The following is a 69,966-nucleotide window of genomic DNA, read 5'->3' as shown; positions in this document are numbered from 1 at the left end:
GAAGAATTCAATACACATGTTAAGGTTGTTCCGCAAGTATATATATATATATATATATTAAAGCCTCCAAATAATAAACAATAAAGAGGCAAAAGCCATTGAGAAAAATATGATAAAAAATTGAAACCATAGGTTAAGATTCCTTAGCAAGTTTATATTTTGCATTTTGTTTTATTTCATTGTAAATTAGTTGGAACGGAGATCGAGAAAGGACGAACTGTAATAAAAATAAAAATCATGAAGAAGCTTAATTACTCCAATTCAATTCAATCAACAATCAATACTTTAGTCCTTTGCTTACCATGAACATGATGTAGTATCCTGCAGTTCAATTTCCCAAAAGGTGGCCGGAACGTTGTTGTGCCCTCCAATCTTTAGAAACAAATTGAAGAGTGAATATTCCAAGTTTAAATACTTAAATTCCATAATTTGGAGTTTATGACATTTAAATTAAAACAAAATGAAAAACAATACCCCATTTAAAGAAATTAGGGAGGATCAAACTTCACACAGAAATCGGCATGGTGTCATCTTTAAAAAATGTGAGATTCATCCCTATAACTATCAATGATTATTTCAAAATACTCATTTAATTATTCATAACTTTTATAAAATATTTTTATAATTATGACAAATTTATTCTTATAATAACTACTCATAATTATTTCAAAAGATGGCTATAACAATCTATAATTATTTCAAAATATTATTATACTATTTAATATCTTTAATAATTATTTAAAAAATTTAAAATTGAAAGCTTAACCTGGCTAGTTCCATTGAAATGGACATAGACAAGGAGCATCCCTTATGAAAAGTAAAAACACATTTTTTGCGAAAATGAAATTGCATATCTTTTGTTTTAGAAATACTTGAAAATATAAATCTTTTCATTTTTTTAAAACTAAACAAAATTATATACATAAAGAGACATGTAATTACAAAAACAAGTTTTTTTTAATTATTATTTTGAAAAATTCTTATACACAAAAGGCACTTTAATGTAAACATTTATATCTTTTGATTGTTTATTTTTTAAAAATTTTGATTTTTAATTAGTTACATATAAAATGTAATGTCCCGACCCGCCACATGGGCCCCGAGTGCAACTTTAGTGATATTTGTGTACCTGATACCATAATCATTAAACATAGATGCAGCGGAAGTAATGAAACATTCACCAAAACATATATTACCAGAGTTCTAAGTCCTTTCATACATATAAGTTCCCAAACATCCATATTACAATCGGACCAAAACTGAACAACTAGTTTGGTCCATACGACCATAATACAAGTCCGGAGGCATACAACATAGCTATTACCTTAGTAATAGTCATTTATGGGGAAATGGAAATTGTAGATTTTGTGTTGAAAATGCCATGGGCTCATGATTGAACTGTGTAGGCATTTCAGTAAGCCAGGTAAAGGAATAAATTAAGTTATAATTTTTGTGGAAATACTTATTATTCTATAGCATTTTATTTCAAAAATTATGTATGATATAAAATTATGTTTGAAAAAATTACTGCTGTTCTGTTTATAGGGAATGTTTATATATATATTATTAAGGAAAATGATTTAATTTGTGTGGCATGGGTATAAAATCTTATGATTTATGTGATGACAAAATATTATGTTTTCAAAACTTTCATGCTATTATTGTTTTCAGGAAATGGTTAAAACAGTATAGGAATTATATTTTTCGTAATTTATAAAACGGCGCAAGGACCGTAATTTATGAAACGGCGCAAGGGTCGTAATTTATGTAAAATGGCGTAAGGGCCATAGTTTATATAAAATGACGCAAGGACAATTAATTTATATGATATGATATGAAATGTCGGCGCAAGGGTAGAAATGAAAGATATGTTATTTTTAAAAAATATTATTATATTAGATATTATGGTGAAATGGTTATATTGAGCATATGAAATACAATATATGATATCAGTACCCAGATGGCTTAGTTTTGTGCAATTCAGCAGCACAGTACCGTAGCTATATATGTATTCAGATTATGTTAGTGTTACCACATGCAACAAAGGGCTGTGGGAGATTGGCAGTCGATGTGGCTTTAGTGAAGAGTTGTAGACGTCCCCCTGGCAATCCAGACCACGGTGGGGCGGGCTCATCGTACTTACAAACTTATATTGATCTAGCATGGTCGACCAACTAGTGCTAGGTCCCGCCTTCGGACCGCACAACTCAATCATGTAGGGGTAATACAAGACACCAACTAGCTATCCATCCTAGGATTTATTTCACGTATTATACAGTTGTATAAGATAATTTACACATACAAAGATATAGCATGACATGTATGTTACTTTTAAATAGATTTATTTAGTAAATTATCAGGTAGTTTTCACAGATACGATTTATATACAATATATGCTTATGACATATAAAAATACCCATGTTGCTACACACTAATATTAGTTTATTTCTCTTACTGAGAGGTGTCTCATCCCAACTTTAAAACATTTAAGGAAATCCAGGTAGAGAAGCGGATAGAGCTACGCAATGTTAGTGGTCGTCTGATCTACCCTGCTAGGATGGTAAGTCGCTATACTAGGGTCAGATGGGTTTTTGGATAGTGACCCTAGGGAGCTTAATGATCATTTTGGGATGTGTGTATATTATATAACGGGTTTGTAATACTCTAGTATTGTATTTGTATGGTTGGTTTGTTATGTATATGATGTATGTTTACCACTGTTAGGGTGTTAGTGATATATGACAGGTTTATTTCCCAGTACCCGCGGGTCTGGGTGGATTATGTTTATGGTTATCGTGATTATTGGCATGTTATTATGTGAAAAAAAATATGTGGTAAATTAGGCAGGTCGTTATAAAATGACTCATGGAGAACTTGCCCCCCGCTAGCAGCTGGTTGATCGTGACTCATGGGAGAAAGCGGAATACCCAAAGGAGAGTAATGGAAAAACCAACCCCACAAAAAAAGTGGAAGACGCGAACAACGTGAGAGTCAATGAACAACGATCAAATGAACTGAAGGAGAAGATCAAGAAGATTGACCAAATAGAAAAGATGATGAAGAGGGCTCGTTCCAACCCGTCTTGCAGGGAGACCTTGTTGAAGTCTTCAGATCCACCCTTCATTAAAGAAGTGATGGAGGTCCTGTTGCCAAATAAGTTCAAAATGTCTGCCTTAGAAAGGTATGAAGGCTCGACTGACCTGGTTGATCACCTAGATACCTTTAAGGTGTTAATGCAATTGCAAGGCTCATTAGATGCTATCATGTGTCGTGCATTTGTTGCCACCCTTAACGAGAATGCCAGGGCATGGTATCGAATCCTAAAACTCGGATCCATCAAATGTGTAAAGCCCCGAACCAGGAAAATAAGGAAATTAAATAAGAAAAGGAAAATGGGATTTTAGCAGGCTTCGTCTACAAAGTCTATGTTCTCGTCGTCGAATTCCTTTATGTGGTTCGTCGCCGAAATTCAGAGCATCGTCAATGAAGAGATCCATAACGACTGAAAATATCCATCTTAGGGTTCGTCGACAAAGCCCTTCTTTTGTCGACGAACAACCTTATGTAGTTCATCAACGAAGGCGCCATTTCATCAATGAAGTTGACTGGGTCAAGGGTCTATAAATAGATTTTTGTTTGTTTCTTCATTAAGAAAATTAAATATCTCTCTCTCTCTCTCTCTCTGTCTCTCTAACCTACGCCCACACTCTCGCTCTCTCTACAATTTCTCATCGATCGTTGTCCGTATTGACGATCGAAAGTTACCACGAAGATCTGGGAGTGAATGTCCACAAGTCTAGCGGAGTGGATTCTTGATCTCGGGAAAAAGCTAGGGTTCGATTTTCGAGCGCCTCGGGTCGTTTTTCAGGAAATAGGTAAGGAGATTATATTATGTCAGCTATGTTTATGAGTTCTGATGGAATGAAATGTTAAAACGATTTTAAGATAAACATTCACGACTTTTCTAGGTTTTCCGGGCCTAGGGTTAACCAACTTTATTTTTGAAACCAACCGTTTAAATTTAAATATGATATTTTAAAAGTATGGTATTGGACTTTCTGAATGTTTTCACCTGTTGGAAAATTGTTATTTCAAACCATAGGCTTGTTTTAAAACCAACTAAAGACAATAGGGTTGATTATCTCCATTTTTCCCGTATGTAGCTATAAATCTATATTTAGTAAAATAACAACCTGAGATATTCATACCCTAGTTTTAGTAGCAGTATTTACTTCCTCAAGCAGATGATCTATTTATTAATTACCAGATGAAAATTTGGTGGCTTGAGTATAGTTTTTATTTGGCATTAAATGAGCAGGTTTTGTATAATACTGAAATGTAATGGCTATATGCCGAAATATGAGATATGATGGCTATGTGTCGAGTTTATGAAATGATGGTTTTTACCGAGCCAGTTATGACAGATTTGATACGTCGGTTTTTACCGAGTCAGTATCTAGCAGATGTTTTCACAGAATTATGCACAGCTTATGTTACATACGATTTTATGAAATGAATTATGATTACAGTTTTATACGATGTGAATTGCCATATATGATAGCAGAGCCTTATTGTTATGTTCTTATGGTAAGAGCACAGTACCATAGCTATATGTATGTAGGGGTGCAACCACACGTCTCAGATAGAGTGTGGATGGGAAAAGTGATTGGTGGCCTGGGTAAAGTACTCCTCGATGCATAAATTTCGAGGCCCCATCCAATGTAGTAATTTCGGATGACTCAACCTTCGAGCACAGAGAGAGTAGGCACCATCATACTACTTTATCTTTGACTTAGCATTAGTCGGCCAACTATTTGCTAGGTCCAGCCTTCGGGCCACAACCTGTTATAGGGGAAAGCATGTTGCACGTATATGTGATGGTGTGACGACGCTAGTCCTATAGACCAGGTTGTATCTTCTAGGCATATATGGGCATATTAACTATGGAAAAGGGCTATATTGAGCCAACAGTATGTATTTTCATATTTACAGAGTAATACAGATTTTTAAAATGCCAATTAAATGTATTTAAATGTTAGCAGTGTATGTACACACAAAATCTCATGTTAACCACATACTGATAATAATATAATTCGTCTTACTAAGAGGTGTCTCACCCTAACATACAAATGTTGTTTCAGGTCCTCCGAGGGATCGAGCCTAGCATCCTTCCGGGCTGAGTTTGAATAGTAGACAGTCCGTGTCAAAGCTAGTGAGATATTAGATAGTGTCTGTCTCTTTTGAGGATTGTAATATATAGCAGATTATGTTTTCAGTTATGTATGGATGTATATGTGAAACAGTTAGAAACTCTAATAAATATTAGATGATGTATGTATTTCCGTTGTGCATGTTTATTCATATCAGTATGGACCACCCACTTTCCCCTTGTTTGGGCAGGTTGTATATGTATGGTATCAGAAAGATGTATGTTATGTATGTTTGTTGGTACTCTAGGCCCACCTAGAGGGTCGGGGAGCTACAAAATTCTTCTCTGAGATGGAACAACAATTTGCAGGACACTTCATTAGTCGCCGCACGATGGCAAAGATCTTAGCTCATCTGTTGAATCTCGTCCAAGGAGAAAGGGAAACGTTGAAAAAGTTCATACATGGCTTTATCGCTGCTACCTTTATAACGACCAAAAAAATATTATTATTATTATTATTAATTAATTAATTATTATTAATAAAATTAATTAAATTAGGAAATTTGAGGATTGTGGGTATATATATAAGTATATAAATAAGTATATAAAAAGTATAAAGTAAGGATAAAGGAAAGCAGAAGAAAAAAAAGAAGGAAACTTAGTGCTTAAGTTCCTGGAGCAAGCATGAGAGGAAAGAAGGAAAAAAACAAAGAACTTCCCACGCTGCACAGAACAGGAAGGAAAGGGAAAGAAAGAAAGAAAGAGAAAAAAAAAACTCTCTCAACTCACGCTCTCCACTCCTCCTCTCTCTACCATTTCGCGGTGGATTCTCGCCCAATTGAAAATCCGAAAATACCACTGGACTTCATTCTCCGCCACCGACATATCTACCAAAATGGATTTGTCGTAGGTGCAACGTGGACATATCTCCTGGGGTAAGGCAAATTCTCATTCTTACTTCAATTTTTCTTAAATTTTAAGTTCAATTGACAATCAGGCACCAACATGAGAATCTAAGAATGATTATTTACAAATCTAGCGGAGCAGATTTCTCGTGGGATCGTTGTAGGAATAGCCCCAAAACTAGGATAAATGAGTTATTTAGAAATTAATTGTTATTTAATTAATGTAAATTAGGAAATATTAAAATAATATTTTATTAGGGTTGATTTGATTGAATCAGGGTTCGGGTGAGCGTCGCGGGTATAATTTTGGGAGCCGTGCAGGTAGGGTTAAGGGAATCAGGTAAGGGGGAATAAAATTATGTCAGTATTTTATTAAGGTGAACTAGTTATTTATGAGCATACAAAATTTATTATTTATTTATATGGTTTTTTTTAACAGCTTGAGTGCTAAAAAATGATGATTTTGTTTAAGGTTTATATTTGAGATAATTGCATATGATAATAAATTCGTGTGACATGGGAACATTTTTTCCTAATAAATTGAATATGAATTACTATAGTATTTGGATTTGCATGTGGAAATGTATTGATCAGTTGGACTACTGTGTGGGGATGTGTTGATCTGTTGGAACCTGTGTGGTAATGCATTGATGCATCTGTATGAATTAACTGGTGTGGTTATTCGTATGCATCTCAATATAACGTTGGCATGAGGAGGTTGTTACATTGCCCAGATATAAATCATGATATGACATTGGCAGGTCAAGGAGCTTGTCATATTGTCATTTATATAGGGTAGGACATTGGCAGGTCGAGAAGCTTGTTCTGCTGATGTACGACGGGTAGGTCATGGGGATTGGATACTGGTGAAAAGTGGTGCTTGTGTGGGCCACGTGTGGCAGAAGCTGGAGTGGTGCCTGTGTGGGCCACATTATATCCTATGTGGATGATGGCGCCTGTGTGGGCCATGTTATGTATCTTGTGTGGATGGTGGGGCTTGTATGGGCCATGTTATGTACCTTGTGTGGGTAGTGGTGCCTGTGTGGGCCACGTGTAGATAAGAAGTACGTAGGTGCCTATGTGGGCCGCGTACTGCTATGTACACAGTTGCTATATGTGGGCCACGTACTGAGGACATTGGAAGACAAAGTATGAGATGCATGATTCCTGTGTGGATGTGTTGTGCACATGTGAATTTAATTATAGTATAATAATAATAGTATAGCATATTGTGAATGCATGTGTGTGCATGCGGCGAGGTAAACATACCGCCGGGGGCTTGCTGAGAAAGGCGAGTGCTTTGTTAGGTAGTTTCTGGGTATCAGTGCAAAGGAATGTTATTTGTATGGGCGGGTAGACATCCCGATTCGCGGAAACCTTCGCTTTTAAAATAATAAAGATATGTATATTGGCGGCGAGATAATTCTCCACCTGAGGGCTTATTGAGTAAGGTGAGTGCTCTGGTAGGTATCTTTTAGGTACCAGAGTAGAGGGAAGCTACTTGTGTTGGCGGGGAATCTTCCCTATTCTCGGGGACTTTCGCCTACATAAAAATTATGTACTTGTGCATATTGGATGTGTGTATGATATCAGATGTCAGTGATGTTGTTAATGATATGTTTTCTCAGTTGTTATTGATGTTATATGAGAAGCAGTTTATTTTGATATGTAAATATTAAAACTTATTTGTCACACATTATTATAATTTATTCCACCCTTACTGAGAAGTGTCTTACCCTAATGGATTAACAACTTTTCAGGTTCTTCTGGAGATCGGGCTTGAAGGCCTAGGCTGGGATTATTTTTGGTGGTTTTTTTTGGGTATTATGAGATACTGGTATATATACAGATATATTTGTACTAGGTTATGTTTTAAATACTGGTTATAGATATGGATATCTGGGTGTTGTAGTGTTCGTTTTTTGGGTTGTTATATAGAATTCTGGCATTTATTTGAGGTTATTTATTTATGTTCCGCTGCGTGCATGTTAATTATGGTATCAGATACAGGTAATTGGAACACGTGGCACCCAGGCCCCACTTGGTGGGTTCGAGGCGTCACAACCTTAGAGATTCGCAACTTGGAACATGGGGTAGTATTGGCAGCCCTAACCACGACCTTCCAACTTGGGGACTTCTTGTACTCCCTGAGGAAAAGGCCTCTAGTTGCCATGGGGGAACTAATGGCATGAGCACAAAAGTATATCAATCTGAAATAAGTAATGGACACAAGGAGAGATCGAGTTGATTTGAAAAGAAAGAGCTTAAGGGATATGAGGGAGGCCTCGAAAACAGGGAAGAAGCGAGAGAGTAGCAAGCGGCAGAGGAGCCCTATGGGGTTAGGACATACAAGTAAGTTCTAGTCCTACACTCCCCTAAACGTCTCGTAAGCTAATGCCCTAGGGGGCTTTGACCCAATTTAGCATGCCTAGAAAGGATATTGTTTCATAAAATGTTGTGTATCTCTATTAAATTATCAAACTTTGCGTACATATCTATAAGTGCATTCTCTATCGCACTACTCGATTTTAGCACAAAAGATGAGCACAGCTCATTAGGTAAAAGAAAATTAGCCCAATTGACGAGCAATGCTCGTGAGGCCAAAAGACTGCCCAACAAATGGGTACAACTCATTAGGCGAAATCGGTCTAACTGATGAACAATGCTTGTGAGGCCAGAAGACTACCAAACAAATAAGCGCAACTCATTAGGCAAAATCGGCCCAACTGATGAGCAATGCTTGTGAGGCCAAAAGACTGCCCCACAAAATGAATACAGCTCATTCGGCAAAATTGGCCCAACTGACGAGCAACGCTTGTGAGGCCAGAAGACTGCTCAACAAATGAGCACAATTCACTAAGCAAAATCGGCTCAACTGATGAGTAACGCTTGTGAGGTCAAAAGACTGTCCAACAAATAAGCACAGCTCATTAGGTAGAATCGGCCCAACTAACGAGCAACGCTAGTGAAGTTAAAAGATTGTCCAACAAATAAGCACAACTCACTAGGCAAAATCAGGCCAACCAACGAGCAATGGTCGTGAGACCAGAAGACTGCCCAATTGTAGTGATCCCAAAAAATTTAAAAAAAAAATTGAAAAAAAAAAGTATTATTAAAAAAAAATTAAAAATTTAAAAAAATTAAAAATTAAAAAAAAATTAAAAAATTAAAATTTTAAATTAATTAATTATTATTAATTAAATAGTATAATATAATATAATATTATAATGATATATAATATATATATATATATATATCATAACCTGAAGGATCCTAAGATCCTTCAGGTAGAAGAAAAGGAGCAGAGGCGTAGGTTCGTCTCCTTGTCTCCTTTCTCCCACTCTCCTCAATTTCGTCTTCGATATTCGGCCGATTGAAAATTCAAAAAAATACTATTGGGCTTTACTCGCCTCCACCGACACTTCTACTAGAGCGGATCTGTCGTGGGAGCGGCGTAGGCATATCTCCTGAGGTAAGGCCAATTTTCAAACTTACCTCAATTTCTCTTAAACTATAAGCCCAATTAACGAACGAAAATTGTTAGGAGATTCTCTACGAACTAGCTAAAGCAGGTTTCCGAATTGGACTTTGAGGTATCAATCCTAAATCGGGGGTAAGTTTAATAATTTAGGCTTTATTAGGCTATTTAAGATATTCAGAGCTTAGGGGAATTTTAGGGAAAGTTACTTTAAGGATTGTGATGAGTAATGTCGTTAAGTATTAATTTCAGGGTTTCAAGGGTTTTTAAACGCCTCGGGGGTGGTTCGGGGTGTTAGCAAGCTTTTCAGGAATCAGGTAAGGGATAAATCAAGTCAGTAATCTTATAAAATTTGAATAAATTCAATTGTTATGTTTATATAAATTTATTTATTTATTTATTTATTCATTTGAGAATTTAAAGGCTATTTTGAAATCCAATTGTTCGAAATGAATTTTACAAACCTAGGATATATGGTATGATATTTTTGAATAAAATGAACGGTGAAAAGCTTGTTGGAGAAATATTAGAAATGCTTGTGAAAATACTAGAATTGTTTATGAAATGTAGGTGTTTGTACTAACGGCCAGTGGCCGAGTATTGTTTGATTGGCCAAGGGCCAGGATAATTATTTGATAGCAGAGGGCCGAGTTTTAATTGATGGCTATATGCCGAATTGTATTTTATGGTTCAGGACCAGGTTTTTGGAATAACAGGAAATATATGTGAATTAATGTTTTAAATGGTAATTTCTATTATCTAAATTGCATGTTATGTTTTAGGAACCTTGGGGACCAGTTTATTGTGAGCACGGTACCATTGCTAGTTAGATCATGTGCACCCACACTATTCTGGATAGAAGTGTAGGGGGTCCAGCCAACTGCCTGTGTGAGGTTGAAGTAAGGGCGTCGGACCTGCAGTTTTGCTGTTGATGCCTGCAGATGTGTTTACAGAGGATGTTATTTTTTGACTTTGTTTGGGCTGATCACCAAGGCTCTATAACGCCCCAACCCTCTACGTGTGTCCAGAGTACTACTAATCCATTCATTTACACGATAATCCACATTCTAATATCATTTATGTAGCGGAAAACATAACTATAATCTTCCAACAAATATAATACCAAAGTTTTCTACATCCATCTACATTCTAACATACATCATACATCCACCTGTATTCAACATATATAAATATCCCCATAAACATCCAGTATTCACAATCATTCCTATCTCAGAAAACTAAAAACATAGAATAAAAAACATAAATTTACACATCTAAAAATTAACATAAAAATATATACCCTTCTCTTTTTCTATTCTCCAAAAATGCTACAAAACCTCCAGCTCTCTAAGCTCAATCTAGAGGAAGTCCTAACAAAGATACATTTATATTCGGGTGAGACACATCTTAGTAAAGGAAGAAACAATGTATTAAAATAGCGTGTAACTAATATGAGGTATATAAATATCATTTTAATAACAATTTTCAAATCATTAACATAACACTGAAATCATTCTCTAAACCTAATCAATCACATGCAGAGATTTAACGCACTTGATTACCCAATGATAGGGGTGATTACCCACCCATACAAGTAGCACCCTTTTGCTCTGATATTTAAGTAACCCTAAGGTCACTAATAAAGCATACCAGGGCACTCACCTTACTCATTAAGCCCTCAAGTGTTAGATAGATCTCGTATTCACACCGTTCAACAATAGCTTACCAGCAAAGGCCCTGAGGATAGGGAAGTCTACCCGCCCATTCAAGTAGGTTCCCTCTGCCCTAGTACGTTAGGCAGGTACTGTCGCATCTGAAGCTACTAGTGCACTTGCCTTTCTCAGCAAGCCCTTAGGTGAAGAGTATACCTTGCCCAATCATAACATGTTTTACGTACATAGGTACTTCTGATATCATAATACATTATTCTCTTTATCATTAATCAATCATACTTTCTGTTCATGTTTATAACTTAAACATTGCATTACATTTCACTTTACATGATCTTCTACATTACATCGTTCATATTTGTCATTTTCATTTCATTGTCATTGCATAACATTTTCATTTCATTTCCTTCGTACTACAGCTGATCTTTAGCCATCATCAGTTAGTTTACAGCTCCTTTTAGATGTCATTAGTTAGTTTACATAGAAGTGTGCTAAAATCTGTTAACATGACTGTCTTTCAGTTATCTTACATTTACATGGTTTCATTTAGCATACACAAGCAACATAATCCACAACATATTTTATTCTCAACACTTTACTTACTTAGTCTGTATCTCATACATTTAACATATATTTGCACAGAATCTCATGTCACACAATTTAATAATAAAATTCACACATATTCCTATAAAATAGGCCAACCCACATTTAGCATTTAATTACTAAAAATACAATTTCCATTTTTTACATAATTATCCAGAAAATTTCTTCCACTTTCTTTAGTTCATTTCCACAAATACATAACTAAATAAGTAGTCATAGGCACAGAAATCATAGTTTTACATGGTTGGCATTTTAATAATTCACACCAAAATATACATATAATATAACATAAATTATTACCTTTAATTTCATAAAATCTGATTTAATATATAATTTTTCCTTACCCGGTTTCTTGAACTACGCCAACAGGGACCTCGAAAAATACCTGTGGCGCTCACCCAGACCTTGAATCAAAAATTCTAATTCCATTAAATTAATCATAAATAAAATACTATTTTAATATTTCCTAACCCTTTGAATACCAAATAAACAGTTATACCAGCAAATATAACCTGTAGAAACCGGGAAAAATAATTTTTTTAAATAATAATAAAATAATAAAATAAAATAAATTCATTAAATTAACAAGTAAAATGAATAGTATGATAAGGAAATATATATATATATATATATATAAGTAAGTTATTATGATATATATGTAATATATATAAGTTAAAGGTATATATATATATATATATATATATATATATATATATATATAAATTGTACAAGCTTCTTCAAGAAGTTTTGTTTTAATTAGCAAGTTAATATGATATTATTATTATTATATATATATATATATATATAATTGTGCAAGCTTCTCCAAGAAGCTTGCTTTGATTTTGGTGTGTTATCTCTCTCTCCTCTCTCTCTCTCTCCTACGACTCTCTTTCTCTCTCTCTTCGATTATGGGCCAGTTTTATGCCGAATCGACAAACCGAAGCCACCACGACGCTCCTAGCAAAGTTCTCTGCGAATCTGTCGAGCGGATCGTTGGAGAAAGCAATTTGGAAATCATCCCTAAGTTGAGGTAAGACTTTTTAAGCCAAATTTGAAGTTGTGACAGTTGAGAAAATTGTTATACGCGTTGAAATATTAAAGTTTAATATTAAGAGTTTTCATTTCCAGGGAAGTTGATTGTGAACGTTGGGAATCATCCCCAAGTTGACGTAAGACGTTTTAAACCAAATTTGACTTTGTGGCTGTTATAGAAAATGTTGTACGTACGAAAATAACGAAGTTTAATACTGGGAATTTTCGATTTGAGGGTATTAGTCAGGAAATCTTACAGGGGTTAGACTAGATTGTCTTGGGGGCTTTCTCAGTAGTCAGGTAAGGGTATCAACTAAGCTAATTTTGTTTTGAGAAAATGCATGTATATATATGTAGCATCTGGTTTCAGGAAAAATAAATATATTTATATATATGATTTATATTTGAAAAATACTGTTTAAATGATGATATGTTGAATACATGGAAAAATTATTGAGTGTGGCATGAGTATAAAAATGTTGTGAAATACTATTTTCTGGGAATAGGGATGATATGGATTTTTATGACGGAAAACCGGCATACGGCCCGAGATATTTTTATATATATATAGGTGATTTGCCAGCGTACGGGCCGAGCTATGTGATTTGCCAGCGTATGGGCTGTGCTATGTGATTTGTCGGCGTACGGGCCAAGTTATGTGATTTGCTAGCATACGGACTGTGCTATGTGATTTGCCGGCGTACGGGCCGTGCTATGTCAAAATGTGTAATACCAGCGTACGGGCCAATGATTTTCATGATACACGTATATATGTGAAATAATATGATTGATGTGAAAATAAATGATATGAGATATTTATGTATCACGGTTTTAGTATATGTATATGATATCAGAACCTGATTGGTTTGGTCTAGGCTAGCACTTACACGACACTGTTGCTATGTGTCCATGGTCCTTGTGATCATGATATCTGTGTTAACGCCGATGTACAGAGTGGTGTGAGATTGGATGGTCGATATGGTTATTTTCAAGAAGTCTGCTGTTATCGCCCCTGGTGTACGGACCAGTGTGGGTAGACCCATCGAACCTACAGTATCACGACCTGCTCATTTTTCACATTTTTTTTATCATCAATATCATAAAATCAATACTACATATCCTACAATCCAGCTCAGCAGGTCACCATCCACCTGGACCCATGGGTACTAGGGATATAACAAAAAATACAGTAGAAGCCTATGCAGCAGAAAGTATAAAATTATATACATCTCATCATAATGTGCCCAGTACATACCAGAGTACTATAAACACTAACTCTCAATATGTATACATCTCAAAAATGGAATCTAGGGACAATTCCCACAAAAACCTAACTGTCCCTACCAAAAACTTACCTTTCGCAGAGGGCAAATAAACAACACTAATTTTGTGGGGCTTTTCCCGCTCTCCTATCTGGGGCTCCTGAAAAGTTAATAAAATTTATGGGTGAGACACCTCTCAGTATGGGAAATAAACTAATACTAGTGTGTGGCAACATGAGTATATCGTGTTCTACATATACCATATATAACATATTCAATACTGTTTATCACATTTGGGAAAACATATATATTATCAAAACATGGCAGAACATACTGCATTTTCATAAACATTTCTCATCTCATATCATAATAATAATAATAATATAAAAACCATCTTGGTAGGTTAGCTGGCTGTTGTCATATATTACCCCACATGACTGGGTTGTGTGGCCCGAAGGTGGGACCTGACAATGGTTGGCCAACCACTGCCAAGTCGATAGTCTAGTCTGTAGGTCCGATGGGTCTACCCACACTGGTCCGTATACCAGGGGCGATAACAGCACACTTCTTGAAAATAACCACATCGATCATCCAATCTCACACCACTTCGTACAGCGGCGTTAACACAGATATCACGATCACGAGGATCATGGACACATAGCAACAGTATCGTGCAAGTGCTAGCCTAAACCAAGCCAACCAAGTTCTGATATCATATACATATACTGAAACCGTGATACGTAAATATCTCATATCATTTAATTTTACATCAATCATATCATTTCACATATATACATATAACATGCAAATCATCGACCCGTACGGCGGTATTACACATTTTATCATAGCTTAGCCCGTACGCCAGCTACACATAGCACAACCCGTACGCTGGCAAACAGTAATCACATTGCACGGCCCGTACGCCGGTTTTCCATCATAAAAATCCATATCATCCATATTCCCAGAAAAACAGTATTTCACCACATTTTTACTCATGCCACACAATAGATTTTCCACATATTCAACATACGATCATTTTCACAATATTTTACAAATATAAAACATATATATATATATATATATATATATAAACACATATATTTTCCATAAATCAAATGATAAATATATATATAAGCATTTTCTCAAAAATGGAAACTAGTTTAGTTTATTCCCTTACCCGATCCCTGGAAAGCCCCTAATAAAACTGCCCCGCACCCGCAGGGTTCCTAACTCAACACCCTGAAAATGAAAAATCTCAGAATTAAAGTTCAGTATTTCGAAGCATACAATATTTTCCTCAACTGCCAAAAACCCAAATATTGAGTAGAAAGTTTTTTCCCAAAAGCATTCAAGTTTAACACCTGAGGGGTTTCCTGACCAATACTCCAAAACTGAAAACTCTCAGTATTAAACTTCAGTATTTTCATGCGCACAACATTTTTTATAACTAGCGCAAGACCAAATATGGCTTAAAAAGCCTTACCTCAACTCGGGGATGATTTCCAACTAGCTTTCTCCCACAATCCGCTCCAGCAGATTCGAAGAGAACTCCGCCAGGAGCATCGTGGTGACTTCAGATTGTTGATCAGGCGAAGATCTAGCCTGAAATCGACAAAAGAAGGAGAGAGGACCGAAAGGGAGAGAAAGGGAAAAAGTTAGCTTCTTAAAGAATCTTTAAAACCCGGATTTTCATATATATAGAATAGCGGATTTCTCGACGAGCCCGACCTTTGTCGATGAGTCCTTCACAAATTTCATCGACAAGGCCCTGTATTCATCAACGAAATTCAGGCTGCCTCAGAACCCCTCTTGGTATTTTCTCGTCGATGAAGCCCTATGTTCATCGACGAAATCTTTAAAGCCTTCGTCGACGAATCCCCTGTATTCGTCGACGAAGCCCTGCTGACCCCATTTCCTTTAGTCCTTCCAAAGTTCAATGTCGTTGACGAACACGAAACATTTGTCGACGAAGTCAACGGCCTCCTTCTGTTTCCGATCTCCATTTCCCTCTCTTTATTATTTGAATACCATTTTATTCGGGTCGTTACATACAGACTACTATTTGACTTGGCAATAATCGCCAACCATTGTTAGGTCTCGCCTTCGGGCCACATAACCTAGTCATGTGGGGGTAATACATGACAACAACCAACTAACCTACCAGGATTGTTTTATGTTACTATTATGATATGAGATGAGATATGCTTATGAAATGCAGTATGTTCTATCATGTTTTGATATACATATGTTTTCCCATATTTGATAAACAATACTGAATATGATATGTCTAGTATATGTAAAACACGGTATACTCATGTTGTCACACACTAGTATTAGGTTATTTTCTCTTACTGAGAGGTGTCTCACCCTTAAATTTCATGAACTTTTCAAGAACCCCAGATAAGAGAGTGGGAAAAGCCCTGCTGAACTAGTGCTATGTATCTGCCCTTTTGAAGGGTAAGTTTTGTAGGGACAATTAGATTTTTGGGGAAATGTCCCTAGGTCTTATTTTTGAGATGTATATATGGAAATACGGTGGTTGTAGTGGCTCTGGTATTTGTTGTAAAATTATGGATGTTTTGTATTTACAATATTGTGAATATATATATTTCTTGCTGCTTAGGCTTCCGATTGTGTTCTGATGTATCCCTGGTACCCACGGGTCCAGGTGGATGGTGACCTGTTGAGTTAGAATATGAGATATGTGATATTGATATTGATTTAAATAAAAATAAATAAATAAAAATATGTGAAAAATGAGCTGGTCGTGACATAACTAATTTGCCAAATTTCTCAAATATTACTCTCGCTTTGGAATAGGGCCTAGAAAACCCCAATTGAAAATTTACTCATGTCAAAATGACGATGATCACGACTAGGACTCCATGGTGGTGCCTGATCGTCGATTTGACTAAAGATCTAATGAAAAATTGAGAAATTAGAAAAAAATTGCCTTACCCCAAGAATGGTTCCTATGCCGCTCCCACGACAAATTCGCTCCAGTAGAAATGCCAGTGGCGGAGTTAGGAATTCAACGGCACCTTTTGTTTCCCGATCGACCAAATATCTGTTGAAAAATGAGGGAAGAGAGAGACGGAGTCGAGGAGATGGACGGAGAAATTCAGGGGGGGCGGGGGAACTCTCTGGTTTTGAATGAAGAAAAAAAAAAGACTCTTCAAAAAACTCTTCTTCCTGAAGCTTCAGCTTCAGGAAGTTGCTTTAACCTTAAATTATATATATATAACATATAATATATTATACTAATAACTATATACCTATATATATATATATTATCCCAATAGGATTTTATTACCAATAATAATACTATTCACTTTTTTTTAAATAAAATTTTTAAATATATTAATTTAATAATATTTAACTAATTAATTGATTAATAATTTTAATTAATTAATTTTTTTAATTTTTTTTCCGAGTTATTATAGGCTTAGTTCAGCTTTCGGGCCGCACAACCTGTGCCATGGTAGAAGTAAATGACGTATTTGTTACAGGGAGTGTCTTATATGCATATTTGTTAATTTTTGTAAATATGACTAATTAATGAGATAATTTCGAGGGCTTACTGAGAAAGGTGAGTGCTCTAATAGCAGTAATGGGATTAGAGCAGAGGGAAGCTACTTGTATGGGCGGGTAATCTTCCCTATCCTCAACTAATTGTGTGCATGAGTGTAAAATAAGAATAATTTCATAAATGTGTTTATTTACTCAGTGATCTAATATTTTTCTGTACACTAAACACATGTTGGTCACACACTGACATTAACTTAGTCTTTCCCTTACTGAATTGTGCCTCACCCCTACTTTACAAACTATCTTTTTTAGGAAATTTTAGAGATCGGGTCTAGCAAGCTAGAGGAGCCGAGCTAGAGGTGTAAATTTGTGTAGGTAGTGCGTAGATAAAGATTTTATTTTTGTTTAGTTTTATGGGATATAATTATGAGAAAATTGATATATTTGTGTATAAAGATAGTTAGAACTTTGGTAATGTAATTTGAGGATTTTATATTTTATTTTCACTGCGTATGTGTGTTTTATATTTGATGAATAAGGTATGAGGTACACTGACGTCACTAAAGTAGCACTTCGGGCCCACGTGACAAGTAGGGGTCGTTATATGTGGTATCAGAGCATAGGTTTGTTAGGTTCTGCAGACTTTAAGGATTGATAATTACCAGAACATAGGTTGAGATAAGATAGAGATAGGAGTGGGTAGGTTAAGATGGGTTTTAGTTTGGAAGCTTTGAGGCAGAAATCTATTAACGGACTTCTGTGATTTTTTAATTAGTCGCGAGTTTCAAAAAACCATGGTAAATCCATCAATGATTTTGTTTCTAGGTTGAGGGACTTGAACTCAAAAAAATTTAGGTTGGAATGTTAGGATGAGTGGGTATGCGTGTGAAGTTAATGTTAGGATGGACATTTTTACCTCAATGGTTTTGTGATAGAATTGAAGTATGAATTCTTAAATTAGAACCCGTATATTATATCAATTTCATTATTTCATATTTACATTAATTATGTTAAGGGAGAAATTTCTAAGTTGAGTTATATCCTATTTACATACTGCCAAATAGTGTCATTGTATTATTTAATCCAGGCGTAACCCACTTGTTTGTATCTCAGGGATTTGTTAAACTATGTGGGTTGGAGGCTCAATTGTTAGAGACAAAGTTAGTAGTGGACACACCGACAGGGTCAGTGCTAGTATGTAGCAAGGTGATAAGAGATTATCGAGTAGAGATTCAGGGGAGAGTGTTGCCTGCTAATTTGATAGTCCTTGATATGCATGGTTTTGACATTATTCTGGGCATGGATTGGCTAGCATCCAGGTACACGTGCATTAACTGTCGCAAGAAGGAGGTGGTATTTAGACCTCCTAGGGAGCATGTGTAGTGACTCAAAGAATTATGGTATTTAAATAGTTTAGAGGGAGGAGAGAAAAGGAATTATAATTAAAGTTTAACAAGGGTCTTGTTGATGAATGCACTACTTTCATCGACGAAGTTGCTTAGTGGGGTCATCAATAAGGGCGCGTCTCGTCGACGAGAAGATACCAAGAGGCTATTTTTCAGTTCTAAATTTTGTCGATGAGAAATAGCCATTCGTCGACAAACTTCCTTCTTGGCCTCGTTGACAAAGTGACGTGCCTCGTCGATGAGTGCAGGTGTATAAATAGGTCAAACTTGGTTTTCAGCGCATAAATTTCATGCAGAACTCCCTCTCTCTCTCCTGCTCATCCCTTTCCCCTTCTCTCTAAAATTTGGGCCAGACACTACCGCCGATTTCTTGAGGGGTTCTTTAGATTATGAGGATCTTTGACACGACTCACAAGGAAGAATGTGAAGTTTGACTAGACTGACGAATGTGAGTAGAGTTTTCAGGGGTTGAAGCAGCGTCTAGTCACTACCCCGGTGTTGACCCTTCCATCGGGTGAGAGTGGATTTGTAATTTACAGTGACACGTTGCAGAAGGGACATGGTTGTGTTCTAATGCAGCAGGGGAAATTCATTGCGTATGCATCTCACCAGTTGAAAAAGTACGGAAATAACTATCCTACGCTCGACTTGGAGCTGACAGCAGTTGTGTTTGCATTAAAGATCTGGCGGCACTACCTTTATGGTGTAAGGTGCGAGATCTTTACTAACCATAAGAGTCTCAAGTACTTCTTCACCTAAAAGGAGTTGAATATGAGGCAGCTCAGATGGCTTGAGTTGATAAAGGATTACGACTGCACCATTAGCTATCACCCAGGAAAGGAGAACGTGGTAGCCGATGCATTGAGCCGGAAATCTAGGGGTACATCAGCCTTAGCAGTTATGGCTTCGCATTAGATCATGATGGACTTGGAGAGGTTGGGTGTCGAGTTGGTAGAAGGGAATCATCAGACATTCATTTCTAGTATAGTGGTTTAACCGATTTTACGAGAGAGAATCAGAACAGCTCAACTGAAAGATGTAGAATTGATGGAGATTGTAGAGAAGATACAAGATGAGCAGCACACAGACTTTAATGTTGCTGAGGATGGAGTTCTCAGATTTCACACTCGATTGTGTGTGCCAGACGACGTAGAGAAAAAGAGGACGATTCTGGGGGAAGCTCACTGCTCTCTCTATACTATTCACCCTAGTAACACGAAGATGTATAGAAACTTGCGTGAATCATTCTGGTGGAGCAACATGAAGAGGGAGATTTCCAGATTTATGAGACAATGCTTGACATGTCAGCAGGTGAAGGTGGAACACCAGAGGCCAGCTGGACCACTTCAACCACTGGACATCCCTACGTGAAAGTGGGAGCACGTAAGAACCTATACCGTGATAAATGGGTTTAAATAAATAAGAGAGGGGTCAAATTTAGAATTTGAAAAAGCTTCATCGACGAAGGCCATGCATCTTTCGTCGATGAAGTTCAGAGGCTTATCGACGAGGAGAAGCCGAGGAGTATCGGGAAACTGGTGATATCAGGATTCGTTGACGAATCCACCGTCTCGTCGATGAGAAGACTATAGAGCCTCGTCGACGAGGACACCATCTCGTCGACGAGTTTGCCCAAGTCAAAGGGCTATAAATATCATTTTTCATTACTTAACCATTAACAAACTCAAATGTCTTCTATCTTTCTCTCTATAACTCTCCTACTCTTTATCTCTTAGATTTCTTCGTCGTTAGAATCGTAAATCTGAAGTTACCATGAAGATCGTGGAAGGATTCTCTACAAGTTCTATGGATTGGAATCCCGTTTCGGAGATTTTTGGGTTTTGGCGAAAAATCGAGGTAATGCTCGGTTTTTAATTATAATCTGATAGTTTTGTAGAGGACAGTCTTGTGAGTATATTCTGTACTGTGATTTGTAGGTTTTGGAACTCGGTTCGCTGTTTAGGGACCTTAGAGTTCGGGATTTGCTATTCGGGGAAAAGGTAAGAGGAATTATGTTTATATCGGTTATTTTTGAAATTGGACTCGATGGAACTATGGTTCACGGTTTTGTGTGTGTTTTGGCTACTTATTTGGGGGGATCTAACGGGGAAAACTATGAGTTTTTCATAATTACAACTTTGGAAAAAAGGGGGCGACGGGATGCATCCCTGGTTTTGTTGAAAACCGAGCGTATATGTTGATTTATACTGTGTTATGGGGATGGTCATGCCTTGACTTGTTTTAAACTGTATATGTTTGGAAAACCATGATTTATATTACCAAATGGGTGTGATTTATTTGGTTATATGAGCATGCATGTGTGTGTGATATGTTAAAATGCTAGTAGGAACGCGGTTCCGAATTGTTCCTAGTATTGAGAGTGTCCGGCTCTGTATCCGAGGGCGTATGAAATCGTTGGCCATAGATTGGCAGAGTGTCTGGCTCTATATCTGAGGGCGTGAGCCTATCCCGGCAGATCAGGTTGAAGGGTGTGGATCCACTAGTTAGCGCTGGTACGATGCCATTTTGGAGTCGGAGGCGCCATGTTACGGGGGTTGGCTACGGGCCATCGCCGTATGTCGCGGATCGGCTGCAGGACGAAGGGTGTGACGACGCCGGGATTGTTGATCATGTGTGTGTGCTTGTAGGCACTGTTGTGAAATTAGTATTGGACTACATTTAACTGCGTGTATGTTGTATCATGATAACACTCAAAGGCCACACACCGATATAACCTGTGTTCTTCCTTACTGAGAGGTGTCTCACCCTTACTGTACGTACATTTTTACAGGTCCTTCGAGTAGCCGGAACTAGCGTCTTGGTGTAGGGAGCGTAGTGGCCGGTGTACTGCGGTTAGTGCTTGGGTAAGTGCTAAGACTGTGTTTTGATGGGTTGCCATTTTGGGATGTGTTGGGCACCCAGTTGTACATTGTATGATAGAGTCTGTTACTGCTCTTGTCTAAACTCTGGTATGATACTGCATATTTGTATATAGTAAGACCTTTTCCGCTGCATATGATCTGTTGTATTTGGATGTGTTAAGGGTGCCTAGGAACCTCACGGGGTCGGACCCTCATCCTTTGTACTGTATTTTTGGATGATTTGTATGATACAGGGATAGGTTAGATTACATTTTCACCCTTGGGACCCATTTTCGAGTTCGGGGCGTGACAGAGCATATCTCGATGGACTTTGTATCGGGATTGCCTTCAGCAGTGCATAGGCAGAATGTCATATGGGTAGTTGTTCATAGATTGACAAAGACTACCCATTTTATTCCAGTTAGAACTAGATACACCATGGATAAACTGGCAGAACTCTATGTTCAGAAGATAGTTAGAATCCATGGCATGCCCGTGTCCATCGTTTCAGATCGGGATCCGCGATTCACTTCCCGATTCTGAAAGAGTTTGCAGGGTGCGTTGGGTTCACAACTCACTTTCAGTATTGCATTTCACCCTCGGACTGATGGATAGTCCGAACGAACCATTCATATTATCGAGGATATGCTACAGGCATGTGTGTTAGAATTTGGGGGTAGGTTGATTCGATATCTGCCATTGGTTGAGTTTGCATACAATAACAATCACCAGGCTAACATTAGAATGAACCATATGAGGTTTTGTATCGTCGCCGATGCTGATCTCCGTTGTATTGGGATGAAGTAGGCGAGTGGCAGATTTTGGGGCCAAAACTTGTTTAGCATTTCTCTGCAAAGGTCGAACTTATCAGGGAAATGATTAAAGTTACCCACAGTCGGCAGAAGAGTTATGCGAATACTCGCCAATGCGAGCTAGAATTTGAGATAGGTGATATGATATTCTTGAGGATTGCTTCAATGAAGAGGGTGATGAGGTATGGACAGAATGGCAAGTTGAACCCTAAATACATTGGGTCATTCGAGATTTTGGAGAGGATTGGTTCTACGGCGTATAGGATAACATTACCCCCAGTGATGTCTAGGATACACGACGTGTTCCACGTATCCATGTTGAGGAGGTTCGTTCTAGATCCCTCACATGTGATCGGTTATGAGTCATTAGAGATCGGGGATGTGTTAGCATACAAGGAGGTACCAGTTCAAATTCTGGATCAAAAAATACAGGAACCGCATACCAAGGATATACCGTTAGTAAAGGTTTTGTGGCGGAATCATGAAATTGAGGAGGCTTCTTAGGAGTTAGAAATGGAAATATATCAGAAGTACCCACAACTGTTCAGCAAGGGCTAGTGTTAGACGGGTAAAGGTATGGTTGTATATGGATGGAATATAGTAGGTTGTGTAGTTAGTTGTTTGTAGTTTAATTATGGATAGTATTTGGGAAAATTTGTTATGGTTATTGTAATTTACCAAAGGCACTATTGTAACCACGATATTCCTCTGCCATAAGTGAAGATAGTTAATAAACTTGGGACGGGGCTACTATGTGGGTGACTACTAACTCTTCTGTAGATAAGGATAGTAAGTTAAGAATATGATTGATAATAGTTAACAAATTTCGACGACAAAATTTTTGTAAGGAGGAGAGAATGTAGTGACTCAAACAAAAAATAAAATAAAATTAAAAAATTTAAAAAATTTTTAAAAATAAATATTTATATAATTAATTTAAATTTAAATTAAATAAATAATAGATAAATAAATATTATTAATTAAATAATAATTATTTATTAAAATAATATATATATATTTATGAAGTAAAGCTTCCTTAAGATTAGCTTCACGAAACATCTAAATCAAAAATTTCAGAGGAAGTTGAAGTTGCGCCCCTTCTCTGGTTTCTCACGTTTTCTCTCTCACTCCTCCATCTCTCTCTCCCACTCTCCTCAATCTCTTCTCTAATATTCGGCCGATTAGAAATCCGAAGATACCATTGGGTTCCTATTAGCGCCACTGACAATCCTACTGGAGCGAAATTGTCGTGGGAGCGACGTAGGCATATCTCCTGGGGTAAGACCAATTTTCACTCTTACCTCAGTTTTTCTTAAATTTTAAGCCCAATTGATGAACGAAAATTGTTTGGAGATTCGTGAGTAGATTCTCCACAATCTAACCAGAGCAAGTTTTCAAGTTGGAGCTCCGGAGCACCAACCCTAAATTGGGGTAAGTATAATAATTTAGGTTTTTATAGGCTATTTAGGGTATTCATAACTTAGGGAAATTTTAGTGAAAGTTACTCTGAAGATTGTGATGAATAATGTGATAAAATTTGAATTTCAGGGTTTTAAGGGTTTTGAACGCCGTGGGGCATAGGTCGGGGTTTTATCGGACTTTTTAAGAATCAAGTAAGGGGAATAAGTTAAGTCAGTACTTTTATGGAAGTTGAGTCAATTTAATTGTTATGTTTAAATATATATATATATATATATTTAAAAATTTAAAGTTTATTTTGAAAACCAACCGTTTGAAATGGATTTTACAAACCTAGGATATATGGTATGGTATTTTTGAATAAAATGAACGGTAGAAAGCTTGTTTGTTTATATGGTTATGTTAAAATGTGGAAATCGTGTGGCGGATGATTTAATTGGTATGAATTATTATATATTTGGATTTGAGATTTTGAAATACGAAACTGTTTGTGAAATACTAAAATTGTTTGCGAAATACTAGAAGTGTTTGTGAATAGTGCAGGGATTTGATGTGACGACCGAAAGCTAGGGTTGTGTTTAAATGGTTGTGAGCCAGATTGTGATTGTGGCCGGGTTTTTGGAATAATAGGAAATATATATGAATTGATGTTTTAAATGATGATTTCTATTATTTAAATTGCATGATATGCTTTAGAAACCCTAGGGACCAGTGTATTGTGAGCATGGTACCGTTGCTAGGGATTTTTTATATGGCTGTGTGCGCCCATACATGTGCTAAGAGGTGTAGGGTGGCCTTGTCCGATTTGCCTACGTGAGGTGAATGTACCCCCTGGGTGAGGGCAATCGGACTAGCAGCTGGAGCTGCATATACCCACGGAGTATGTTAGCGGAGAGTGCAAATAACTATTGTCTGTGTGGATCCCCCAGGACATTAGTCCAGTTTTCAGGCTGCATAACCCGTGCCATGGGGAAATAAATGGCGTGTTTGTCACAGGGAGTGTCTTATATGCATATCTATTAATTTATGTGAATATGAATAATTAATAAGATAATTTTGAAGGCTTTGTAACGACCTGCCTATTTTACTATTTTTTTTTTCATAATAACATTTTACATAATAATCCTAATACCCTGTTTAGCAGATAAAACATAATCAACCTGAACCCATGAGTACCAGGAATATGCCCAAAATACAACTCTAATACCCTAGCAGCGGAAAATGTAAAAAAATATACATATCAAATCATCCATCAAACACAATATCAGAGTTTTACCAAACCTGTCATATACATATTCACATCCCAAAAAGACAAAAAAAATGCTCTAGGGTTATAACCCAAAAATCCATTAGACCCTAGCATAATGACTTACCTTTCTGACAGGGTAGGAGAGTTGACCTCTAACGCTGCGGAGCTTTATTCGATCTTCCATATGGGGCTCCTAAAATGTTTATATAGCTGGGGTGAGACACCTCTCAGTAAGAGAAATAAACTAACATCGGTGTGTGGCAACATGAGCATTTTCGTGTGATACATGTAACAGTACATAAATCATATTTGGCAAACTATCTATAACTTAACTGGATAAAACATAATTTATCATAACATGATATAACATACTGAATTTTTATACATGAAAATCATCTTATATAACTGTACATGAAATAACACCCTGGATGGATAGTTGGCCGGTGTCATGTCTTACCCCCACATGACTAGGTTGTACGGCTCGAAGGTGGGACCTAACAATGGCTGGTCAACCACGTTAGATCAACATAAGTCTGTAAGTACGATGGGTCTGCCTCTCTTGGTTCGGATGTTAGAGGGAGGCCTGCACTACCATAAAACCACATCGATTGCAGATCTCCCATTGCCCCTTACGACATGTGGAAGCACTAACATATACATGATTGTGATCATATAGTTACGATACCGTGCTTCCTGAAAGCCTAAACCAAGCCATACGGGTTATGATAACATATAGTAAATCTCAAATAACGATACATAGCTGCTTCCCAATAACATTTGTCAAAATAATATTTTCATGTTTTCTTGCATATCATAATGTATAAACCACTGCCCTTACGCCGACATTTGTATTTTGTGAAACACGGCCTTTACGTCGGCATAACATATCATATAAAAACCGCGGCCCTTACGCCAGCATATATTTTAACATAGTTTGAAATCTTTGTACTGTTTCATTACCATACTTTAAACATAGTTCTCGTATCATTTTTAATGCCTTCCTGAAAACAGTAATAACATACTGATTCTGAAAACATAAGAATATGATATTTCATAAAATCATATAATTTCATACTCATATCACACAAAAGTGAATATTGTTCTATTCATAAAATCTGCACAGAAGCATATTCCCTGTTCTGTATTAAAATCATTTTCTTGTTAACAAAATTATGTTCCAAACTCAGTTTTATAACGTATAAAATTTCCTTGAAAATAAAAGTTGAACATTAATAAATAATTTAATGGAAATACTGACTTAGTTTATCCCCTTACCTGACTTATCGAGTCCACAATTTAGTCCAAAATTACACCCGTGGTGTTCTCAGCACAACACCTTGAAATTAATGTTTTTTTCCAATAAAAATTCAATGTAAACCTATCTAATACCTTGGTCAGTCCAAAAATACCAAATACCATAATAAATATTAAAATAACTAACTTACTCAAATTTTGGAATGGTGCCTAAGTAAGCCTAACCAACGATCTACTGCAACAGAAATGAAAAGAAACTTCCCAAGAGTAGCGTGGTGACTTCGAAACGTCGATTCGGCGAAGAACCGAGCCAAAAAGCTAGAGAGAAGTTGGGTAGGACAAATTTAGAGAGAGAAGGAATTTGCATGCCATTTTCTCGCTGGAAATATGAGTTAGAGCTATTCATACACCTGCCTTTGTCGATGAGGCCAAGTAGAGACTTCGTTGACGAACACTTATTCATCATCGACGAATTTCAGGCCTTGCAAATAGTCATCTCAGTAATTTCTCGTCGAAGAGACATGTGTCCTCGTTGAAGATCCTAATAAGCTGATGCGTCGATGATGAGATCTTGCTGTGACCCCCTTTAAAATTTTCTTTTCTTTCTATTTTATTATTTAAATACTATAATTCTTCGGGTCTCTACAGTTTGCTGAGAAAGGCGAGTGTCCTAGTAATAGTAATGGTATTAGAGTAGAGGGAAGCTACTTGTATGGGCGGGTAATCTTCCCTATCCTCGACTAATTGTGTGTGTGAGTGTCAATTAAAAATGATTTCATAAATGTGTTTATTTACTTAGTGAATTGATTATTTTTTGTACACTAAACGCATGCTGGCCATACACTGACATTAATTTAGTATTTTCCTCACTGAGTTGTGCCTCACCCCTATTTTACAAACTGTATTTTCAGGAAATCATAGAGATTAGGTCTAGTAGGCTAGAGGAGCCGGGTTAGTGGTGTAAATTTATGTCGGTGGTGTCTATGGACAGAGGTTTTATTTTTGTATAGTTTATGAGACGTAATTAAGTGAAAATGGAGATATTTGTATATAAAGATAGTTAGAATACTAATAATGTAATTTGAGGATTTTTATTTTATTTTCACTGCGTCATTTGTGTTTTATATATAATGAATAAAGTATCAGGTACATAGACGTCACTAAAGTAGCACCCCGGACCCACGTGGCGGGTCGGGGTCATTACGTTAATTAAAAAAAATAATTGTGTTTATGTTAGAGATCGGACATGAGAGCCTATCACGACTTATATTCAAACTATGTGAGGTGCATTTTATAGGACAAACCCGTGAGACTAGTAGGCCAAAACGGAAAATACCTCATCGGAGTTGGGCTAGAACCCTTACATTTAATATTTCTAATTGAGGTATTAATTAATATTTATGTTAACATTTTTCATTGAATTTAGTTATTTTATAATTATAATTTCTCTAATTAGAAAATTAATTAAAATTTTATAAAAAAAATAATTTATTATAAATTTGGCAAATGAATTCACATTAATGTTAATTTAACATTTTTATTTATTTTTAATCAAGAACCATATATGGCTACTATTTTTTTAATTAACAATAATATTATTAAGAGGAAAATTATTGGCTTACAAATTATACATATTATTTTTCATTTATTCATTTCTATAATATATGTTGATTTCAATTCGTAACTACAACAATATAACAATAAAGATTAAGTTACATAAAGAATCAAGTTTTAACCTTGTGTTTGGAAAAGTCTTATATTTAGAGTTGTATTGGATTTAAATAATATGTAATATAAAATTGTATTGAAATTTGTTCAAATCCATTCAAATTTAAATTACAATTTAAAGTTTGAAATCCAGGTTCTCAAATATATAATTTTTTGTATCCCTTTATATTACATGACTTTATAATGTTAAAAAAAGACAAGATAGTGTTTCATATTAAAACCTTAAATAACATTTTCAAGAACTGATAATGAAAGTTCTTCCTATTAGATGACACTTTCAAGTTCTATTTGATAACATTTGACTTTTTTTTTAATATAATTTTTTTCAAGCGTAGCTCAAATGTTTTTTGATTATTATTTTTTAAATGTTAAACATGACATAACACTACGGATGCCCTCCTACTAATTAATTTTTTTTTTCTAAAAAGTAATTTTAATTTTTATCTTTTAAAAAATCTATATATATATATATATATTTGGGTAATCTTTTTTGAGATTTAACAAAAAGATAATAATCTTTTTGGTTTCAAAAATTTTATTAATTGAGGTTTTAAAAAAATATTTTTTAAAAAAAATTTATATATATTTTTGTTAAATTTTTTTAAAAAATTATGATAGTTTTGAAATCTCATTTTTGAAAAAGTTTAAAACGACACTTACCTGTCTTTTTGCCGGAGAGGTGAATGTATTTTGTCTTGGTTTGGCAGAGCGTGGTAGGAGGCGGAGACGACAAGGGGCTGGAAATAAAGGGGAAAACTTCGGTTTTGTTATCCGTGGAATCCACTCTCGACGAGCGAGCTGGTCTGTGCTCTTGAAAGGAAGGGTCTCCATCCATCCGGAAAAAAAGCAGAGTAAGCAGACGGATTGAAGTAGTAGCCGCCCGTAGAATCAATTGGAGTAAGAGAATGGAGGATGGAAAACATGGAGAGGGAGTGATGGTGGTGGAAGTGGCAAAGGGATTGATGCCTCCTCAGAACGTCAACCCGATTACTCAGCTGCAGGCGCGGTTCAAGGACATGGAGAACGGCTTTAGGACTTGGCTGGCTAAGCAGTCCATGCCGGTGGAGGCTGCTGTCGTAACCGCCACTAGCGCTGTGCAGGGCGCCGCCATCGGTGCCTTCATGGGCACACTCACCAGCGACGTCTCTTCCACATTCTCTACTCCTCCTCGTCCATCCTCTCAAGCCTCTCTTAATCCTCAAGCCATGGCTTCTCTCAAACAAGCGCAGGTCCCTCTTTTTTCCTGTAATTCTTTATATATACATATTGTCAGTAAAAAAAAACCTCTGTCAGAATTGTCCTATAAACTATTCATTTTCCTCAGGTTTCAAGTGAGTATATCATAGAATTAACGTTTTAAAAATCACAGTTGAAGCTTGCCCTAAGTCGAGGTGTGCTAAAACGCCCTAAGGCAGAATAAAACATCAAACTCTAAAAAGGCAAATGCTTAGTACATCAACTCACACATTTGCTCAAACGATGTGCCTTTTGTGTCTGTTCTTTTAATAGTAAAAACTTATCTATTTTGGGTTTGTAAAATTAGAGTTAGATTTGGTCAGCAAACTAATGCCCGCAAAGTTAATGAGATGTATATATTAAAGCATCAAGGAATGCTCTAGTATAAATGGATCTCAAAAATTTTTGAACCCAAATCTTACCAAAACAGTTTAGAGTTTTATCTTTGATCATGAGCACAATCTGGTCTTTATAATGTTATGACTATCTTAATATGATTTACATGAACGAATTTAATATGTGTGCTTGGAAATTAGAATGACTGACAAGTAGTTTACAAACCAAATTGTATTTTTTTTTTCAAATTTTATTATTAATTTTCCTAATATTTCCATATTTCTTCAATAAAAAGTATTTATTTGTATATATTTATAAAATAAAATTTTGAAAAGGATTATGCCTTAATACCTCACATCATTAGGGTTAAATTGTGTTGCATTATGCTTTCACCTTTTAAACACTGAATATGATTATTAGATTCTTTAAAATATTACCCGAGATAAAACTCATGAAAAACTGGATAGGAGCTTCAAGCTTGTCCATGGGACTTTATTTTTTTTTGGGGGTTGTTAGAGGGAGGAGAACAATATAGTGAGAAAAAAAGAAGAAAAAGAGGAAAGCAAAAGAAAAGGTGCAAATAAAAAACTCTAGAGAACAAAGAATACAAAACAACTCTACTCAAGCAAAGCTATCGAGTATTGTTGTAAACCATCCAAAGGAAGATGTCAAAAGAAACCATCTTCTGGAACCCATAGTGACGCAAGAAGCACCATTCTAACCCAAAGCAACTTAAAGGGGTATCCAAATTCTTAAAAATTATTGTGTCTCTCTGTCAAAATACACCTAAGATAGTCATGATCAAGTAGTGCTGCAAAGCCTCTCTCTCCTTCCTTCCCAAGCCCCTCAAATTTCAAAGAGTGAACTGCCTCCATGGAGGGAGGGCAAAACCAACTCTCTCCAAAATACCAAACAATTTGGCTCCAATGGGACTAAGACCAGTAACAATGTAGGAACAAGTGAGAACAAGTCTCTCTACTCTTGGAGCATAGGACACAGGTATTAGGTGATAGAGACTTGAAGATATACTTTTATGAATCAATCACTGGTATTTATTTTTTCCATGATCATTGTCTACCAAAAAAGCCTTTACCTTGGAGTGAACTTTAGCTCTCCAAATCCATTGGAATGTTTTAAGGTTTCAAAATATATACTCTTTGATAAATATTTTGATAACAAAAGAAGAATATGATTTCATTAGATAAAGGAAGAATATACAAAAAGGAGAATAAGAAATCCTCCTAAACAAAAAGAATATACAAGGCTCCTGGTGATAAGTGCTCAGTTTCCACCAATTGCAACTCACCACCACACTAAGTGCAGAACTGATATTTCCTTACCCCCGCACCTTTGCTCTTGGGCTGATCATTTAGCTTACATCCTTTGCCCTCTCCATTCTTCTCTGCTGCGGCCGGCACCTTTTGACTCTGTGAATGGTGAACTGGCTTGGTTCCTTCACAGTTGCCACCAGAATCAGGACGGAGTTCCCTAACCAAAACTGAAAATGTATGTCACTAAAGACCTTAAAGCCAACTTGCCAATAATCTCAATCTTTTAATGGAATTTTCTCAGAATTAATTTCCAAATTTTTAAGAATTCTTGTCACTTCACTTTATTTCAAGTATTATGCATAAATTAAACAAATCTATGTAGAAAACTCTCAAAATGCAACAATGGAACCTGATTCTTAATGCTGGCAGTACTGATGGATCCCTCAAACGTGTACCAATACAGAAATATCAGGAAGAAAATCAAAATTTGGGGCTGATCATTCTCCCACCCATGCATTGTGGTGCAGGGTGTGTGCGCCATTGGCAGGGGTCCTCTAATGATAGCCTTTCGGGTGTGGTGGATCAAGGGGTGCTGAATCAAATATTTGTGGTGGTGTTGATATAACTCTGGCAAAGGTGGGAAATGGAAGGGGTGGTGGCTGGGAAAGTTTTAGTCAGTCTGTGGGGCTTTGCCTTGTCAGACAATGATGAAATTTAGAGGGATGAGCTTGCAGAGGATTCTGCTTTTTTTTTTTTTTGTGCTGCTGGAGGTTTTGAAATATGATGTTGGCAATATGGTGTTTGAAGATGAGGAGCTGGGTTGTAATTTTGTGGCTGTTCTGGTGATGAACAGGGTTGCTGTTTCTGGGGCTTTCCTACAATATGTGATCCTTGAATGCTTCAATGACTTGTAGTTGCGCAACAATACTTGAAAATTGAAACCTTCTTCTGGTGGGTTATATAATTTGTTTATTTTTTCTTTCATATATATATATATATATATAAACAGAAGCTCAATTTGAGGTTTCTGTCTGTCCACGTGGAGTGTTTTTTTTTTCTTCCTTATTAACGCATGAGAGATGCTCATGTTCCTTTTCTACACGGAAGCATTTGAAAAGTTAATTGATTGCTCCCTTCGCAGAGATGTTAATGAGCTTCATTTACTGCTACAAATTTTTTTCTCAATGTATGCTGGAGCATAGATGCATGCGTGATGACTCTTCATTGACTCATCTGTTGCTCTTTGTCTTCCCCCTGAAGTGACCAAAATTCCATCTGCCACTTCAACACAGCACCACAGTACGAAACACAACTAGATCTTGAAGAAGAGGAAGAAGATCATGATGATGAAATAATCAAATCATCCTAACATTTGTCAGGTGAATGTGTCTCAGAGGCCGTGTGCACAAGGCAGGGATGAAGGATTTTGGAAAAAATGATGGCACAGCAGTGATTACTCTGTGCGAGGGAGAGAGAAGATAGTGAAAACAGATGGAAGCTGCGTATTGAGCCTTGCATATCTGGAAAAATGGCAGCAGATCCTGGCAAGGGAGAGGGAGATCAGAGAGTAGGGCAGAGACAAGAGAGTGGAGAGGGAGGAGAGATTGAGACGAAAATGCAGAGCAGACTGATTTTCAGCTGTTGTGCGCTGCCTTTTTCTGTTTTATTTATTTATTTTTTAAATTTTGCAATTGAAATGTTAACTTAAAGAGGCTTTTACCGTTAATGGTGGAGAATGGTAAGAAGAGGGCCTATGATACAGGTGTTTGACCACTCCAATATTTTTCTCTTAATTTTCAATCCAGATATATTTGGGTTTCCTTTCTTTCAATTGGCTGTAGAGGGAGTGGGGAGATCTGATTTGGTGGGACGATACACACACACACACACCCCAAAATCCATGAAGGTAATTGGTAATTGGTAATTAGGTCTTTTACATTATACTCATGCTGCATCATGCATACACTGCTCTTAGAATTACATGTGGAGGGAGGGTCTTAAAGTGTGACGCTAGCATCGCAAGTGGGTGGAGATCTCAAAAGGATGGCACTTACATAGGAAAATTTTGTATTTTTATTTTTATTTTTAAAATTTAGATTATGTATCGAGCTAGGGAGGTGGTGTGTGTACCTATCAATTTTCTTGAGTAATTGATTTGTGGTAGCTTTGGTTGGCAATTAACTAATCACCGTTAGTAAAATTATTATTAATGTGCAATTTTGAGTATTCTTTCAAATATTATTGATATGCAACTTAATTTTATGGTATTGTTATCCATTGTTAATGTAGGCGTATGTTAGTGTCCTGTTTTACATTTTAATATCTAACAAAAAGTATTTTTCTTGGTTAGTTTATGTTTAGAGGAATAATATACAATGTCACATATCTTCTTGTTAGTATCTAGTACCATTAGTATGATTTTTTTATTTTTATTTTTTAATAGCAGTACTATTAGTATGACTTGAGATGTTTCTTCATTAGGGTTAAACTTTTCAAGAAATATGTTTTTTTCCTTGTCAAATTGGTGAACCCTAAATCATCAGTGAACAAAATCTGGGTTCATAGCTACATATTTTTGTGTAATTCTATGCTCAATAAGGTTCCTTTAATTTACAATGGTTAGTTTAAATTCAGGTGTCAATTGTGGCATTCTATATAATTAGAGAATCAGTCAGAACAATGAGACTGTCATTGATGGGTATATTCCTGTTGACTATTGACAAATTGCTTACCTTGCCTACAGGCTCTTGCTGGGGGTCCCTTGGTACAAGCCCGCAACTTTGCTGTCATGACAGGTGTCAATGCTGGTATATCATGTGTCTTGAAAAGAATAAGAGGCAAGGAGGATGTTCCCTCTAGGTGAGTTTTTCTCAAATTTATTGTATACTTGCGCCAAATTGAAATCTTTTTATTTCAAAAAAAAAAAAAAAAGGAAAAAAAAATATTAGCAAAACAAGCCTAATAAGATTATCAAAGCATCCATTTTGTAAAAAAAGGAAAAGAAAAAAGTCTTTCTAATGTCTTCATTCATTCATTTGATATAATGTCTATGAAATTTGGTAATAGTTTTTGTAAACCTGACTGTAAGATGGTGTAAGATTAAAAATGCTAGGTGAGGTCTTCATAATGATGAAATTCCATAGTCAGTGTGATTAACTCCTTTTATAAATGCTGAATGTTGGGTCATTTGTATATATCGTTGGTAGGCTCGCCAAGGTTTGGGTCCTTAACTACCAAAAATAAAATTTATACTACCTAACAATCCCAAGTTTAGTAGAAAGTGGGGAAGTTAGGTGTCGATCCTCAGGGACTTGAAGTGCAGTTATTAAGCTACTTCAAATTAGTTTACTATAGCCTTGTATAAAAGAGAAGTAAAAAATGGTATTTTTCAATGGGTGAAATATAACCAACTACTGGAAAGCGATAAAATGAAAGCAAGTAAATTTAAGTTAACCCTACTCCTGCAAAGCAGTGTTTAGACATGAGTATAGTTTAGGATGTTGTTTTGCGTAATCTAAGTTCAGTGAGTTTATTGTACTAAACTAATCGGAATCTAGTTAAACAATCCAAGGAGCCGTTCGATGGCATAGAGTAGCAAGAGTGCACCAGCCGTTCAGAGCATGATTGTGAACCAGAATATACTCTATCACAAACGATCACAAGAACCTCTATGGGAGACTGTAGCCTAATACGTGTACCTGACTGAAGCAATAGAGGTGCTAATCTTGCCACTAAACATCATCACCATCCAAACAATAAATGAAAGCAGTAAATGAAAGCAATAGATAAAAAACATGTAAAAGATCATCCCTTTGCAATCAGAACACTTGTCACTAACGCTAGAAAATACAACTGAATGATCATGTAATATACACTGGAAAACACAAGAGTTCCGCTGGTTGTCATAGGTCGTCGAATACACCACAATCCAGAAATCTACACTACTCCTAATCTAACTTGGCTCTCAATGACATCTCAAGTTTGTCACTAACCTAAGGGAGGCCAAAGAGGAACCTAGTGCTTGTGTTCGTAGCGAATACTTATAGGCTCTAGGGTTTACAAAGTTTGTTTTACAATTTATGAAAGTTTGTAGCAAATCTCGTGCAAAAGATCGTTGCTGTCAACCAAGTCGCCTCTATGCTCCCCTTGTGTGTGGCCTGGTCGAGACTCACGGGCAATCAGGAATTTGAATCTTTGATGTCTTCGATTGCGTCACGCCTCAGGGTCTTGCTGGTCGAGTTGATGGTCGAGACTTGTAGGATCTCGAGTTTCAGGAAATCTCAGGAATTCGACATAGTCGCCCCTCAAGGTCTCTTGGTCGAACACTTTGTTGAGGCTCTCGGTAATTCTAATCTCAGTTCTGTCTCAGTATCTCGACGTGGTCGCTCGGAAGAGTCACTTGGTCGAGGACTTGGTTGAACCTTGCAGTATTTTGATCTCAGTTTGAACCTTGGAGTCTGCGAGTAAAGACTTAGTCGCCGCCCCTTATGCTGCTAGTCGCACCACATGGTTGAGCATTGTCTTTTTGTCCCTTGATGATCTGAAGCTTCAGGAGCTTGGTTGAGCATCTGATTTGAGCTTTGAGTCCTCCAAATCCTCCTTGGCTTCTCGTAATGCCTAACTCCATGGTTTTAACCTGTTTTTCTTGAGAAGACAAACAAACCTTACATAGCTTTGAACAATAATAACTCTGGGCAAATACATAGTAAAATGAGGATAAACAAAGATAAATGAGGGTCTAAAATCATGCATTTTAGGGACTCATCAATCGTAAATGCTGATTTCTTCATTACTCTCCATTTAGTTGTTGAATGTTTGTGATTCTTAACTTACCTACTGTGTGTACACTCTTATCTCTTCTAATAACTTATTTTTTTTTTTATATCCAAAAAAAAAAAAATGATTGTGGTTTTGAAAACTGCTTGAAATTAGCAACAGCATTTTTTAGCTTATATATTTTTTGATCATTAAACAGATATTATATTAAAAAGAGGCATCAAAATAATGCCGCCCAAGTACAAAGGAAAACAATAGGAGAGAAACATCCCCTATTGAAAGGTGTCAAGAAAATCAAGGATTACAATGGGCCCCTTCCAACCAGCCCATAGTGCCAACTAGAGATCATAGCCATCCACTGGTTGATTACAGACTGAATAGGTGTAGTTCCTTTGAAGGCTCTTCTGTTCCTTTCTCTCCACATCACCCAAAAAATAGCAAGGGGGATGAGGGAGAGAGATCTTCTTCTTTCCTTCTTTGATCTGATCCCTTTCCAAGCCCCCAACTCATCTTCCACCAGCTGCAGTGACTCACTTCTGATTATTGATGGAGATGGCTGAGTTCCATAATTTCTTGGTCCATGAACAATGCAAAAGGATGTGATTCACTGATTCCTCCTGCTCCATGCATTAAATGCATCTATTGACTGACAAGAGAGACCTTTTTTTTCTGAAGATTGACCATGGTAAGAATACTTCCAAGAGTTGCTTCCCAAGTGGAAAAGGCAACCTTTGAAGGGGCTTCCGTTTTCCAAACCAGCTTCCAAGGGTAGTGCTACTCTCAGTTGGGGAACAAAGGGGTTTGTAGAAAGAGCTGACAGTGAAGTTTCCATCTTTGCTCAAAAGCCCATTTGGGCTTATCTAAATTAGCTTGACAATGAGTCTTATAGAGGCTGCTGAAAAAATTTGTAAGAGTAACAAGTTCCTAGTTGAAAGCATTCTGATTCATAGGAATATCCCAAACTATCCCATGACTAGGGAGTTCCATGTGTTTGCAAATAAGGGTATTTTTGGACAGCCGTAATTTATTATTATTGTCAATTCATAATCCCAAAACAAAATGAATCTTGGAGACTTGATAAAAGGATAGAAGGCAAGCCTCAAATTTTTTTAGCAAATGCAAAGATGTTTCTTTCTCTTTTGTGCAAATTTAGTCCTTTCCCACTTTTGTGCGTATGATGCCATGGGAGTTCTTGCAGTAGCAGATGTTGAAATGATCGCTTCAGATCGAAGGTAAATCCTTCGATCCACAATTAGATAAGGTTGGTGAGATCGTGTCTTTGCTCGTGGTCAAGAACAATGTTCTTCATAACAGGTGGGATAGGTTATCCATGGAGGCTGTGTCTTGGTTCGCTAATGGCATTCCTACATCTAGTCGATTGTAAAGGGGGTTTCAATTTGTTTGATTGGGTATTATGAAGATTTGGATGTTGATTAAATGGACGAAGGTAGGAAAGTATTTGGTGTTAGGGTTGGGACGGAAAGGGAAGAGGCTTTTAGTCTTTATTCCTCAAGGGGAAAAAGGCTATGGGTGGTGAAATTTCACCAGTGTCTTCTGTGAAGTAGTGAAGGATTTTCGTGAGGAATCTGGGATTTTACGTGTCGGTAACTCTTAATGATATAGATTGTGGAGTCAGGTGGTCTTGGAAGGCAAAAATCGTGTAGATGAGGGCTGTGGCAGCCATGTCCATTCCGTGAAACAGGATCTGAAGGTTGGGAAGCAAGAGCTGTGCCATCAGTGTAGAGACGAGTTGCATTTGAATGAATCTAGGGCCATCGCAAATCAACCAGTTTCATCGACAAGTGTGAGAAGAAAGATAGGGTTTCCAATGGAGTAAAGATGATCAGAGAAGCAGCTAGGGTTTCTGATGGAGCTGAGATGATAAGAGAGGCAGTGAAGAGATTTGGGCCAGGTTGCATGCTTCTCATTTTGGACCTGGCCCAGGTAATTGAAAAAGGTGGTATCTTATTTTTAATTGAATTGGGCCAATTATTTGACAAAGGCCCATTGTTCAGGAAAGGATGATATGAGCTGCACTGTGGATCTTAAGGAAGGGTTTCCTATTATGGACTTCCCACAAAAGGGTCCCGGTGATAAACAAATCAATAATTCAAGAATTAAGGGTCCAAGTTCTGTGTTGTTGGGTTCAGATAATGGACAGGGCCAAATGAGTGCTTCAACTTCTCAGAAGACAAGTATTGGGGAGGAGAATGATTTATATTCTTGTAACAGAAATTGTTTCAACCTCTAATTAATAAAAATATTACTCAGCCTCTAGTTATAAAGGATGTAAATCGAATTGTCCAAGAGTCGGAGGAAGTTAAGGATGTTAGAAGACCAGATTTGTTTTAAGAAGGTGGTGATAAAACTGCATTTAGGCCTGTAGATGTATTAGAAGGTGCTACGGAAAAGAGTAAAAAAGAAGCTGGGTTGGGGAGAAATCTGATGATTTGTCATGCTTGTACTAATAAATTTGAAGGTAAGGTTTGTGCTCATTGAAAGGCAGCTTGTTGGGGTGCTAATATTTGAAGATAAAAGAGAACTTTGATTTGTTAACTAAAAGGATACTAAGGAGAGATTTTAAGGGCGATTTTAGTATTGTGGAAGTTCCTCAAGTTGAGGAGATGTTGGAGGTTCTAATGAGAATAGAAAAGGTAAGGAGGTGAAGTCCCAATGTTTCAGATTCAGAAAGTGAGGATATTAGCGATTTTGACTATGCTGGGGGGTTGTTGTCGGATTAGATTCGGGAACAATATGGGTGCATTTCTGACTCCTGTGTTAGGGGATTTATCTTATGTTCATTCACACTCATTGGAAGGTATGGAGGGTGTTCCTATTTTCAAGAATGATGGGATGGCGAATTAGTTCCAACGTAGGGATGGAATTTTGCCCACATCAGTGGAGGAGAGTTTGAAGGAGGAGATAGAAGCTCAAATTGTTATGGATAAAATGGATTTAAAGCTAAGCGATATTGGAGGAAATGTAGTGTGTTACTGTGTTTGAATGGTGGCAATAGCCAAAAGGTGAAGGGTCAAAGGGAATTAGCGAATTTGAAAAGTCCTGTAAATTATGATGGAAAGGGTTTGTAAAGGGGGGGGGGGGGTACTGTAATTTAGTGTATGTTTTTTGATCTAGTGTTTTTTATTTTTTTTTATTTTCTTCTTTTTTGTTTGGTGGACTTCTTGCCCCTGCACGTTGTACCTTCTATTCTTTCTATCTAATACACTTTTGTTATAAAAGAAATTAGGGCATTTTTTTCATACACAAATCTGAAAATGGAAGGGAAAGAGGATCTGAGTTGGAAATTGCCACACCAAATATCATGCCAAAAGAATGCATCCTCTCCATTCCTCACTTAAAAGTAGATGAGGGGGATGAAAATCTCCCATCGTTTTCTAATATATCTCCAAACACTTATAGCATGAGCTTCCTTTGAAATTTTCAAGGTCCAACCATTGTGATGGAGGCCATACTTAACAGCAACAACATCCCTCCAGGAGCAATTTTTCTGTCATGCATCTCCAGATCCATATTTCCTCAAAAGGGCCTTCTTGAAGATAATAAGAGATCTGAAGACAAGGCCACCCTTTTGTAAAGGTTGTTTAACCACTCCTCATTTAAAAAGATGATATTTGAAAACCTCACCTGTGTTCCCCCAAAGGAATCTTTGTTAGATGCCCTTCAATCTCTTGACAACTATGCAAGGGATGGGGAAAAGAGACATGAAGTAAACCGGGAGGTTGGACAAAGTTCTTTGAGAGTGAGTCTGCCACCTTTGACAAAAAATTCCTTTTCCAACCAGCAAGTTTCTTTGCAGACCTGCTGACAATGGGATACCAAATACCCTTATCCTTAAACTTGGCTCCTAAGGGGAGGTCAAGATAGGAATTAGGGAAGGCTCCGAGCTTGCAACCAAAGATACTTGCAAACAAAGGACCGTGATTGCAAGTCCCCATTGGAATGATTCCACTTTTGCCTAAACTGGCTGTTAAGCCTAAAACTGCTTCAAAACCAAGGAGGATGCATCTAGAATTAAGAATTCGCTCCAGATCATCCTCACAAAAGATGATAGTATCTTCTGCAAAAAGGAGGTGATGATTTCCATAGAGGCCTTCCAATGCTAAGTTCCTTAAGAAGACTGCCTTCATTGCATTAGTTATCATAAGACAGCACTTCCATGACCAGGATAAATTAAAAGGGGGAAGGGGGTCACCTTGTCTTAGATCACAAGATGATCTGAAGAGACCAAAGGGGCAGCTATTTATAAGAACTGAAAAAATGAGGTTGAGATACACTGACGGGTCCATTTGCCCCAAGAATCCCCAAAACCCATTTTTCTGAGAATGTACAATAGAAAGCTCCAGTTACATGGTCGAATGCCTTCTCCATATGCAGGTTGCACACCAGTCCTCTTTTCCCACTCTTCATGTGGGCATCAACAACTTCATTAGCAATCAAAGCAACATCCATGGTTTGCCTACTTGCAATGAAAGCATGCTGGTGCTTTTCAACAACTTTCGAAATTGCATGTTTGAGCCTGATTGCTAGGACTATGGATAGGATTTCGTAAATTCTGCGAACTAAGTTGATTGGGTGAAATTCTTTGATGTTGCGAGCCCTTGGGTTCTTAGAAACTAGGGATATAAGAGTTGAGTTGCTGCTAGACAAAAACTTGCCTGTTCTATGTAAAGCTTCAAAAACCCAAAGATATCTTGCTTGAGAAAGTCCATTTCCTTTGGAAGAAAGCCATATTAAAGCCATCAAGATTAGGGGCTTTATCCTCTTCCTCAAAAGGTCTTTTGAGCCACTATGCTGTGGAGAGGCTCAAGTTTCTAAATATAATACCATCAGTTGTTGATCTCCATGACTTTGGTTCGATGTACAAGGCTTTGAAGAAGTTGCAAGTGCCATTCTTGATTTCCTCCTCATCCACCAAATCTCTCCCTCCACTTCTACTTTGGTAATCATATTAATTCTACGGTGCACATTAGCTGCACAATGGAAGAAACTAGTATTTTTATCCCCCTCCTTCTACCAAAGAGCTCTAGATTTTTGCTTCCAAGCTATTTCTTCTGAAGTGATGACATGGACAAGATCTCTTTTGAGTGCCATCCTTCTGAATCTGTTTTCAACATTGAGACCTATTGTGATATGCGGCTCACATACTAAGTGGAAAGCATGCACAAAGGGATAACATGAAGGAAATCGGGGTGCAACAGTGCAAACCGTCTACAGTAGCTCTGTAACCGTTGACGATTTAGCTTGGGATACTCAACGCAGATTTCAAATTTGAATAAGGGGACGTTAATTTGGTTGGGGTTTGGAGGGAAAACCTAAGGGAACTTTATATATACGTTGTCTCAGATGTGTATGTGGGGATTGGTTGTACATGATTAATGTGATGTTAATGTCCTTTTGACAAGAAGATAGTGAAAATTGTTGTTTGCTCCCGTGGATGTAGGCATTGCCGAACCACGTAATTCCTTGTGTATTGTGTTGTCATTGCTTTTATATATTTGCTGTGGTTGTGGATTGTTTTGTGTATTCATTATTAAGTGTTGCATTGTGTTTGATCCTATATATATATTCTGCTGTGCAATTCGTTTTTCACAACAAATTGGTATTAGAGCATTGTTGTAATGGCCTTTGGAACTTCATCTGCAAAATTTGATGTTGTTTGTATCACGTTATGGATGAGGATTCTTCGGAAGCAATTTGGCGAACACTGGAAAGCTAGTATATGTCTAAGTCTTTATTGAACAAATTGTTTCTTAAGCAAAGATTGTATTGACTTAAGATGGTGGTGGGTTCGGATTTGAACCAACATATCAACGGATTCAATTAGATTGTAAGTGATTTGATGCATGCTGATGTAAAGTTCGAGGAAGAAGGCAAGGCGCTGATGCTATTGAATTCCCTACCCGCCTCGCACACGTTTGAAAATTTGGCTACCACTTTGACATGGGGCAAAGAAAACCTGAATTTGGAAGGGGTGACAAGCGCATTGCTTGGTTTTCATAAAAGAAAAATGGCCAACGATGAAGTTTCACATGGTGAAGGGCTTGTGGTGAAGAGTAACTAGGAACGTGAGAGACATAAGTCTCGAAGCGGATCTCGGTTGCTGTCCGGGAAGAAGAAGGACATAAGGTGTTTTAGGTGTGGTAAAATTGGGCACATAAAACAGGAATGTCCGAAGTGGAAGAAAGGGAATGTTGAAAATCAAGAGGGTTCGTCAAAATCTGCAAATGTAATGGAAGGAGACTCAGGGAGCAGTGATGGTGATATGCTATATGTTTCATCAGGTTCAGAGTGCCTCACGGATTCTTGGATCCTAGATTATGGATGCTCTTATCAAAATGTTTGATGGTGTTGTGGTAACCTTATGTGATGTAAGACATGTACCAAATCTAAGGAAGAATGTGATTTCATTGGGCACTTTAGATTGTAAAGGATATAGTTACAAGTCTGAAAGTGGGGAAATGAAAGTGTGTGAAGGCGACTTGATGGTGATGAAAGGACAAAAGGTAGCGGGAAATATCTATGTACTACAGGGTATCACAGTTGTAGGTGGAGCTGTAGCTGTAGAATCTGAGTAAGATGTTCTGTGGCATATGCAGTTAGGGTATATGGGTGAATACATGTATTCAGATGTTTAGGGACCAGTGAGGATAGTATCATAGGGTAGACATATGGTATTTCGTGGGTTTATCACGAAAGATTTTGGTGTATTTCATGTGGCACAAGTCTGAGGTATTTGTCAGGTTTAACTTGTGGTTGAGGTGGAGAACCAGACCGGGAGGGAGATCCTCAGGTCAGACATTGGGATTGAGTACGCTAGTTCAGTTCATGGAGTTTTGTGAGCAGGGCAGGTTTTATGCAAGGCTTGTAGGGAACTTCTTGGTGAAGTCAGTGAGTATGGCGCGTTTCTTGTTTAATCAATCGCCAAAGGTATCACTAGATGGGAGAGTTGCAGGAGAATTGTGGGCAGGTTTTGCTGTAGACTACTGAAATTTAAGTGGATGTCCATAGGTGCACATTTCTAGTGAGGTGGGATCTAGGCTTGGTGTGTCCGAATAGTACATCTTTCTCGGGTATAAGAAAGGTGTGTTCAAGTTGGGTGATCCAGCGGCAAACAAGGTGGTGATCAGTGGAGACATGATTTTTGGTAAGAAAGTCATGGGGTAGTGTACTCAGGTAAAGGAAGAGAAATAAATGCCAGAAAACTGCAGCAGCAGCAAACATGTGGTTTAGGTGGAGTTAGATACTCAGGGAAGAAATGCAAGGATGCCTATCTCGGGTCAACAGTATCACAGTATATATTGCAGCAAAAATGGGCATGTGATGCAGGTGGAGCTATAGACTCAAGGTAGAGATGACATTGTTCATATTGCAGGGAGTTTCCGCTTGGGAGACCAGCAGGATCGCGGTGGGCCTAAGTGCACTATTAGACCACCACTCAGGTATAAATTTGGCATTCTGGTGTTTTATGCATTAATTACTACCATTAGTAAGGTTCCTACTATTTTTCAAGTTGCAGTGCACAACAAAGGGAAAAATAGATGGATGAGTATTATGGTGGAGAAAATGGAAGTATTGCATAAGAACTAGGTGTGGGAGTTGGTGGAACTTCCAGGATGGAAGAGGGTGATAGGATGCAAGGGAGTGATGTATTTATTGTTGGTGAATGACAAGTTATTGACTAGGAAGGTTTTGACTGAGGCTAATTAGTTGGGAACTCTATTGAAAGGTTTTGATATGAATGTTTTGGGTATGACCAAGAAGGGTCTTGGTTTGAAGATTCGCAAAGATAGAGCTGTAGAGAGATTAGTGTTATCTTAAGGTGGTTTTGTGGACGAAACTACAGGGAGATTGGTGTTATTTCAGGGTGGCTTTGTGGACAAAATTGCAAGGAGACGTTGTTTGTTGTCTTAGGGGGGTTCTGTGGAGAATCAATGTAAAATGTCTACCGCTCAGTACCCAAGGACATACGGTGAAGTCCGAGATATGTCAAAGGTCCCCTATGCTGGTGCAATGGGTGTTTTGGCAGGCAACAAAGTGGTTTGTCAGTTGTGAGATTTGTTGAAGACTATGCAGGGAGCTTTGATGATAGAAGGTTTACAGCAGGTTTTGTGTTTACTATTGTGAGAAGGCCTTGTTGGAAGTCCAGTGCGCAGTCTTAGGTTGTTACATTTACAACTAAATAGGGGTTGTTAGCAGAAGTTGAAGCTGCCACAAGCAAGTTCAAGCCTTGCTTGGACTTGGTTTTTGTCTCCAGTTGCTATACAGGGGGTGGTCCCAACCTAATGTCCCAAGGTCATGGTGGAGCAGCAGGTTCATGTTTTTAGTTTCTCCTAAGGGGCGTATGTTCGCCAAGGTGGAGATTGTTGTGATATATGGCTCACATATCGAGTCGAAAGCATGCACAAAGGAAAAGCATGAAGGAAATCAGGGTGCAGTGGGACAAATTGTTGACGGTAGCCTTATAACTGTCGACGATTTGGCTCAGGATACCCAGCGTAGATTTCAAATTTGAATAAGGGGACGTTAATATGGTTCAGGTTTGGAGGGAAAACCTTCGGGAACTTTATATATATGTTGTATTAGATGTATATGTGGGGGTTGGTTGTACATGGTTGATGTATTGTTCATGTCCTTTGGACAAGAAGATAGTGAAAATTGCCGTTTGCTCCTATGGATGTAGGCATTGCCGAACCACGTAATTTCTTGTGTATTGTGTTGTTATTGTGTTCATATATTTGCTATGGTTGTGGATTGATCTATATATTCATCATTAAGTGCTGCATTGTGTTTGATCCTATATATATATATATATATATATATATATATATATATATATATTCCGCTGTGCAATTTGTTTTTCACAGCAAGTCCCTCATTAATTTCCTTGTCATCTAGCACCTTAATGTTGTCAAGAAACTCCTTTTTTCTTTGAGTGATGTTGTCAAAAACCTGATTTCTGCTGTGTCAATGAGGATTGGAAAGTGGTTTAAGGCAGGGCGAGGAAGCCAGGTTTGGGTAATCTTTATGAAGTGTTCCTCCCAATTGGAGGAAATTAAGAACCTATCAATTCTTGAGTGTGACCTCGAGTTTGAGCACATGAAAGGGCCTCCAATGAGTGGGAGGGGGGTCAATGAGAGCATAAGCATTGGTGAAATCATGGAAGTCCTGCATGCAATATTTAGAAGAAGTCGCATTCCTTTCATGAGGATAAAGGATCATGTTGAAATCACCCCTAATGACCCACCGATTACCTCATTTGTCTTTAATTTTTGCCAATTCTTTCGACAGATGCCTGGAAGGCCCTTCACCTGAGCCATAGGCCCAGTAAAGTTCCAAGTGAAATTATCTTCAAGACTCTTAAAACAAACAAGAGACTGAGAAGGCATCAATGGATTGTTCCAGCAATCCCACAACCATATTATTTGAAATAATGAGAATACCTCCCGCATTCTCTGTCACATTCAACGCGATCCATTTACAATTCTTAGTGCCCCATCAACTGTTAACCAACCTGCTATCCATGCAATTCACCTTTGTTTCCTGAAAAGAAAAAAAAAACATCCCCTTTCCAATCATTGAGAAACGATCTGATTGCAGGTCTTTTTGTTTTATCATCAAGTCCCCGCACATTCCATGTGATTGACTTCCTCAACATGGATCATTTCACAAACTCGGCTGCTTGCTGCCTCTCCCGAATTTAAGCACCCTCCCAACTTGTCCTAGTTTACCAAGCATTCCAATCTTTTCGATTTCCTACATGTGTCTTTCAAGCGGCTGCTACCTTGCAGTTTATTCCCCAGAAATAGTGCTTTCTTCTCTTCTTTTCTTCTTCATTTCCTTCAAATAGTTGCCTTGCTCTTTCCTCAAATTCATTGAAAGATATCCTGGTAGTTTTACTCACCAAATTCATTTTGCGAAGCACTCAATTAGACACCTGCAAATTGAAATCATTGCTATCAAGTCCCAAACCATTAAACTCCCTCAAAGAGGGAAAGGGGGATTGTCATCGGCAATGAAAGGGTCTAAGGCTGCTGCAGGTATGATAGCTAGAGTATCCACCTTAGAAACTTGCTTGAGAGGCACATCAGTGGTCACCAGCCAGGACAGAGCAGTATTACTCCATTGAGAGAGTAAGAAGACCTGCTGCGAGTCAAAAGAAGCAAAAGGGAAACAGCTGGAGGGGAAAGGGGTGAAAGCAGCCAACTAAACGGGCAAAGGGGGGAGGGGAATTTGAAAATTGGGAGGCCGAAAAGAAACCACGTGGGCTTGAACAAAAGGGGCTCACAGCAAGACTAGCCCCAATCTCCTTGAAGCTTTTGTAAGGTAAGAGGTGAATAGAGTTGAGCCTAGAAGATTCGGATGGAAGAGCCTTGGCAGCCTCATGGACTACATAAATGAAGGATCCCGTGTCTCCACGTGTCTTGTCCATCAACTGTGACTGTAACTTGGTGATGGAAATCTTGATGCATCCCCCACTGGAAGGGTACACATACTTTGCTACTAAGAGATACAAAAACACAACTCTATTGGGAGCAATTGGGTGGTTCAAACAGTATGACATGAATATCTTAGGATGGCCCGGAGGGCCAGGGATCATTCTACAACCTAGCTTCTTCGCAATAGAGCATAACTTAGACTAGTCTTTTGAGTCAGAACCCTCCAAAATGTCGATGACCCTCTAGCCTCCTTCATTAATTTCGGTAAGGTAAGGAACTTACTCAAACTATTATGTTTAAGTTGAAGCAGCAAAGACTTCTCCTTTGAATTCTAGCAATGATGCTAATAGGAAGGCCTAACACTGAGTGAGCTCCAGAAATCATCTAGGGCGTCTAGGAGTCATTTGGTTTCACCTACATGAAGACAGATGGAGCAACGCCTTCCTTTGTGATTTTCAGCAACGTTAAGTAGGTCGACCTTCTCGTCATCTAGAGCAAGGTCGAAGGATTTCCTTTCAATGAAAAGGGCCAACTTGCCATCACAATGCATGGCTGAGAGAATGGAGCTAAAGGAGACTACGAGACAAGAAGAGAAGTTTGAGGTTGAGAGAGAGGTTTGTGGCAGAGGAAAGGATCGTGAGCCATGGACAAAAGGCTGTGAAGCTTTCAAAGATTGACAGAAGAGAGCTTCGAGGAGGAGGGAGGAGTTGTGTATGACTTTAGGCCTTTGACAGAACCTCTGCTTGAGGTTGAGAAGTAGGACTCCAATAGGGCAAGGAGCTTCGCGCATCATTTCAAGAGAGCTTTGAGCATCGTTTCGAGAGAGAGATTTCGAAGAACAGTGAGGAGAGACAGTTTCAAGTGAAGACAGCTGTGAGCCTTCATGGTATTTGACAAGAGGGAGCTTCGTTTTGAGATATCTTGAGCAATGGTTAATGTTATGATATTTTATGGTTGCTTTGTTGGACATTAATTGTGATGTAATTGGTGTAATCCCAAGAGGGGGGGGGGGTGAATTGGATATTTAAAACTTCCTAGGTCAGATAAAGATCATATTCAGTATTAAGCAACCTAGGGTCTTTCTAAACAGATTCCAATTCCCACAAATGAACAAGTATGCAAATATTTAAAACAGATATACCATTCACAACAAATTAAGTATAAGCATGCAAGTACGGAAAGTAAAGAGCGAGAGAAAGAGAGTGACACGGAATATGTTATCGAGGTTCGGCAACCGTGCCTACATCCCCGCCTCTAGCAAACCAGTCGGAGGATTCCACTAATGCTCACTTACGGGTGGAGCGACACCGGTTACAGTCTCTCCTTACGAGGCGAGGAATACCCCCGCTCACATTCACAAGGCTGAGCCCAACCTACAACTACACCTTACAGGATGGTGCACCTAGTTCTTCTAACCGGGTTTAAACTAGTCCGGTGCACGTTACAAGCCAATGCAATCCTATTTCGACCACACGCTGGGAATACAACAAATATCAAAGACTTGTGTACAAGTAACGTGCTTCTATACTAAGCAAATGATGTACAACTCTAAGCTCAAATGCACTCTTGTATGATAAGAATTAATGCTCAGTAGAGTATTTCAAATTTGTCTCTCAAAAATGTATTTATCAAGTAAGGTGAGAGATGATGATAAAGGTGATCTTTGATTCAAATATACAAAAATCAGTAAGTGCTTTTCAAAGATCTAAACCTCAAATAACATTATTTCCACAAAAAATAATTTTCAACAATAAACTATAGGAGATAATGAAGATTAGCTTCACAAAAGTATTTTTGCAATAAGCACAAAAACAAGCTATTGAATCTTGGAATGAGGATGCAAAAATTCACAAGTTATAGAGAGTTTTCCCAAAAAAGAATATTTATGAATGAAATATTCTTGGAAAAGGCAAACTCTTAAGAGATTTTTCAAATACAAATGAGTATGAGAGAGTATTAACCTTTGAAAAACAATCACTCTTCAAGTTGCAAAGATCTTGCAAATGAAGAGGATAAACAAATAAAACTCTCTTCTTAAAATGATTTTGCAAAGGAAAAATAAGAGAGAGTCAAAACATGCTTGAATTTGAAAATATATAAGCAATAATAGCCCAAATAATTGTAGAGAGAATTTTTGCTAATCTTCTTGCTAATCAAGAGTTATAATGGGGTATATATAGAATTTCCAGAAATTATGACCGTTAGGGACATAGAGGAAATTTTAGAAATTGTTTAATCAAAATTTAACCCTGATTAGTGCAGTAAAAATTTGGGAACCCGTGAGGTTTGGTCAACCCACGGTTTCGCCAATTGGTTGAACCGTTGAAATTTAAAGTAGACCCGCAAGGGTCGGTTGACCGAGCACAAGGCTGGTTGGCTGGCCTCTTAATAATTTTCAAATTTATTCAAGGCTCTGTCGGCTGAGCCAGAGGTGAAATCCTAGCTTACGTAGATTCAGTCGGTTGGGCTATGTTTAGGTCATTAAGACCGGTCGGCCGAGTACGCTAAAAGGGGTTGTGTGCAACGGTCGGGCGATCGAGGAAGATATGATTATTTTTGGTCAGTCGGCTAAGACCCTTTAAAAAAATGCTAGATAACGTTGCCGGTCGGCCGAGGCATTTTGAACATGCATGGGTCGGTCGACCGGGGCTCTTTAAAGTTAAAGATTTTCCCTGTTTTGTCCTTAAACTTTTTCAACTCTGTGTGAATAATTTATGACATTTTAATTTGAAGGGTTTTGGATCCTATGGTTAGTCTATGGTGTTTGAGCATTAAATCCTATCATGCACGCAATGCATTATGACAGACCAGATAATTATTACAGACCCAAAAACTTAATGCAATTACAATTGACAAATTTTGTCTTCATTCCTTTTGCATTTTGTATTGCCATGCCATATGCCAGGTGATGTTGAATTTTAGCTCCTCATGGCTTCTATTTTATCCTTACCATCCGTGCATGCAAAGTGATAATCTTGCTCACATACTCAATGCACATGTAAGATACTTTGTATTTGTCATAATCAAAACGAGATAGGACTCAAAAAGTCAACAAATTGCATGTTAGGATTCTTAGTTTGTGGATTTTGGAGAAAATTTAAACATATATGCTGAAATTGACACAAAAATGTTCAAAGATGTCACTCTTCTTGATTAGTAAAGGAGGAATATTATTAATTGAAGGATGAAGGCATCAAGGAGATGCCAACCTAGTAAAATGGGAAACAACAGAAAACAACACAAGTACACAACCATCATTGTAAAGTGTTCAGGAAATCAAGGATTACAAAGGAGTCCCTCCCAACTAGCCCACTTTGCCAACTAGAAATCATAGTTATCCAAACCATTACCTCAAAAGTTCTCCTGTTCCTCTCCCTCCACACTGCCTAAAAAATACCCGGGGGGTGGGGGGGCGAGGGAAAGTGGCTTTCTTCTTTGTTTGAGCAGATCCCTTTCCAAGCCTGTAATTAGCCATGCAGTGACCCACTTTTGCTTGACTAGCAGATGGTCAAGTACCATATTTAACTAGTCCAAGAAAAGTGCAAAAGGATGTGCTCAACCATTTCAGCCTGCTCTAGGCATAAAAAGCACCTATTAATGAGAGGTAAGCCCTTTTCTGGAGGTTATCAAATGGCAAGGATCCTAAAAAAAGTTGCCGTCTATGTGGAGAAAACAACCTTTGTGGGGCTTTAGTTTTTCAAATGAGTTTTGAAGGGAGGATACTTAATGAAAATAAGCTAGAATTATCTGTGAGAAAACACATAAAATTATAAAGAGGGATTCCAAAGGTGTATTAAGTGTGGTGGAAGAGCCAATTGACGAGAGGGCAAAATTAAGGAAAGTAAGAGATGGGGAGATGTTTTGGATGAGGACAACATAGAGAGTGGTGAGTTTGAATGTGAAAAGGTCTTCTTTTGGACCATATTCGGGAACAGTGTGGATATTCCTCCATTTCTTCTCTCGATCGTCTTGGGGATTTATCTTACGCCCCACCTCCTCCTTTAGAAGGTATTAATATGTTTGAAGATGTGATCCCCAAAGATGATAAAAGGTTAAGGATGGACTTCTGCATACTCCCATTCAAGACGAAATACCTGGGAAGGACATTAAAACTCAAGGGGTCATGAAGTCAGGCTTGACGGTGGCAAATCCACTGTGAAGAAGGGGCAGAGGGAATCAGCTAATTTAAAGTGTTTGGTCAACTATGATGGGAAGGGTTTGAAGAGGGGATTATCCTCAATTTGATTGTACATTTTCTACCTTAATACATCTTCTTTTGTTGTAAAAAAAAAAGTTTTCCAAATGAGTTTCCAAGGAAATTGCTGCTGCACTCGACTGGAGAGCTAAGATATTTATAATATAATCTGACCGTGAAGTTTCCATCCTTGTTCAAAGTCCATTCGGGCTCATTGGTGGTGGCTTGGTGCTGGATTTTGTAATGACTGCTGTAGAAATCTGTTAAAAAAGAAAAAGTAAGGTCATTCCATTTCCCATTTTGACAAAGACCCATTCCCAAGTTCTATAATCTGTGATAACAAAAATAAAGGAATGCTTTAGTTCTTACTAACTTGATCTTAGGGGTATTAAACTCCCAATAAAAAACATTCCTGATCAAGGGAATATTCCAAAACATCCCCTGATTAGTGAGCTCCAGGTGCTGGCTAATCAGGGCATCTTTGTCAGATGCTAGCCTGAAGATAGAATGGTAAATTGTACTGATCTTTGGCATGCCACACCAGATATCGTTCCAAAAGAACACACCTTCCCCATTCCCCTATTCAAAGATGTCCCAGCTGATGTTTGCAAAGAATCTCATCCAAGCAATATTTTTAGGCAGGTAAGTGAAAGTTTATTCAGCACCATAATATATATATACACACACACACACACAGAGACACACATAAGAATATAGGAAAAGCTGGAGTGCATTGTTCCTTTGTTCACTTTGAAAATAACAAACATAGATTCCATTGCAGTTGGGGCTTTTTTCTGTTTGAAGGGAAATCCCTTGATGCAAGGGAGCAAAACAACTAAATATTTTACATCTTCAAGTAATTGAGTGGATGGTTGTGATATGTGTTTTTAATCATTGTGAGTGTTCTTGGTCTGCTGAAAAGTGGGAGTTGTTACAGCAAAAATGAACCTTAATGACATGAAGCTTATTCTTGTAGGAGGAGATGCAAATCAGACCTTTTCATTTTTCCATGGCATAAATTGTCTTTTGCAGGGCATCTTTTAAGACCTTCATTTAGATGGTCTAGGAAGTAGAGGCAGTGGGCTAGAGGAAGCAGAGGTGGTTTTTCCTTTCCAAGACTTTTTTGCGGAAGTGTGTTTGGGATTCTTTAAAATTTTGCATTTTGGCAAACTAAGAGAATAAGCTCTTTTAATTAGTAGCCAAAGGATGGAGTGATGAGGGATAGCCGGCAAGCTGCGGCAAACCAGATAAGATGATGATATGAAACCTTAGGAAGAGGATGCATGGGACAGTCCTGTTTTCTTTCTTCATGTAAATTACCTTTGTGAGGGAATGCTTACTTAAGATTTCTACTTTAGGCAGCCTAGGAAATAGAGACTATAAGGCAGGAGGAAGCTAAGGTGGTTTTCACTTTCTCGGGGAATGCATTTGGGATTCTTTAAAGTCTTGCTTATTGGCAAGCTAAGCTTTAATAGAATAAGCTTCTTTTCATTAGTGTCCCCAGCACAATTGTCAAATTGAGATTTTGAATTATGAATCGGATTTCCAATTTCGAGAATTGAGAATCAAGAATCAAATTGAATTGCAGCAATAGATAGAAATTTCAAAAACCGATTCAAGTGAAATGCATATATTGCTCTCTGTGCAACAAAAAAATAGTAAAATAATTTAAATTTAACACTAAAAAAGAAATCATATTTTATGTTTTTGCTTTCTCTAAACAATGAAAAGTAAAAAACTGAGATGTAGTGCCTCTTTCCCTATGCCACCTATTGGTACTAGTGGAGTAGGATTGACGTGTAACACAGAACCTCTAGGTGGTGTAAGCTTTCGGTCAATATTAGATCTGGATTTGCCAATTGAAGCACCTGAAACTGCATTAGTCGAGGATACGCAAAAAGTTTTTGTTGTATAAAAAATAATAAAAAATTGAGGGTCAGTTTAGTGTCAATATAGAAAATTATGGAAATGGAAACAAGAAAAGAAAATTGAAAACCAGAAATAAGAAGTAAATATTGAAAAATTAGCGCAGTTCCGTTAATATTTCTAAAATTAAAACAAATTAAAAAGGTGACTGAATTTATGTTCAATTTTGTTCTTGAACTAAATAACAATTAAAAATATATCAAAATAATTAAAATGTAAAAGAATATAAATTAAAATATCTTTTAATAAAAATAGAAATTAATTATAGTCATTTTAATTTATTATTATATTTTTTGAGTCACAATATATTTTTAGAGTCACCTTTTAGTTCTCTAAGAACGATCATATTGTGCGTAAGAGTTGAAAAATGGTAAAAATGATTTCTTTTTGAATGTCTTTCATGATTTGTTTTTTCAAAATTTTATAAATTTTATGGATATTTTATTTTATTTATATTTTAAATTCAGATGGTCATTTTATTTCAATTAAAGATACTATATAAATGATTTAATCCATAAAAGTAAATTCTAGATGATATACTAAAATAATTGAAAACCATAAAATTTTGTTTTTAGATTTTGTGAAAACAGAGAACAAAAGCAAGAAAATGAAAACGAGAAACTTAGACAAACACATGACTTGTTTTTCGACTAATAAAAAACAAAGGATGATACTGAATTGACCAAACTTTTCGTGTTTATCAAATATAATAATAAAAAAAAAATCAGCGGTAGTTTTTTTCTCGCTGTTTATAGTTTTTTCTTCAGCTTTTCTAGCTGGTTGGGGAGGACTCCTTGTCCTCCAAAGCTTGTACTCCGTTTCTCAGTTTTAATAGAACTGGGTTTTTTTTTTTTTTTTTTTTTTTTTTATTTCTATAAAAAAACAACAAAAAAAATCATAGTTCATACATTTTCTAATTCAAAAACAGAGAAAGTAACTTAAACAAAACTTAGAAAAAGTTGAACAAACTGCTAATATAAGCAACACTACTAATATAATGTGAATTTATGTGTAATCTCAAGAGGGGGGGTGAATTGGGTATTTTAAAAATCTTAATCTTTAGATTCTAATTTTGAAAAACTTACAATCACACACGCGCAAACTAGATGACAAGCAGTTCAATATTTCTCAACTTATCAATTTAATGTGTGACTTTATCAAGCAAACAATATTTATCCAATTACTTAACATACACAACAAACAAATAATTAAGTGCAAGTGGAAATTAAAAGAGTTAAGGAAAGAGAGATGCGAACATGATTTTTACAAGGTTCAGCCAACCTGGCCTACGTCCTCGCAATTCCACTATACTGCTCCTTAACTTAGGACAGAGCTTCCCATTACAATCCGCTGCCTATAAGAGACGTAGCTATCTCCTAATCCGCTGCTTACAAGAGGTGTAGCTTCCTCCTCATGATTCACAAACCGAACCGTTAATACAATAGATGAATAAAATTCCTAAACACTCAGATGCTTCTCAACAAGCTAATGAGTACAATAATAATCCTAAACACTTTCACAAGATATAATTTGAAGCTCAGATGTAGTATGTGATTTTTCCAATGATGTATAAAAATTGTGATCTTTGTAAAAAAAATATATATATATAAATAAGATGCTTCAAAGATCTAATGCTTATTCAATATTTCTCCAAACAAAATAATTTCTTAAAGATATATGCTTTGAAGATCCTAAAATTTTCTTTCAAATAACTTTCGCAAGAAACAATAAGCTATCCTTTGAATAGATATATCACTTTGAATATGGCAAAGATTCAAACTTTTTGCTTTCAAAAATAAAATCTTTTGAATAAAAAATATAATTTTGAATATCACAAAGATATAAGCCCTAGAAAATTTTCCCAAAAGATATTTCAAATAAGTATATAGAATACTCAATTTCTTGTTCCCCAAAAAATATTAAATAAAAGAATACGGGAGTAGATGGACTTATAAAAAATATAGAATTGAATGCTCAACAATAAATATAATCAAACCTCAGGACCAAACCAATTTTTCGTAATATGATGAATGTAAGCACTTGGATCTTGAAGATGATGTTGACGAATGCCCAAACTTGATATGAATGCTTTGGAATGCATGCCAAGTTTTGAAACAACGTTCAAAGCTCTCAAGAAGTATGCAAAAAGTAATGACCTAGGGTTTAGAGTTTGTATTTATTAGTGTTCTTGTCATCTGAAAGAATTCTGGCCGTTGGATCATTTAAAATAAAAGATTTCCGTCCGTGTCCGCGCTAAAACGCCGTTCTGCGCGACAAACTTGTCGACGAGTGGATGCATTCGTCGATGAGTGTTCAACACTCGTTCGGCGACGAAACCAGGGGATTCGTTGACGGGTGGACTGTTTGAGATTTTTGAGCTCTCGGTATTTTCTCGTTGACGAGAGTAGAGCGTCTGGTGATGAGTGGCCTTCAGCCATTCGTCAACGAGACCGGGAGAATCGTCGACGAGCTGCCTGTTATTCAACCCGATCCAACCTAGGTCATATACATATGAATATGTCATGAAAAAATATGCATCCTAAGGTCAGTCTATATGTTAATTTGAGCTTCGCATCATATCTTATGAGTTATGCAAATACATTCAAACCTAATGCGAATTACAACTGAAAATATGGATTTTCTTTATCCTTCTGCTCTTCGGCTTCCATGATTTGAGCCAAGTGGTACGTACTTCATGTTCCTCATGGCTTCCATATCGTGCTTACCCTCCGTGCATGCTAAGTCATGATCTTGTTCAAAATCTCAAATGCACGGGTAAAATACCAAATGATTTGTCATTATCAAAATAGGACTGGACTCATAGAGTCAACATGTAATCAACCTTTGAATCTTCGAAACTCTTGTACCACGTTAGCCTACTAGTGTTGAGCCCTTTTTTTCAATGATAGAGTACTATACTACTCCAAGAGAGAGGAATGATTTTGTGAAGGCAAGAAGAAGTCCTAAAGTTCGTGGTAAGTTAGGTGTAGCTCCTGTAAAAGATAAAATAAGGGAGGGACGACTTAGATGGTATGGACACTTGCAACGTAGGTCTTATAGTGCACCTGTGAGGAAGAGTGACTTAGTTACTGTGGGGGGTAGTAGAAGGGGTAGGGGTAGACCTAAAATAACTTGGGAGGAGATAGTGAGTAAGGATTTAATATCCTTGAATCTATCAAAAAAAATAGTCCATGATCGCATAAATTGGCGGAAAATGATTCATATAGCCGACCCCACTTAGTGGGACTAAGGCTTGGTTTTGTTGTTGTTGATTCCACACTTCAGATCTTGGTCTCATTCTCTTCCTCGTTTTTTTATTAGATTTAGTGGGATAATTAGTACCACTCTCACCTGTCATGCTTGGATTTGAAGGTTGAGGTTGGGAAGCCCCTTGTGTAGTGTTTGCATCCTCCAACACCTCCACCTCCACCTCCATGGGCAAGCCATTACTCATTTTTCCTTCATTTAATATCTGAAAAAAAAAAAAAAAAAAAGTAATCATAAATAAGAAATCTCAAATGGTTTGCAACAAATTCAAATTCAAATCGACTCAGCTGTACTGAGTCTAATGACAACGAAGAGGGCAAAGTACAATCACTATGGATGCTATATAATATTTTCTTTAACAAACAGGCATGCTGCAAACAAATTTCCTTTGTCTTTGCATAAAATTTGTGGCTTGAATAGTTGAATTTATGTACTTCATTCTAATTTTTATTCCATTGCATTCCCATTACATTCCATTATGTGAACCAAATGCGATATAAATTATTCTATACAATTTGTTTATGAATATGAAAGGATAATTATTTAAGATAATTTTTTAAGTCACTAGACCATTATTCAGTCCACATTGTAACTGCCCAGAGGCCCCATACTTAGCTTCCCTTCCCTTATCTTACCGTCTACAAATACTGTGCTTAATTTTTCACAAATGTTTTCATTCCTTAATCCTCAATTTATCTCTGAGTCATATATTTCATCTATTTTCACATTCTCACTTCTACCGCAGTTTGATTTTTGGTATGTTATATCTTAGTTTGTCCAACATTTTGATCCCAATAATATATTTTTCCTCCCAATTTGAAATTACTACGTATTACATATTCTATTTCTCATTTAGCTCACATAATGGATCTAAGGGACCAAAATCTGATACTATTAAAAATTTCTTGACCATGAATTTTAACATTTTCTCCATTTTTTTTTGCCTTGAATAAGGCTGCATTTCATATAATGTCTTATTACCACTTATTTTAAATCCTCTAGATTCCAAAGCTTCAATCCATAATTCCTTCTTGAATTCCAACCCACATCAAGTTTTATCTATCATCACAGTATCATCCCCAAACAACACACCACAAAACCTCATTTTTTATATGCTTACTGAACTCATTTATAACTATACAAAGAAGAGAAGAATTTAAAACAGACCCTTGATGTACAACTCTTCTTGGGAATTCTCTTGATTATCTCTAAAAACAACATTGAGCTGTTCACACAAAACACTACTGAAATTTACAGCGTGTAGTTAAAATGTACTTGAAAATTTTCATCGAACCAGGATAACAAATAAGGCATCTAGAAACAAAAGATCATCAGAAGATTCACAACCAGCACGGCTTTCTTTCATAAATTATGTGAACAAAAGAAATCTCAACATAATGGGCCTCAAATCAAAAACTAAAAAATGGCATAAATCTCAAAACTACATATTCTCAAATGACTTAGTAACAACTTGAGAGGTGATTGCGAGGGTGAGGCGACAACACGACAAGGCCGAATCAACTCAAGCAACTAGGCGAAAGCTTGGGTGACGACAAGGGGCCAAAGGCTAGGCGACTCGAACTTTCGAAGTCTCGATCTTGAAGCTGATTAGTCGAATGGCGGGATGCAAGTTTGGAGTTGGAGTGTGTGATTGCGAAGTGTGCACCTTGAAACCTGGTCCTGGAGGGCCAGAGGCTGGCTGGTTGGCGTGGTCGCTGACTCGCTGGAGGGCGGAGGCTTGAAGGGAAATTGGAAATTGGAACCCTAAAATCCCAAAGATACTAGTTAGACATCATATATAATTTATATTTAATTATTAATTATTATTAATATAATTTGGTGAATTCGGTTAACGAAAATTAAATTTACTCCTAACCGAACCAAAAACCAATTTTAACCAAAATTAGAATCGAACCTAACCGAATTAAAATTTAAATCGAACTGAATTGACCGAATTGGCTCAGTTAATTTGGGTAATTTGATTTTCACTGAATTGTGCTCAACCCTACACATCATGTATGAGACTGAGATTTTAATGGCCCGGTCTTTAAAATTTCCATAAAATTGTTGAATTTCTGCTTGCCATCACCCTTGAGATCGAAATGGCAATTGATTTTTGTCTTAAAAATTTCTATTGAAATTATAGCGAATCATATAAAATTTTGAAATCTCAAAATTTCAAGGAGTTTCATTGAAATTTTAACTATAAAATGAAACTTCCTTGGAATTCAAATGTGAGATTTAGACTCAAAGTGAAATTTCTCTCTTGATTTTTCTTATTTTATTTTACAAACAAAAGATTATTACAAAGGCTTTGAAATTATATGAAAAATTAAAATTAGATATTAGCAACAACATTTTATTTAGCCATTCGTGCCTAAATTATCTTTATTTGTATAAAAAATAATATTTAATTGATTTTTAAATATATTTATATTAATTGAACATGTTTAATACATGTATAATATTACGAATATGTTCAATCCACATATTATATGACAACTATTACACCTCATACATTGATGTATTTAATTTATAATAGTCCTAAAATTAATATTATCATGTCTACTAACCATTTCTAAAGTTTCATAAAGGAATTCTATGCTTTACAACTGATTTCCATTGTTTTTTTTCAAATCGAGATAGAAATTTTCATACTTTTTGGAGCTTCAAAATTTTAATTAAAATCGAAATTTAAGACCTTGTATTCTTGTAATGAATGGGAAAATAGTTTTTCCACAACAACTAATTCTTCTCCTCATTCAGCCTAGTTCTTTTCTAGCCCTACTGTGGGGAGTAAAGACCTTGGAAGACTAGTATGTTGGGAGCTAAATAGTTGAGACTCCTGTGGATCCCAATGTGAAGTTATCTAGGGATGTTCAATTGGACTTTAAATACAAACATCGATATATGCAGTTGGTTGGTAAGTTGGTCTACTTGACTGTCACTAGACTTGACATATCCTTCGTTGCAGGGGTGGTGAATCAGTTTATGGAAAATCCTAAATAGACACTGGGAAGTTGTTTATAGGATTCTATGGTATCTGAAAGGCTCTATTGCTAGAAGTTTGATATATGAATGTAATGAAGGCTGTGAGATCAATGATACTGTACTGTACATTTTTGGAAGGAAATATTGCTACATGGCAGTGCAAGAAACAAATTACTGTAGCAAGATCTAGTGCGATGCAAAATATTGAGCTATGGCTCTACTGTGATTAAGGACAGAATTCAGTTGAAATTTTGAGTTTCAAAGGGCATTGAATGGAAATTCACTTTTGAATTTGTTTTGTTTTCGACCAAAATTCTGAAATTTTGGTAAATTCACCACTGTAGCTCAGTTTTGATGGAAAAAATAGTGAAAAAAGGAAAGAATTTTTTTGAAGCCATAACTAATAAAGCCCTAGGCTAGGCATACCTCCTTACTTCGTCTTCTCTTGTTCCTAAAAACTCCAAAGAAACCCTAGTAAGCCCTGCGGCTCCTTGCTCTCATCAAGCTTGAATGGATTCTTCAAGCTTCAAGCACTGTAGCTCCTTGTTCTCTTTCTCTCCCATAGTCACAACAGGTGGCCATCGCCTCTCTTGCATGCAAACTTGACTGCCTTGCCTCCTTATGTCGTGGTGCAACACTCCCTAACATTATTAAACTCCCCCCCCCCCCTCTTTTACTGCTTTGCCCCTTCCAAAATCCCAAATTTCCAATTGCCCCCTCCCATTTACCCTTCCCCCCTTACACAAACAGTAACTTCTTATTTATTAATTATTAATAACTTATAAGTTTATAACAACTAAACCCTTGTATGAATAGTAAAATAGTGACAATTGCCCCCTTATCATCATCATCATCATCATCATCGTTATTATGTAATTAAAATGGGCACTCCCTTTTGTTTTACTATTTTATCCCTCCCAATTCTTAATTACCCCATTCCAATTACCCATGTACCCTACTATTTAACTATGGCCTTATGTAATCAAAATGCCCATGGCCTTTTGTTTTACCATCTTATCCCTCTTAGCACTAAATTGTATCATTTTTAATGTTCTTAACTACCATGCTTGCTTCGCATTATGCAATTCATACACCCGAATCCTAACATAATAAAAACTTGTCATGTATGCATTTTTTAAAATTTATTTTGATTCCAAATTATGCATAATCATCTATTTCAATATTTTCGAGGGTAGGTCTTGGATCAATGGTAAAGTTGCTTCTTTGTGACCTATTTTGGTCATGGGTTCGGGTCCAAGGAAACAACCTCTTTGCAGACATCGTGACAACCCTCCCCCTACCTTTTGCAAAGTGTAGAGCCTTGTGGCCTAGGGAATCTCTTTGTCTAGTTTAATATTTCTCAAAGTTTCAATGAAAATTTCCATAATTTACTATAAATTTTTGCCATTTCTTTAAATCAAAATTTCTATATATTCAGACCATTGAAAAATCTATCGAAACGAAATTTAAGTCCTCAACTGTGATTGAGATTTTGTGGTAATCTCTTATGTGAGATATGGATTCTTGGTCATGAAGCATTTATTTATGTTATATGATGAATTGATAATCAAGCTAACGTTTGTGTTGCTAGCGACCTAGTGTTTCATGAGATGACAAAGCATGTTTGAAGTTGACTCTCATTTTGTGAGGGATTTTGTGTTAAATTAGGCCATGAGGTCTTCCTTTACGACATATATGGGATCAGTTCGACGATGTGAAGTATGGAGTTAAGTGATATTTATACACCTTAACTTGAGGGTAGGGGTGAGCATAATTCGGTTTTCACCAAATCAACCGTCCAAATTCGGTTCGGTTAATTTTTAATTTGGTTCGATTTGGTTTTATAATTGGATAAATTCGGTTATTCGGTTTGGCTATGGAGAAAGTGAAGTTTGGTTAACCGAATTAACTGATTTATCTAATTAATTAATAATTAAATATAAATTATATAATTTAGGATTTTAGGTTCCAGTTCCCACTTCCCTTCCCAATTCCCACTTCGCACGGAGTTGGCTCAGCAGTTCGCAGTTCCCACTTCCCAGTTCCCACTTTGCACTTCCCCTTTGGCTTCCACCTTCTAGTGCTTCCATAGAGCTCTAATTCCCTTTCCCTGTTTCCTAACTTCGCACTACTCCTTCGGTTGAAGCACCCGAATCCATTGATTGCATTTGGGAATTAGGGTTCCCTACTTCCCAACTTCCTATTTGACCAATGAGTCAGTGACGACTTCCCAGGGAATCCTAGCCGTTCAGCAACGAGTGACGACATTGACAACTCGATGAGTTCCCACTTTGCACGCAGTCGGCTCGGCAGTTTGCACTTCACAATTCCCACTCCCAGTTCCCAATTTCCAATTCCCAGTTCGCACTTCCCCTTCGGCTTCCACCTTCCAGTGCTTCCACAGAACTCTAATTCACTTTCCTTGTTTCCTAGCTTTGCACTACTCCTTCGGCTGAAGCACCCAAATCCACCAATTGCATTTGGGAATTAGGGTTCCCAAGTTCCCACTTCCCATTTGACCAGTGAGTCAGCAACGACTTCCTAGAATCCCAGCTGTCCAGCGAAAAGCGACGACGCCGACAACTCAATGATTTTTTCGTATTTCTCTGCTCCTTTGTATTTCCTCAAGTCTCTTGCTCAAGCAAAAATTGTTTGCGTACATTGGATATATATATACAGATTATCTCTTTGTTTTGATTAATTGTTGAGCTAAAAGATAATTAACAAAAATTATGGTATACCTCAGTGGTTTGATGAGCAGAAGAAAATAAAAAAAATTAGACACATTTACTGTCCCCATCAGAAAATATAAAATCACTTAGGGTTGGGTTTGAGATTGTTTTTTTGCTACTTTCTTCAGCTCCTTTAGATACATATACAAGAAACACTGTTTTCATTGATTTCATGTTTTCAATACATTATTTTTTTACCAATTTTGTTGATCTTCCCGAATAGGTAGGCATCTAATTAGCCATAGGACTAATTTGAGATTTTCTGTTGAGCAACATTTTTTTTTTTTCATAATTAATTATAATTTAATTCGGTTAAATTAGGTTAACCGAAAATTCGGTTCGGTTCGGTAAAGGATTGCAATTTGGTTGGTTCGGTTATGGATAGTTAACCGAAAAAAATCAGTTAATTGGCCGAACCAACCGGTTGCACACCCCTACTTGAGTGTGTGTTAAAAGAGAATATTTCAATTTAGTAATTATGTGGTTTGAGCGGGGGTATTTTTGTCTTTCATGCCTTTTTTATTATCAATATATAAGAGGGCAGAATGCTCGAGGAAACTGCTGCCTTATTTTTCTTCTTGTTTTCTTGTTCTCCCCCCCTTCTCTTCTTTTGTCTTTTATCTTTAACTTTACAACAAAAATTAAGAAGTTGCTACTGTACTTGAATTGAATGCCCAAAATCTGCTTTAGCCCCCGTTTGGAGCATCTTAAAAAATAAGTACTTACTACTTGTGTCAATAAGTAGTGTTTGGTTTACACTTAAATAAGTACTTTATTCAAAAAGTACTTTTCCAAACTACTTTTTCTTTTAGGAAAATAAATATTTTCCGAAACAAAGTATTTTTTTGAAAAAGGTAATAATCTGAAAAAGTACTTATAATAAGTAATCATTGACTTTTTTAGATAAGTGCTTTTTCCAAAAAAGTATTTTTCTATAAGTGGTTCCTAATGTCCAGGTTGAATGCAACTTTCCCAAACTTACCTGTCACCAAGTCATAGCATATGACATGGCTTAAGCATGCATTGCTAAACAGGAAAAAAGATCCACCCACGCTGCCGTACTAGGCCCTAGAGAACCATGTGAACATGTGGATCCCTTCGCTTGCAAGCATTGTTACAACAAATTAGGAGATTAATGTTGGTGACAGGATTGCTGTACAAATAGAAGTGGAGAATGAAATTGGGAGAAATTAAAGTTGGGTGAAAATAGAACTTTAACAAAGTTTAGGGTCTGTTTAGTTGTGGAAAACATTTTCTATTTTTTAATTTTCTAATAAATTATAAAAAATTTAACTTTTTTTAAAAAAAATTATAAAAAATTTGTATTAAAAAGATAGAAAATAAAGAGTTTGTTTAAATGTGTAAGACGAGTAAACATTTTTATATATCAATTTCAAAATACTAACAAAAAGACAACTTCTTGTCAAATTTTCAAAAAATTATATAAGGTAATATTTGGGATCATGGATTTTGGGGCTTGAATTTGGATTTATGTGGATTTAGAAGACACTTCAGTTCATACATAATCTATACAAATGAAAGTCCAAGATCTGAATTTCATTATCCCATGTAGAAAGTAATAGTTAAAAATATGGAAAAATAATAAAAGATGTTTTCCAACTTTTCTATATAAATTTGGAAAATTGAAAAACAAGGTGGCATTTTTGTAATTATTTTATAAAATAGGAATGAAAAATAAAACTATTTCCACAAGCAAATAGTGCCAAAACTGTTAATGTGGTTCATTTTTGGAATACTAATATGGAAAATGAAAACTATATTCCACAACTAAATGGGCCCTTAGTGACCATTGATGTAATTTAACAATCTGTTTTATTGTACTATTCCACATCATCTTGCCTGCAGTTGCAGTATAATGGGGTTTGCTTATTTTGTTAATGTATGGTGAAGAAGCATATATCTCTGTTTTAATATTTAATTAGTTTAATTTTTGAGTTTTCTGCTATAGTTATTCTTATATGAGCGCACTTTTTTGAGAATGAAAGTATATTATTGCAGCATGCTAGCAGCTTTTGGCTCCGGAGCCATGTTTTCCTTGGTGAGTGGCATGGGGGGCCCAAATCAGGCAGCCAATGTGATCACATCTGGACTTTTTTTTGCAGTTGTTCAAGGTGGAATTTTCCAGGTGAGCATTTGGAGGATTGAATACATCTATCATTGGTGAACCAACTGCCTTTATGTTTTCATGCAATTAATTCCAAGCTTATGACCATGATGATTGCAATCCATAAAACATAAATACTATTTCCTTTAGATAAGTTTGTTTTTCTTTTTGTTGGCTAATATTTTAAGGATTCATGTTTATGAAAGTTTTTCTTTAAAAGGGGAAAAAAACTTTATAAATTGTATAAATGGTATTATTTTTAAAAAATTGAAAATTAAAGAGGACCAAAATAAAATCACAAAAAGGAAATAAAGATAACTGCATTATAGAAGAATACGAGGCAAATGTTGTTGGGATTCGAGGATGAAAGAAAAGAATGGTCCTTTATTCAATAAAAAGTGCACAGGCATTGATGTTTTTGTTAGAATTAGTTTAAAAGATGAAGTTTTCAGAAATATTTGCTGAAGCATGAAAATTGTGAGAGATACTTTGAGAAATACTTTCAGAGATTAGTACACATGGAAGAACAAGATCCCTCATGGGGTAGCCTAGTGGGGAGGGCAAGCTCTAGGTGAGCTGTCAACTTGAATACCATAAGTTCTATTCCTTGTGACGTCAAACCTGTATTTGATGGCACTTATAGCATTAGTTATTGCACTAGATGTCTCGGGGGTAGCCGGTCAATTTATAACCAAGCCCCTTAGTTTCAAGAAAAAAAAAAAAGCACTTGAAGGAGGAAGTTTTATCTAGAGAAATGAAATAATAAATTATACGGCAAAAGAAGCGGACCTCCCTTGAGGTTTTGCAAAAAGACAATGATCTCCCCTGAGGTTTCAAAAATTTCGAAGACCTCCCCTATGGTTTCAAGAATTCCAAAGACCTCCCTTGAGATTTGCCAAAATGATGACATAAACCTCCCCTTATATCTTGTAAAAAGACAGGTTTTTTAGGGAAGGCCTATGTCCTTTTGGCAAACCTTAGGGGAGGTTTTTGGCATTTTTGAAATCTCGAGGGAGATCTTTGACATTTTTGGAACCTTAGGGGAGGTATCTGTCTTTTTGCCAAACCTCAAGCGAGGTGAGTGTCTTTTGCCCTAAATTGTAAATTGTACATCATGCTTATAGGGTCCATGGACAAACTAAGCAAATGGCAAAAGGCATCAACATGTGAATCACCATGAGATTTTATTTATTTATTTATTTATTTATTTCACATTCATTCTTCTCTTGTGGCATCTTCATAACGTACTTCCTAGAAGTCCTTGAAATCTTTAAACTGAACCTTCTTGTGTATGAATCTTCTATATTGTTACGTATGCATCAAGCCATTATAGGTCAATGATACTTTTTAATTGAATAAATGGCCAGATAAAATCTTCTTATCAAAGATTATGTTTGCTATAGTATATTAAGGTATGTTTGCTATAGTATATTAAGGTGCGCTTTATTCAACCCAGCTGGTTTAACTCTTATTTTAAATGATCAAATGGAAAAATATCATTTTTTGCATACAACATATTCACATTTGGTGGTGCTGGGTTGGAGAAAGTTCTCAATTTAAGGTTCACCTTGCTTTGTTTTAAAGCAATATCAGGGTTAGTGGTGAACCTGGGGAAGATTGAGTTAATTTCAATAGACTAAGAAGTTCAATGTGAGAGGCTTGCAAATGTTTTGGAGTGTAAGGTGGACAGTCTCCCCTTTACTTATTTGGGGTTTCTTTTAGGGGCTAAATCAAGGATAAAGGGACATAGGATCAAATGGTGGAAAGATTCGAGAAGTTGGGGTGGAAAATGAGTTGTCTCTCTAAAGGAGGGACAATTACTCTCGTTAAAACTACTCTATCCAACTTGCCTGTATGTTTCATATCTCTATGCCCTATTCTAGGCTTGGTGCCTAGGAGATTGGGAGGGATCCATAGAAGATTTTAGTGGGACAGTAGCAGGGAGGTGTTTAAGTACCGCTTGGTGAGGTGGGAGGTGGTAAAATCAAAATTTGGACAGCTTTAATATGACCTTATTGGGTAAATGGTCGTAAATATTTATGATAGAAAGAGACGAGTTGTGGAGAGTGGGAATTGGGGCTAGATATGTGAGAGAACATAATGGGTGGATAATTGAGGGGAGGAAATTGTATGGGTGGGGTTGTGCATGAACATAAGTTTAGGTTGGGATGCTTTACTAGCCATATTTCTTTTGTTGTGATTGGAAATCTGTTCTCTTTTAAATGCTAGTTTGGGGATCCTTTTCTGTAATATAGTTTCTTAACTTATTCCTGCCGGCCAGAAATAAACATGATGTTGTGGGATCTTATTTGTTTTCTCAAGGCATGGTTGCATAGGGATGAGATTATCACTAGGAGGGGCACAGGATTGAGAGCTCAATAGGTTCTCTTGTTTTTTTGATGGCTTGTACAGGTCTTTTTTTATTGGATAGGGGAAGGATGAGGTGAAATGGCAAAAAGTGAGTAGCTACTTTAAGGTGAGCTCTTTTTCAGAATTATGGATTCAGGTTACTGTTTCGTTGAAGACAGGTTGTTACTATGGATGACTCTATGGAAAACTAGAGCTCCCACGAAGGTTGCCTTCTTTGCTTGGAGCAGCTAAAGACATGCTTTTGGTGCAAGCTAATTCGCAGAAAAGTGGACTTGCTTGGGTGTATAGATATTATCTGTGTAGTAGTGAGGGTGAGAGGGACAGTGTACCACCTCCTTGTTGATTGTAGTTGGACAAGGACTTTTTGGGAATTTGGGAGAGTTATGAGTTTGGAGGGGTATCTTGACTAACAGAGAAGAGGAAAAATATTATCAAATTGTTCCTTTTTACTAAATTATAGTGCTTTTGAAGTTGTTGTTTCTCTCATTACTGAAAAGGACAATCAGTTTAAAACACTATTATTTATTTACTTTTTATTTTTTAAAGTTCAGTGGCAGCAGTTTGTAAATTATGAAACTGCCAGTGATTTTGTAGATCTAATATCTTCATAATTTCTTCTTTGGCCTTCAGGTTGCACTTCTTGGTGCTTCTAAGACATCTTGGTTATTTTTTTCAAAAATTAGCAATATGTTCTGGCATCTGTATATTTTTCTATAGCAAGTCCTGGAATAAACGAAGTTTCTTCTGGAAGAACATTTTTTGGTATAGTAATTGTTTCCTTAATTGGTTTTGAGAGATGACTTTACAAATACTATATATTTGCCTGAGAACCTTAGAACTGTCGGACTACTTCTAGTATACCGGGGACAATTTTATTAGTGAGTGACCTTGGGATATTGCCGTATCAAATGCTTAGTTTACTTGGTTTGTGAGAGGGCCTCATTCAGTTTCCACTTTTATTGATAATTTTTTGTTTAGCTGTCAGGGGAGGATGCCTTTCCTGGTGTTTCCTAATAAATGTTGCCTAGGGTTGCACATGTCCGATTATTGTGGAGTCAAGTTAGGTGAACTGTGGTCCTACTCCATTTAGGTGTGGTTGACTCATCCTGACTTTGTTAAGGTAGTTATGGATGCCTGTAGTGGGTTTGGTTTGGGGAAGAGAAATGACAGTTTGGAAAAGGAAAAGGGTGATTTGGTGGGCATGATTTTTGGTGCAACCTCCCGCAATTCCAACTCACATTTGTACAAAAATGGCTGTAGTTGGAGAGCTTTTATAAAAACTGTATGGCCAATTTTTTGAGGGTGTGTTTCCGGTCTTAAATAAATATGGGTGAAGAAAGGGAGTGAATTGAATCCTATTGATAATCCCTATGGTAAACTCACCTACTCAGTCAGCAATAACAATTCTGGTATCGTTCCATGGGGGTTGTTGGCTTCTTGCCGCTTGGTTTTCCTCAAACATGGTATTGTAGTGTGGTGGCTGGGCTGATTGACCAGGATAATGAAGGATCTTGCTTAAAGGTTTTGTTGGTTTTGTTTAGCTTTATTAAATAAAGCCAAGTCATCCTTTTGTAGATAACAAAAGGCACACTTCTTTTTCTCTCTAGCTAATCCAAGGCAAGTGAATATTCTAGATAAAATTTATCTAATTGTTTAATTTGAGTGTATCTATGATGATGTAAATTTCCTTGCGGCTATGCAGCTAGGACAAAAGTTCTCACAAGCACCAGCTGAAGATGTTTATTATGCCAGAACAAGATGCATGTTGACAAGACTTGGCCTCCAGAGTTATGAGAAAAATTTCAAGAGGGGGTTGCTAACTGACAGCACATTGCCTTTACTTACTGATAGGCAAGTTGTCTGGACTTCCCTCATCTATATATTTGCCATTTTCTACTCTCTTTCACGTTTATTTATTTTTACACATTGTCATTGATGCCTTTATTTTAATTTATCGGATTCAGTGCTCTAAAAGATGTGAAAATTCCTCCCGGACCAAGGCTTCTCATTCTCGATCATATCCAAAGGTACTGATTTTTTGAGTCATGTAGTGTAATAATGTTTTCTTACTGATTTGTGAGACTGACTATATTTCTGTCTTAAAAGGGATCCGGAGCTAAGAGAGGCTCGGGGTGGCTGTATTTGAACAAGTTTTTCCAAGCTGTCTTTCTCTAAAGAAGAAACCACTTTATTTTAGTATGACAACCAGCAAATGCTATGCCGGTAGTGTCTCAATTACAAATTGAATTACAATTGGGATGTACATCTTGCTGTTTGTTAGCCAGGGAAAACAAAGTATGAATGCTGTATTCTTAATAATGTCTTTATTTTAGCATTCTTATTGGTTGATTATTTCAATGTTTCTTTTTGCTGCAAGTTTAATCGCCTAGCTTGACTCTGTTAGCTTTAAATTCTGCGTTGCCATGAAGATGCTGAGTCCTAAACTTATATCATAAGCTTGAAAGCTGCTTATTATTTTCTAATGGACAGTATTTTCAAGTCAAATTGAATTTGTTGGTTTCGGAAATAGATTAGAGACAGGTCTCTTGGACATCTATACATATAAAAGCGTAGATGTTAATGAGCTCCCACTTAAAAGGAAAAAAAAATCCCATTAACCCAAAGAGAATAAAGGGTTCCTGGCAACATTTACACAATTTAGCAGCCCCCAACTTAAACTAATTTTTTTTACAAATTTTCAAGTGTTTTTAATATTTATTTATTCCCCCTAAAAAACTCACCCTGAGCTGCAGCCTCATCTTCTTCTTCTTCTCTTTTATGTTTTTTAAAACTTCTAATCCCTCTGCCTTACTGCCCTGCCCAACTGCCTTCCCCACCCGACACCAACCAATAAACTTTCCTTTGGTAAAATGCGCCTCCATTGCTTTCAAGCTCATTCCATGAGTTGCTCTGAATTTCAGCTGCTCTTTTGCTCCTTCCCATTCCAAATTGTTAAGCAGCTCCTGCTTAGCTTTGAAGCCCCCCACCCCTTCATTAATTTCCTTTGATGACCTCTTGCTCTCACTAATCTTTTTCTTTGAAGAATTTTCTCACTACCCTCGCCAAAGTCCTCCATAGGATTACACCATGTGATCCTCTCCAAACATTAACTGCATTGGTCCTCCCGATGTTGCTGAATTTCTGCATGGGTGCCTCCTATTGTATTCGTCAACGGTGGGCAAGGAATTTTTTCCCATCCCCTTTGCAGCTTTGCAGGCCAAGTCCCTAGTCGGCCTACGTCCAACCTCTATAAACATTGACCGAAATTTTGTGTAATTGTCTCTCTTCTATTTCATAATATTTTGTTGACACTATTCAACTGGGTTTGTTGATGGTTGAGTGTTGTGGCCCTTTTCCCATTTACCACATGACACATAATTTCACTACTCAATTTTTAAATTTTTCCCAGCTCTTGTACGTGATGATGCTTGCTTAAGCTACTCGGTTGTAAATGTCTCTCTCTTTAATAGAACTGAAACCATCCTTTGCCGGATGAAAGCATCTACGTATAAAATGCCATAAATTGCCTTTGCCTGATGAAAGCATCTACGTATAAAATGCTTTCTGTTTTTTGTAGATTATTTGTCACAATACTTGTATACTGGACTCCAAGAAATCCAAATTTCCTTTGTGAAAAATTTTAGGCACAACTTTCTAGTGTAATCTTCACTCGAGATTCAATTGGACCCTCTCATATCATCATTGGACTGCAGAGGTTATAAGCCATAAATCAAAATTTTCAATGATTACAAACTTGTTGATGAACCCATGCATGATGAAGATATTATAACTTCAAAGAAAGACATTCATGATGAGCTGCACATTCGCATCCTTAAAGAAGATCTAAATATTGTCAGCCCGCTATGTAACGTCCTGAACCTTCCAAGTGGGGTTCGAAGGTTACGTATTTCATTCATCTGTTTCTAAT

General features: G+C 36.9%; 1 protein-coding gene across 1 annotated transcript; it reads left to right on the top strand.

The window, feature by feature from the left end:
- Positions 1-29,024: 29,024 nt before the first annotated feature.
- Positions 29,025-68,414, top strand: LOC131145389 (chloroplastic import inner membrane translocase subunit HP30-2-like). Its single transcript, XM_058094409.1, has 6 exons — positions 29,025-29,585; positions 33,943-34,058; positions 63,563-63,689; positions 67,741-67,889; positions 68,003-68,065; positions 68,145-68,414. The coding sequence occupies exons 1-6, from the start codon at positions 29,262-29,264 to the stop codon at positions 68,182-68,184; spliced, it is 819 nt and encodes a 272-aa protein (XP_057950392.1). The 5' UTR covers positions 29,025-29,261; the 3' UTR covers positions 68,185-68,414.
- The last annotated feature ends 1,552 nt before the right edge of the window (positions 68,415-69,966 follow it).

The sequence above is a fragment of the Malania oleifera genome, chromosome 13 (genome assembly GCF_029873635.1).
Source record: "Malania oleifera isolate guangnan ecotype guangnan chromosome 13, ASM2987363v1, whole genome shotgun sequence".
NCBI lineage: Eukaryota > Viridiplantae > Streptophyta > Magnoliopsida > Santalales > Ximeniaceae > Malania > Malania oleifera.
The sequence above is the reverse complement of the archived record's forward strand: the minus strand, read 5'-3'. Positions and strand labels throughout refer to the sequence as shown.

Excerpts from the sequence above, each read along its gene's own strand:
- LOC131145389 (XM_058094409.1), top strand. The coding sequence starts at position 29,262 with ATGGAGGATGGAAAACATGGAGAGGGAGTGATGGTGGTGGAAGTGGCA. Across the intron at positions 34,059-63,562 it reads AAGGAGGATGTTCCCTCTAG|CATGCTAGCAGCTTTTGGCT; the intron begins GTGAGTTTTTCT and ends ATATTATTGCAG. Across the intron at positions 68,066-68,144 it reads ATTCTCGATCATATCCAAAG|GGATCCGGAGCTAAGAGAGG; the intron begins GTACTGATTTTT and ends CTGTCTTAAAAG.